At 42.9% G+C, this 60,941-nt stretch overlaps 1 protein-coding gene across 1 annotated transcript; it reads left to right on the plus strand.

The window, feature by feature from the left end:
* The first annotated feature begins 3,784 nt into the window (after window positions 1-3,784).
* Window positions 3,785-54,005, plus strand: LOC130038598 (spidroin-1-like). The gene is made up of 4 exons (XM_056130432.1): window positions 3,785-3,803; window positions 4,278-4,388; window positions 4,482-4,944; window positions 53,890-54,005. Exons 1-4 carry the CDS (start codon window positions 3,785-3,787, stop codon window positions 53,933-53,935), a joined length of 639 nt encoding a protein of 212 aa, XP_055986407.1. The 3' UTR covers window positions 53,936-54,005.
* Window positions 54,006-60,941: the final 6,936 nt, after the last annotated feature.

Here is a 60,941-nt window from a genome sequence, read left to right on the forward strand (position 1 = left end):
GATGGATAGAAAATCCATGTGGAGCAATAGTATAGCAGGGAGGGTGCTTGCCTTGCGTGTGGCCAACCCAAGTTCAATCCCCAGGTCTCCTGAGCCCTGCCTGGAGTGACCCCTGAGCACAGAGGCAGAAGTAAACCCTGAGCACAGCTGATGTGTCTCCCAAACAAACAGAAAGATGGGTAGAAGATGGTTGCAGGAAAACTGGAACAAGAAATTGGAGGCAGAATCTGTGTGGCAGGGCTGTGGCTGACTTCAGAGAGCAGAGTTCAGACAACAGAGAGAAAACCAAGTTCGGCACAGCTTAACAGGCCGGGGTTTCAGCACAAGAAAGGGGCGGTGAGTCAGTTCTTAGAAGTGGCCAAGGTTAGGGCTCCCCAAGTAAGTAGTAAAGGTAGCAGGAGTCTGTATTCTGGGCTTGGAACTGGAGGGATTTCTGAGAATTCTTCCTGCTGATGATTTAGGAAAGGCAAATGCCATATTGATAGTAGGGAGAGAACAACGACAGAGACAACAGACTAGGTAGGGTCAAGTGTGGATATTTAGCAGCAAAAACTACAATAAATGTTATTTAATTATAGTAAACAAGTGCTTTGAAGCAAAGAAAGGCGACATATGGAAAGGGGAAAGAGTAAGCATTTCAAAGTAAACATAGGAGGAGTAAAGTACCGTAGCATTACAAAGAGCAGATTTAGATTTAAAAATTTTATTCTAGGTACTGAAATAAAAAATCCTCCATTTTTTCTTAAGCACAATTTCTGTCCTGGCTTTATCCTTTTAAACTATCGTCTGGGTATCATTAACAAATAAAATGATATAGTAGTGTCTACGCAGAAAAAGATGTCTCTATTTACTCACAACAACTTTTGGATATTCCATTTGACTTTTATTTTATTTGGGGGAGAGGGGTGGGACACTCAGCAGGGCTCAGGGCTCACTCCTGGCTCTGAGCTCAGGGATTTCTCCTGGTAGAACTCAGAGGACATATGGGGTTCTCTTGGGTTGGCCACATGCAAGGCAAGCACCTCGCCCAGGGGACTGTCTGGCCCCAAGATTTGTTTTATGCCACACACCGGGCAGCACTTAGTAGCTACTCCCAGCTTGGTGCTTGGCAGTCACTCCTGGTGGTGCTTGGGGGAGCAGCAAGTATGCAGCGATCAATCCTGGGCCTTCCTCATGCAAAACATGTACGGGCCCCTCAATATTGGATTTTAAATCAAGCTGCAGTATCACTGCATTCAACTCTAATTTATGTCCATTCCTACAAAGATTTAGTGCTGTTCCTTGCCTCATAAAGAGTTTACAGTAAGAAAATAACTTTGAATGGATTAACTTGAATTAATCTATTGAACTACTGCCTTCCCCGAGGCACCAGTCTCCTCTTCACTGAAGGTGGAATAACCCACAGCTCTCCTAATCCACCCTACACTTTTCAACATAGACTATGCTGCCCTTTAAAACTGAGTCTCTTTTGTTTTCATATTTTGGGCCAAACCCAGCTGTGCTCAGGGGTTACTCCTAGTAGTAGTAGAGAGGACCATGAAGTACTGAGATTTGAACCAGGGGCTCCCACGTTGAAAGTATGCACTCCAACCCTTTGAGCTTATCCTACCCCACCATGGTCTCCAAACTGGGTCTTTTCTAATGCGCTGCCACAAGGGTGGGGCGTGGGGTGGGGAAGGGGGCTGGGCTACACCCATGGAAGCTCAGGATGTTATTTGTAGCTCTTTGTGGTGACTCCTGGTGGTGCTCAGTAGACCATATCTGATGTTGGGGATTTGAACTTGGTAGGCAGGTGCAAGGCAAGCCCTTAACCCTTGTACTATCTCTCTGGTTCTAATACTGGTTCTAATACTGGGTCTTAATAACAAGATTCATAAATGTTTGAATAAAGTGTTAAGCATAAAACTCTATAAGAAACAGGTTTGTAAATCATAGCACCTAAAATTTATATTTAAGTGTCAGAGGTAGGTTGGGAGTGGGAGGGAAACTGGGGACATTTGTGCAAGGCAATGGATGCCGGTGAAGGGACTGATGCTGGAACATTCTATAACTGAAACCCAAACATGAATAACTTAGTAATTCATGGTGGAGAGAGAGAGAAGAGAGAGAGAAAGAGAGAGACAGACAGACAGACAGATACAAACAGACACAGAGACACAGAGAGAGAGACAGAGAGATTTGGAGAGAATTTTATTCTTAATCACTTTCATTTGTTTAACAAATATTAAGCACTTGCTATATATCAGGCATAAAACTGTAAGGAATCAGTTGAGAAAAAGACTGCTCTCGTGGACCTTATTTTAGTGTGGTAAAGATATTAGTGGAGTAAAGAAATTCAGACTATAAAGAACTAAATTAACAGGTCATTTTAGATAGTAAAAAGTGGCATAAAGGAAATGAAATCAGGTCAATGTTCATTTAACAGGTGATCTAGGAGTACCTCAGGGGTCTGAGAATTGTAAGAGTAGGGTAATTTTTTTATTTTGGACTAATGTTACAGGATTTGGGCAAACAATGATTACTCCTGGAACCTGTACCTCTGACTTCATAGAGAAAAACCCATTCTATCAATGTACTTAAAAGAGAATGGTTGCAATAGAAATAGTTTGGCTCTTCTGTTGCTGTTAGGTTTGGGGGCCAGACCATATATGTCCAAATATCTCATTGCACTTCCTGGCTGTCTGTTCACTTGGTGGGCAGGAAAACCGGAGAAACAGGCTGGCATGCACTCACATGCCAGGTGCCTGCGAGAACACTAGGCCTAGCTCAGTTGTGGGCAGGTAGGTTGCCCGCTGAAACAACACCAAGGATTTAAGCGTGGGCATTAACTGGTTCTGATTTGAGGAGAGCAAAAGGATGTCAAATAACATTCCCAATGACGTGACAGAGTCTTTTGCTAAGAAGCAGGGCTTTAAATTAAATTTTGGTGTCTCAGTTTTGCCTCCCCTGTACAGCGGCTCAGACCCCTACCTAGCCAACTCCAATTTGTACATTACACGCCTAACCTCTTAAAGTCCAGACCCGAGATTCTTGTCTATTTTATAGACTGATTCATGTCTGCAAATCGAACGTGGAGGTAGAAGGTATATTAATACATTTCTTTTCATGGTATTATCTACTATGACACAGTACTTAGGAAACCTAAATGAGTTCTTTGGCCACTAGGTCTGAACCTCCTTAAGCAAAAGGTTCACCCTTTCCTTTACAAATGAAAGCAGTGGTGTTTGGAGAAACCCAAAAGTTTGGAAAAAGAGAAGTGACGAAATTGAATTGCTGCTATGAAACTCATGTATCACACATTCTGCATAGCGACACACTGTAATCCAGGAGTCAAACTTGAGACAGTGGAGAAAGGAAAAAAAAAAGACTGAAAATAGAGGGTATGAGGTACTAAAGGACAAACATTGGTGGTAAAGAGGAGAAAGAGAAGATGGAATAAAAAAAAATGAACCAAAATATCCTCAACAGCAATGCACGGGGAATTTAGATACATAAATAAGACTAAGAGAGTTGATGATCTCTGTAAGGGAGAATATGTGTAAGAAAAAAAAAAGCCAGTACTTGGCACATTCTTCTCTGAGCAGCTTTCTTCTTTTTACCTTTAGTTTAAAAGTGATCTTATGAGATCTTCAAAATGAAAAACAAAAAAGTGCGTTTTCTACAGAAACAATTTAAGAAGACGTGTTCATTGAAACACTAACCAAAGAGATTAAGGTTACATTGTTAATTTTCTTCACATCCCGGGCGTTGAATATTTTTTTTTTTTTAAACGGTATGTCCCACAATGACGGGAAATGGGCTAGGTAGCGAAAGGCACATTTTCCCAAATGGAGGGAAGGAGGCTGCAGAGAGTATGCGAGGTCAGAGCGAGAGCCAAGCTAGAGAAGGGAGCAATATTTATAGTCCGCTGACTTCAGTTCTGTTGGGCTAACGCCGCTCCTCATCCTAAGCCCTTGGAATTCACGGGCTCGCAGATCACAGGGCTCCCGCGCGGCCCAGGCCTCGGAGCTCGGGGGTCCACGTTCTGAAACCCCTCTTTCCTTGCAAAGCGGTGGGCCCCTCTCTCTACCTGTGTGCCTCGATGGCAAAGAGCCAGGAAAGAGGCCGGTGAATAGGGGGATGCGGTGGTGACGGCGACAGTTTTCGCTCCTTTGTCGCGACCTAGCAATCCCCACCGCGCAGGGAGAATTCCGAGCGTCCACCAGCGGACTGGCTGGCGCTCACGTGGATGGGGGGATATGGAGTTTGTCGGACCTGGGCTCTCCCCCACCGAGCAGCAACCCACGAGCACGGGCAGCCCGCGCGCCCCCACCACGCACTCGGCCGTGCGCGCGCGTCTCCTCGGCCCGGCCGGCCCCCCGCCACGCCGCCGGCCGCGGGGCTGGCGGGTGAGCAGCGGCGGAGGAGCCACGGCCCCGCTCCCCGCACGGCAGCCCGGCGCCCCCCGAGCTGGCGCCGGGGGCCCTCCTCCTCGCCGGCAGCGGGGCGCCGGGCTCCCCGGCCCCCTTCGGGCACTTCCGCCGCGCGCTCGGCTGCCTTCGCGGCCGGGCGGGGCGCGGCGGGCGGAGGTGCGCGGCCAGTGCGCGCGCGCGCAGCGCCGAGTCTCGCGGCCGCCCCGCCCCTCTCCCCTCCCCTCGGGGCCCGCGGCCGCGCCACCCCCTCCCCCTCGCGGCGAGTGTCGGCGGCGGCGGCGGCGGCGGCGGCCGAGATTGGAATCCGCCTGCTGGCGCTGAGCGGAGGAGGAGGAGGAGGAGGAGGAGGGCGGAGGGCGGGGAGAGCGGGCAGGAAGGCTCCGGGGTCCGGCGCGTCGGTCCGCGCGAGACGACCCTCTGCACGGGCGCTGCACGCCGAGGGCGGAGGCCGAGCCGGGGGGCCCCCCGCTCCTCCCCGCCGCGCCCACCCGCTCCGCGCCGCAGGCCGGAGGATGAGTTCCCCGGGGTCCCGGTGAGTTGGCGCGTCGGGGAGCGAGCGCAGAGGCGTGTGCGCGACGGGGAGAGGCCGGCCCCGGCGCCGAGGCCGCGGCGGGCGGGCGCGGGGCGAAGTTTCGCGGGGAGCCGGGCACGCGCGGAGGCCCGAGCCGAGCGATCGGGGTGGAGGTGGGGGTGGGGGAGGGCGGCCCGATCTGGCCGGTCCCCCCTCCCGCCCCGACGCCGTCCCCCCGCCCCCCGGACTCCCGCCCGGGGTCCCCGTGGCCTCGGCTGGGTCTGCCCGTGGCCCCCCAGGGCCGCCCCGCACCCCGGGGCGGCGTCGCGCCGGACACCCAGCCCGGCTCCCCAGACAGCCGACGTCCAAGCCCCGGCCCCCCGCGGCGTCCCCGCCGACCGGCCCCTCTTTTGTTTGCCACCCCCGGGTTTCTGGCCAAGTTTTGGGGAGGGGTGGGGGGAGGCGGTGTGGGCGCAAACCGCCTCCAAGGACGCTCCTTGAATCCTTAAATGGGAAAGGCGCTCGCCTCCCTGGTCCGGGAGCCGCTGAGACTGATAGTTACTGTTTGTCCGTAAGTATGTGCAGAAGAGAAGAAAAGAAAAGAAAAAAGAAAAGAAAAGAAAAAGTGGGGAGGGGGCGCGCGAGGAGCGTGTCTCGTGGGGTCGTCGGGCCAGGAGCAGCTGCACACCCCTCTTTAAAAACTTGTCCCCAGGAAGGTGCCAGGTCTCCGGAAGGTTCACCTGTTGTCCTGCGCAGTCTCGCTGCCATGTCTGCTCTGATCCTGCACTGCAGTTTCAGAAAACTTTGTGCCGGCTGGAGGTTCCCCCCTTTTCTTTTTTCTCGCTCGTTTCAGACTCCTAGTGGAAAGGTTTGGCAAGGGAGAAAAAAAATCGGTTGCGTCAGGGAAGAGAAATAAAGTGTCGTGTGTTCTAGAGTCTGGCCTTTGTGACTTGTATTCCCTCCTGCTCTTTCTGGGGAGTTAAGATTTAGTTTGGTCCGAGTAGCTGCAGGTTTTCTTTGAAACGGTTCGCAGAAGTATTCCGAGTACCCCGTGCGGCCTGGGCACAGTCACCGGCGTTACGTCATGTAATCCTTAGGATAACCCTGGTTATTGTAGTTCTCGTTTTCCTCGCCGAGTAAACCGAGACGCTGGAACTTAAGTGAGCTGGGATTTGAACCCAGGATTTTTTTTTTCTGTGCAACTCAGGAACTGTTAGAGTGAGCCGTAAGAGGAGTCTTAAAAAACAAAAACCAAACCGTGCCCTCCCCCCCAAAGCCCCCAGTTTTGAGGAGCTCTTTTTCAGTTACTTGAAATGATCGCGATGCTTTGTTGTTTGAATTGAAAACAACTCCTTTATTGTATTTCCTTGTAAGAGGATTTCAACCCCGAATTCAAGGAGAATGTTACTAGTACAATGTAACTTAATGCTCATTACTGTTTTCAGTTGTTTGAAATAGAAAGTTTGTGAGCCAGTTACTTTAGTATTTAAATTTAAAAGATAAAAAAGGGGCAGTTTTAAACTAGAAGAGGGTTGAATTTATGAAATTTGGAATGCATGTCCCCCACATTAAAATAGAACCAGTGTTTGACTCCTTTTTCTGCCCTGCACATTGTCCGTGGAGTTTTCAGACAGTTTCTCACTGTATTAGAAGTTTGCGTCGTCCAGTGGAACTCCTTCAGAACTATTTGCTTTCCTTCCATTTCAGTGGAAGATTAGTTTTTCCTCGTAGCTAACACCTTGTTAATTTTTTCTCTTCTTTCCTACTTAATGGAATATGAGTTATTCTCCTTTTTGGGGCTCTTAAAAGTACAAATGTGCTTGAAATGATGTCACTTTACAAAAACATCCCGAGTCTGTTACTCTTGCAAGCTGTCTTGATGATACTTTTCAGATCATATTCACATTAACATTTTTCCCTTACAAAATACATATTCTTAGAAGAAAAATTGTAAAATAAAGCAATTTGAAATAAAGTTAAAACTCTCCAATCTCTCCAGAGAGGAGTGTGCTTTTCCTGCCTTGACTTCCTGAATGTCTGTTCATTTCTTAACCCCTTATTATCCAGAATTCACCTTTACAGAGGTGACCTATGACCAATCAATGTATTTAATTAAGCCTCTTTTTTAAGTCACCATCAACTTTAGGAAGCAGTTAAAAATGACTTTGCTATCTTTTTTTTTTCTTTCTGTTGTTGGAAGTCAACCCAGGGCTTCACATGTGCAAGGCAGGTGCTTTACCACTGAGTTACATACCTGGCCCCTGACCTCTCTCTCATTCTTAAAATGCCTTTCCTTAGCTTTCTGTAGTCCATCCATTTTATTCAGTGAGCATTTACTAGGGTCTAGTCAGTGCAAGGCAATAAGGATGCAGCAACAGAACCAGGCCTGGCTCTCATGGAGCCTTATGTCCATTTGGGGAGACATATTTGAAGAATGCGTTTTATAATTGAATATAATTGTAATTATAATTAAAATGCAGTACATTCCAAAAACTTAATATGGGGACCTACCCCGATGATTGTGGTATTGGAAGAACCTGACTAACCTCCTTTAAAATGTTTCTTTGGATAAAGAAAGTTTCTTTGGATCTGGACTATTTTGAAAGGTGAGTAAGAATTAGCTAGATCCCTTTTCTGTCTTTACACACACAGGTAACTGACTGGGTGTGTGTGTAGTGGGGGGGCGGGGCTTAGGTTTTACTCCTGAATCTGTATTCCAGGGTCACTCCTGGCAGTGCCCAGGAGACCATATACATAACCCAGGATCTAACTTGATTGACCGATTCCAAAATAAGCACCTTATCCCTGTACTGTCCAGCTTTGATAACTTTTCTGTGTGTATCTGCTTCCTTGACATAATGCTCAGATCTTATTTTTTCTGTTCTATACTTGAAGCCTTCTCCCAACTGCTTTATGGAGATCTGGATTTCTGATTCAAACTGAAGTCTTTTTTTTTTTTAGGGAGGGCGGGGTCACACTCGCTATGTTCAGGGCTTTATTCTGGTTGTCTGCTCAGGATTTACTCCTGGTGGAGCTGTGGGTGGAGGTGCATATGTCAGTGTTGGGATTAGAACCGAGGTCAGTTACATACAAGGCTACTTTACTGTCTTTCTGGCCCTCAAACTAGGCTACCAAACCCGCATCATCAATGTTCCTTATTTGTCTTGAAGTTATACCAGACTCTTTGTTTTATCACATCTTGTCTGGAATCAACAACTCTAACTTCCCAGGTGTTATCATCCTTCTCTGTCCCTGCTAACAGTGGTACAATTCTTGATACATGTTGGTAACAACATTATAATAAACTCAGTTGGGAGTCCTTTTTTTTTTTCTTTTAGAAACATTTTGCATTGGGATTTTTTGTTGTTATTTAAAGTTTTGCAAGACTATCATGTTAAAAAAAAATTTTTTTTTCTGAAGATGACTTTGACTACCGTTTTTAGGAAGCTGTTTCTGCCCTGTGGTGTCAGGGATTGAACTCAGGGCATCACACATGGAAGACAAGTACTCTCTACCACTGAGCTATATCCTTTGCCTGATTTCAACCTAATATCTTGCCTGATTTCAACCTAATATCTGTTCTTTTGTGTGTGTGTGTGTGTGTGTGTGTGTGTGTACGTGCGCGCGCACTCTGGGGGGACCATATGGAATGTCAGGGAATAAGGGATCAAACCAGGTCGGGTGGGTGTAGGTCAAGTTCCTTACCCACTGTACTATCTGTCCAGTCCTTAATCTAATATTGTTTGTCTTTAAAGGTATTTTTCAGGTCCAGAAGTTAATTTACTGTGTTTTCAGATCTAGTGTTATTTTCAGTCCTTTTTTGTTTCTTCTAATTGAATGGGATACTCATCTTTTGTAAATTCATGTTATGATCTCTTGCCTTCACTTCTGCTTTTGTTCAAGTTATCACTTGTATTTCTGCTTAAATTAATCTTGACGATTCATTCTTGTTACATTTCTACTTAAACATTTTTAGTATTTTCCGTTAAGGGAAGTTCTTTCCATGGAATTTGTCTTAGGTTTACTTGAATATTACTCTTAACAGGGACCTCCCCACAGGTGCTTCGGATCCTGGGAACACCCTGGATTCTAGACTTTGGGAATTCAGTGCATAGACCCTGCAGTGCTGGGAACCATCAGGATCATGGGAGAGATGGGGCATGGGCAGGCATGTGGTGCCCTGCTGGCATCTAACTCCCTGGGCCTAGTCCTCACAACATGCACCTCACCCCTTGGAGTTGTCACTCCTGGATTTACCTTACTCTGAATTCCCAGTGCTTTTGCTTCCTGAACGTGTCTTTTCCCCTTGCTCCCGCCGTACCTTTTTGTTTTGTTTTGTTTTTTAGGCTACACATGGCAGTCCCCAGGGCTTAATCCTGGCTCTAGCTCAGGGATCACTCCTGGCAGACTCAGGGCACCATATGTGGTGCTGGGGATCAAACCTGGGCCTGCTCTGTACAAGGCAAATTCCTTGCCCACTGTACTATCACTCCAGCCCCTCTCCTGCTATCCCTTTTACTTGAATTGCATGTGACCAGTTGACCAGTTGTCATATATTCAAGTTCTCTTCATTCTATTTTTTGTTTGTTTGTTTTTGGGGTCACACCTGGCGATGCACAGGGGTTACTCCTGGTTCATGCACTCAGGAATTACTCCTGGAGGTGCTCAGGGGACCATGTGGGATGCTGGGAATCGAACCCGGGTCGGCCGCATGCAAGGCAAATGCTATACTATCACTCCAGCTCCTCAAGTCCTATTTGTTCTTGAAGCCTTATTTAAAATTTTACTATTTGAAGTTTCCTTGTTTTTTCCTCTATGGATGTAATCTTCTTTGAAGGAAGGGAACTATATATATTTTTTAGCACAAAAATTCATGTGTGGATGTATATACATACATACATATTAACACTTTCTTGGTGTATTTATTTGCTCTTTGTGTGTGGGAGAAAGAGGTTTTGAACCATACCTGATGGATCTCAGGGCTTACTTCTGGCTCTATACTTAGGTATCATTCTGGGTGATGCGCAGGGTACCATATGGGGTGCTATGGATTGAACATGGGTCAGCTGCATGCAAAGCAAATGCCTTGGCCACCGTTGCTGTCTCACTGGCCCTATTTGTCTTTCTAAAAATCAGCTTTATTGAAATTTTTGTATTTAGTAATAGACATTAAGGGTGTAGTAATTCTATGTGTCATTTGGTCTTTTATGGCATTTAAAAAAATACAAATGTTGTTTTCTGCTTCTAGACTATAGACAGGGTTTACAAATGACTTTGTTGCTATGAGAACAAATAAATGGGAGCCAGAGAGATAGTATAGGGATATAGGTGCTTGCCTTGCATGTGGTGGACGTTGTTTTTTTTTGTTGTTGTTGTTGTTGTTGTTTTTTTTGTTTGTTTTGTGTCCACACCTGGCATTGCTCAGGGCTTATTCCTGGCTGTACACTCAGGCATCATTCCAATCAGAACCCACATAGGGTTCTGGGGGTCAAACCCGGGTTAACTGTGTGCAAAGCAAGTGCCCTCCCGGCTGTGCTTTCATTCTGCCCCCTTAATTTGATCTTGACACCACATATAGCCCTTGAGCACTGCCAGGAGGAAGCCCTGAGCACCATCAGGTGTGGCCTGAAAACAAAATCAAAACAACAAAAAACTAAAACACCCTTTCCCCAACTTAATTGTTTCTTTGCTTAGTTAAATATAGAGCTACTGAATAGTTGAGAAAATTATTTTTGAGATTAAAAAAATTAAAAGCCGGTGAATCTAAGTCACTCTGATATTATGGACTTTGGTGCTTTTATACTTCTGAACTTGTTTTCTTATGAGATGCCTTGGTTATACCACTAATAATATCTGAAGCTTGGTGCTTATGCTCTAATGTTTATAATTGCTTATTGACTTAAGATGGAGGATAAGGGAAAAAAATGGAGGCTAAGTTTATGCCAAGTGTAGAAATAAAGAGTCAGATTTGCGGTCTGGGGCTGGAGAGACAATACAGTGGGTATGGGGCACTTGCCTTGCACATGGCTGACGCGGGTTCGATCCTGACATCCCTTATGCCTTCCCTCCTCCCCCCCACAAGCCCTGTCAAGACTGATCTGTGCGTGCAAAGCTAGGAATAAGACCTGAGCACCACTAGATGTGACCCAAAAAACTTAAAAAAAAAGCAAATATTTGCAGTCTATTTTGGGGATCACACCTGACTGTGCTCGGGGGCAACTCCAAGCTCAGTGCAGTGCTCAGAGATCACTACCAGTTGTGCTTCGGGGACAATAAGGTGCTGATTATCAAATCCAGACCTTCTTAATGCAAAAGGTATCTTCTAGCCCAGTGAGCGCTCTCTGATCCCCAGATTTCCAGTTTAAGAGGTTAATTACATAGTCGAGAATCAGGAGAAAGGAAAACTAAAGAAACTGAAACCTGAAGGGAGGGTGTCTCATTCTGGCCCAGTCTAAGACGGTAGCAGGTAATTAGGGCCTAGAATGGACAAACTTTTTCATTAGCTGTGAGTGCGAGAAGCACTAGAATTGGCAAAAATAGCACTTAGGTTTCTACCTTGGAAGCTGATATAGGGTAGATTGGAGTTAGAGTTTGAGATGGATAAGTGTGAGATGGTTTGTGGAGGAAATTAATTTAGTTTTGATCATTCTGGTTTTGAAATACCTCTCAGACAACCAAGGAGAAATTTCCCTTTCACACTTGTGCATACGGACCAGGAGTTTGATAGACAGACATTTGCGGGTGACTGTCACATAGGTCGTATATTCCAATGGTATCTACGAACTAGTTAATTTTCTTTTTTTTTTTTATTATTTTTCCTGGCTGTAGCTAACTCTGCTTGTGGTTACTTCTGGTCTGTAATGGGGTCTGTTCCTGGTGTCTTCTGGGGACCATGCAGTGGTAAGAATTAAACTCAGGCCTCCTGTATATGCAGAACATGCCAAGCCCATTGAACTGTCCCTGCCGTCTGGTTTTCTTTTTTTTTTTTTGAAGGTGAATTTTGCTTGTGATTTTTTTCCCCAACTCAAATGAGCATAAAGAGGACACCCCCTCCACCCCCCAACTCCCCCGCAGTGCTCCTTGGTGATCAAGGTAGCCTTACTGCTTGTGATCCCCATCAAGACGAGCTCAGAAGGTAATCTACAGAGCAGGATTTCAAGTTCAAACCCTAGGGCTGCCTGCACTTGCTGAGGCAATTCTGACAGCCCTGCTGCTAGGGATGAGAGGATGACTCAGTGGCCAGGAAGGGCCCAGAGCCACTGAGAGCCTTATCCACAGAGGGCTGTGCATATACAGAGCACCCAGGTCTGTAATTGTTGTTGAAGGATTTTTATTTATTTATTTATTTATTTATTCTTTTTGGGTCACACCTGGCGATGCACAGGGGTTACTCCTGACTCTACACTCAGGAATTACCCCTGGTGGTGCTCAGGGGACCATATGGGAATGGAACCCAGGTCAGCCACGTGCAAGGCAAACACTCTGCCCACAGTGCTATTGCTCCAGCCCTGGATTTTTTTTTTAAATGAAAACAATGTACCTACTATTTGGATACATGAGATGTGAAAACATGAAAAATAGAAGTAGTAAATCCTTTATAAACTACAGTTCCTCCTTCCGATTCTACCATTAGGTAACTACAGTCTTGGATACTGCGCTAAGCCCGTCTGGAGTTTTTTAAAAAAAGTTTATTGCCTTTATTGTTGTTGTTGTGATGCCTGGTCGTGGTGGTTGTTTACTTAAGCCTTGATGTTTGCCAGGGGTGTGTACCAGGTTGTGGTGTTTGCATACTTGGTCATGATGCCCACTGAGGTTTGCGCACCATTAGTTTCAGTTCTTGGCATGTGCTGATCAGGGCAAGCTCTCGTAGTTGAGGCATACGAGTTATGATTGTGATGCGGCTCTTGCTCCGATGAGCTGTGGTGATCACACATTTGCTTGCCAGGGATTATATATCATGTGTGTGTGTGTGTGTGTGTGTGTGTGTAACACCCAGCGATGCACAGGGGGTTACTCCTGGCTCTGCACTCAGGATGTACTCCTGGTGGTGCGCAGGGGACCATATGGGATGCTGGGAATCGAACCTGGGTCGGCCGCGTGCAAGGCAAACACCCTACCCGCTGTGCTATTGCTTCAGCCCCTATACGTCTAGTTTATGGTGCTTGCACATCTTTTAAAATTTTAGGGCTAGCCAGTGTTACAGCCCTTCTGTTGGTGCTTGCAGACACCTGGCACTGGTGTCAAGCCCAGCAGTTGCTTGGAGATGGCAGATAGCAGGGGTGGCCAGGCTCGACCAAGCAACCAGGATCACGCTCAGTGCATGGCGGACACTAGGATGTTGAACCTGTAACTATATGCCTGTAAGGCCCGTGCTCTAAACCACTGTTCTATTTCTTCAGTTGAGCTCTACTTTTTTCTTTCTTTTTCTTCTCTCTCTCTCTCTCTTTTTTTTTTTAAACTTTTGGACCACACCTGGCAGGGGCTACTCCCAGCTTGGTGTTCAGAGGTCACTCAAAGTGGTACTCAGGGGACCATGTTGTAGAACCCAGGGCCTCCAGCATGCAATGCATGAACTCCAGCTTTTTGAGCTCTTTGGCCCCCGATCTCTCTCTTCCTTTCTTCCACCCACCCACTCCAGACTGTACTCAACTTAGGGCTTACTCCTGGCTTTGCTCTTAAAAATTGCTTGGGGCCATGTAGGGTGCCAGGGATCAAACCCATTGGCTGTGTGCAAGGAGAGCACCCGACCCTCTATACTCTCTCTTTGGCTCCTGTTTTTTTTTTTTCTTTTTGGGTCACATCCGGCGATGCACAGGGGTTACTCCTGGCTCTGTACTCAGAAGTTACTCCTGGCGGTGCTCAGGGGACCATATGGGATGCTGGGAATCGAACTCGGGTCGGCCGCGTGCAAGGCAAACGCCCTACCCGCTGTGCTCTCTCTCCAGCCTCTGATTATCATTTTTTTCTTAAAAAAATAAAAGGGGTTCTGCGGAGATGGCTTAAGAACTGGAGCATGTTCTTTGTGTATGGGAGCCCCTGGTTTGATCCCCGGCTCTGCATTATCTCCTGAGCATCACTAGGAAAGATTCTTGAGCACTGCTGGGTGTTCTTGTCTGACTCTACCCCCTGTTCCCCCCCCAAAAAAAAGTGGGAAGGACTTGGTATACTTAAAGATCATTTTCTGCTTATAAAGAAAATCCCATGATTTTAATGCATAGCAGTGAGTTGCTGAATTTGCAGGTCATTTAATGCTTTTGGTCTCTGACATCAGTGGGTGTCTGACTTGTGGCTGAAAAGTCATCTCTTGTGCCATGCAATCATTGTGAGTAGCAAAAGGAGAGTCTTGTGGACAGTCACATTTCTTCATGCCAGGCTCTGTTTTCTTACCTGCATGTTTGAGCATTAATCGTTTTCTCTGACCTTTAAATGATCTGATGTGCCATTTGTGTAGGCTCTCAATTTTGAAGTTAAGAAATGTGAGGATTTACGTGTTTCTGACATTTACTGCCACACCCTGCAGTAGTGGTGGTGGTAGGGTGGCAGGTGCCACCCCCTGTGATGCTCCAGACTGGCAGTGTAGGGTGGTGCTGGGGATTGAACCCAGTTTGGCCACATGCAAGGCAAGCACCTTGCCTGCTGTATTATTGTTCCAGCTCTCTTTCAAGTCCAAAAGTTAAATTATTTAGTGTTTTAAGTTTGTATTTTTATTATTTTTAGATATCTGGTTAAAAGATGTCCTATAGGAAGCCATTATTAACGACCTTAAAGTACATCTTCTTCAAAAAGGTAGTTTACTTAATTTTTGGGTCTGCCACACAGTGTTCAGGGATCTGGGGACCATGCCTGGTGATAAGTTAGCTTGGTATTGTTTGGGCCTATACTGCTGGGGGACATCAGGACTGCCCTGTGGTTACTTGTTTTTGGCTTTTGGGCTACACCTGGTGATGCATAGTGGTTTTGTGTGTGTGTGTGTGTCTGTGTCTGTGTCTGTGTCTGTGTGTCTGGGGTGGGGGCGTGTTTTGTTTCCTCCTGTGCTGGGGGAATCACAGAGGACCCGTTCTGTTCACCTCAGTGATACCGTGGCAACTGGGCTTTGAATTCATTATTTTGTGCTTGCCAAGCAAGTGCCTAATGTCATTTCATGCTTCCACCATGTGGTGTTGGGATTGAACCCCGGCTTCTCGTATAGCAAAGCATACACACTCAGTTGCTTTGAATGAACTGTTTCCCTCACAGTTACTTTAAATTGCCATAAAATAAGAATTTCAACAAAAGGGCTGAGAGTCCAGGTGGTTAGAGCACATAACTAGCTGAAATATTCCTGGCTCTGTGCTCAGGGATCGTTTCTGGCAGTGCTTGGGGAACCATGCAGTTGGGGGAGTAGAACCAGGGGTCCTGCATGCAAAGCATGAACTCAGTCCTTTGAACTCTGTCTCCTAGCCCCGTCTTAATCAACCAACTTTTATGTAATAAAAATGCTGGGGAAAAACCATGTATTTTGAATTTTTCTGTGCAACTGAGTAAAGGAAAACAAGTTGATTTTATGATATAGTGCTTTATTTGTCATTTCTACTTTTTAAATATTTTCTGTTTGTTTACAATATAAAGTTCAAATTCTCTTGGGCTGGTCTACTTCTTTTGGTGTTTGTTTTTTGGGTCACACCCGTTGGTGCGTAGGACTTACTCCTGACTTTGTGCTCAGGAATCATTCCTGATGGTGCTGGGGGAACCATATGTAGTTCTGGGAATCAAATACTATTTAGCACATGCAAAGCAAGGGCCTTGCTCCTGGCCTCCTTCTTTATTCTCTACCTTCTGCTTTTTTTTTTCCCTACCAAGTCATCTAAATATTCTGTTTGGGTTTGGGTTTAGGGTCTTTAGACCTATATTGTCCACTGTAGAAAAGATTAATTACCACATGTGGGCTGGAGCGATAGCTCAGCGGTATTTGCCTTGCGTGCAGCCAGCCCGGCCGAGCCCGGTTCAGTTCCTCCACCCCTCTCGGAGAGCCCGGCAAGCTACCGAGAGTATCTCGCCCTCACAGAAAAGCCTGGCAAGCTACCTGTGATGTATTCAATATGCCAAACACAGTATCAGCAAGTCTCAAAATGGAGACGTTACTGGGCCCGCTCAAGAAAATTGATGAACAACAAGAGGACAGTGCAGTGCAATAGCTGTGCAGCCTTTGAAAAAATGCTAGTCTGAACTATACAACAGATTTATAGATACTAAAAAAAAAAAGAATGTAAACTATCTCATGCTTTTTAAATGTTGATTTCACATTAAGTATACTATTAAAACTAATATCACCCAGTTCTTCTAAATTGTACATGATGAAATAGTGATAATTTGCACTACATAGGACCGTTCTACCCTGAGAATTTCCCTTCCCTTATTCTTTGTGAGCGTGCTTCATAATCTGACATGAATCTGATGTCTTCTGTAAGTCCTTTCTCAATGACCCATGCCTAAAAGTTAGCCCTGCAGCTTTGTTTTTTATTTGGAAGAAGCATTCTGTGTTTCTTGTGCTGTCTCTCTGTACATTAGAGTTCTTTACTACAAGCTGTCTCAAGTTGTCATACACTAACTAGCATAGTGAAACTCCAGAATAGTTTATCAGAGAATTCTCTTTATTTCTTTTCTATACGGAAGTTGCTTAGACTTGTGGTTAAAATTTCAAATACCTACTTGAAGTAGAAAGTGAAAGTCTTCTCTAATTCTCCCATCCCCCTTACTACTATTAAAGCATAAAAATACAATCTCTCTTTTTCATTGTCTTCATTTCTTGCTTTTGCTTTCCTTCTGTCCGTTGAAAAAATGGGACCATGGAGTATTTCTTAGAGATGTGCCGGCATCTCAACCTGAGATATGTTTTCTGTCTGTATTCCTTTTCCCCCACCCCCTGCCTCTACTTCCTCCTCCCTCTTCCTCTCCTATTTCTCTGGATAAAACTGCTTTCCTTCACTATCCTACCTCCTCCTGAAATTCTTTTCTGTGAGGGAAGATGATGATCCTGGAAACCCGCGATAAGGCCAAGGACTCGCTTTTCTTTTCCTGCACAGAGCAGGTCTTCACTCCAGCCTGAGTGCACAGCTCCCTCCAATTCGGGTGTGTGGGGAGCATTTCCTGTGCTGTGCATTTCCTGAGCATTTCCTGCGCTGTGTAGGGCTAGTGGACTTCAGGTGCAGCTGACAGCTCCCTGGTGGGCTTGTGGATGTGAGCGCCCACGCCACGTAGGCGCTTGTAGCAGACTTGACCGGGTCTCACCCCACCCGGGCACTTCCCTGTGTGACTGAGGTGGGTTGAGCAGAGATGGAAGCCTTTTTCTCGAGACTGCCTTTTTTGCTCTCCACCCGAATTACCTGCAGCAGCTGTCAAGATAACTGAGAGATGCAGGTGACTGGTAATATAATTTGTGAGCCCCTCCCCCCCCCCCGAGCCCATATTTTAATTGGAGTCAGTTCTCCAGTTCTTCACCAGCAAGATAACTAGCTGCGTGCCAGGGCTCACCAGAAGAGGAGTTTTCTTCACTGGCTGATGTTGCCGTAAAGGAGGTCTGGGAGTGAGGAAACAGAGCAAGGGGCATAGGCTAGGGTGCAGTAAAGCAGTGACATCATTTCATAGTAATGCCTGCAGGATTCACTTTTGGGTTGACTCCTTGGGGTATGTGTATGGGGGGGGGGGTGGAATTCAAAGGTGATTTTAAGAATTTCTGCATGTGTACTTAGGCAAATGGCCTTGCCATCACAGAGATGTAGAGACTAAGCAATGTCATTTTTGGAGGAGTATATGGATTGGCTACTAATCAGGAGATAATTTTTATGTTAGAGGAAAAATGAATTTCAGTGGCTACCTGTCAGCACTGTAGACTCTAAGGAGAAACTCACAGACCTGGTTACACCTCCTTAAATACCATTGAACTTATTTTTATTTCCTCTTCAACAACAGTGAGATCAAGGGGTTTGAGGATGAGAGGTTTAGGGAGGAAGGTTCAGTGTGGAAAACCAATTTTGCATTTCAACAGTCCCCTGTCCTCCTGGTTCTGTTGAGTCAGGAGGGTACTAGCCCATCCAGTCATACCTCTGAATAGCCTGTCAGTATCTGCCCACCTCCTCTCTCCCTCCCTATTCTCCTTGGTGGGTCTCAAGCTCCACCTACCAAGCAGTATATAAATAGTTGAATGAGCATCCTTTTTTTTGGATGGGGGGATATTGGGGTGGGCACATCTGGTGAGACCCAGGATTTACTCCTGGCTCTGCACTCAGAGTAGTGCTTGGGGGACCATAGGAGGTACCAGGGATTGAACCAGGATCAGCCACTTGTCTCTACTACTTTTTGGGTTTTGGGGGAGGGTGGGGGGATGGGGCACACCTGATGACCACGTTCAGGGGTTATTCCTGGCTCTGCACTCAGGAATTACTCCCAGCAGTGCTCAGGGAATCAGAGCCGGCTTGGCCGCATCCAAGGCAAATGCCCTACCTGCCGTACTATTGCTCCAGCTCCTGTCTCTCCTGCTTTGAAGGATAACCCCAAGGGATTGGCATCTACCTGAACTATGAGCTGGGCAAGATTTCCTTTCATCACGTGAGTGACAAGTCTCACATGTGCTCTTTAATGGAGTCATTAGCTCAAGGACTTAAACCTTACTTCTTTCTGTGTGGGTGATAATTCTACCTCTCTGTATGTGTGTGAGTAAGAAGTTATGAGGAGATGTACTCTGGCTTTGTTTTTCCTTTCCTTATTTAAGAGATGTAGGTTGAGGACTATTCAACTATCATTGAATCTGTCATCATGGTTTTTAAAAGTATTCATTTGATTTTGAAAGAAGAATAAAAATGTTCTCAAAAAATTGGGTAGTATCATGCACACTTTTTCTTAAAACTTATTTTTTCGTTACATATAAAAAGGTAAAGGTAAAGGCCCTCCCGTTGATCGTCGATTTGCTCGAGTGGGCCCAGTAACGTCTCCATTGGAGACTTTGTTGTTACTGTGTCTGGCATATCGAATACTCTCCGTAGCTTGCCGGGCTCTCCGAGAGGGGCGGAGGAATCGAACTCGGGTCGGCCATGTTGGCCGCTTGTAAGGCGAACACCCTACCGCTGTGCTATCGCTCCAGCCCTGTATTAACATCATTATATCTTAATTTTTGCCAGCCTGCCAGCTGAAAAAAATCATAATATTAATCTCTACTTTGATAATGAGTATGTCAAGCATTTCACTTTAAGTTTGGCTCTTTGCATTTCTTTAGTCTTCTGTTTGTTTTTCTAACATGTTTATTTTTGTTTCTCATTTTTTTAAGTAAAGTGTTTTTGTTGAATTTTAAAAAATTGAATCACATCTTTTTTTTTATTATTATTATTTTACTTTTGATCCATACCCTTGGTGTGGCTTGAAGGGTCATATATGGCACCTGAGACGGAACCTGAGTCAACAGCATGTTATAGGCAGGTATCTGTTTGCTGTGCTGCCTCTCCAACCCCTCTCAAGTTATTTTTTTTCTCATTTGTAGGAACTTTTCTTGGGTTATTTAGAGTTATTCTTTCTTGGGAATGTTGCATAAACATCTTCCAATTTGTTACTTGTTTTTTATTCTCATGATGTATAATAATTTTTTGTTGTAAGACATATTTTTTAAAGTTTAAATTGTTTCATAATTTCAATTGTAAGCTCCTTTATGACTGAATTTTGTCTTTACTTTATCAACAGTACAGGTTCCGTCTGATTTGTACAAAGTAAATGTTCAGATACTTGCTTCTGGGGATGAGAAAGAGGACTGGAACTTGGCATTTAGGGCATACAAAACTATTTTTATATGAAGAAATTTGAAAATTGTTTTGTTGTTGCTGTTGTTGAACTTTGTCTTGAAGTGGAACCTCAGTAAGAATTCACTTGTTGGGGATGGAGCCATAGTACAGCGGGTAAGGCGTTTGCCTTTATGTGGCTGACCCGGGTTCGATTCCCAGCATCCCATATGGTCCCCCAAGCACCGCCAGGAGTAATTCCTGAGTGCAGAGCCAGAGCCAGGAGTAATCCCTAAGTATCGCCGGGTGTGACCCAAAAAGAAAAAAAAAGAATTCACTTGTCCTAAATCCCTTTTCCAGAGTTTGTCAGAAATTCTCTTCCCAGAATTTTAAGCCAGGGAAGAATGAGTTTCCACTCCATAGTGGAGGAGAGCACCGCACCTAAACAGACTTAATTTGTCACCAAAGAATTATTGACATAAAACCCATTTACCTTTCTGAAAAGTAATTGGTTTTCTTTAGTTGCCCTTTATTTCTTCCCCTTCTTCTAAGCAGACGATATTTAAGCCCCGAATCCTACCTAACCCCTAGAGCCAAACTTTCTGTAAATTCTCGAGAGTGAGTAAAAAATCTTTTTCTCTTTTAATTTTCAGGTTCCAAATTCTGAGCAGGAGAAGGTCGAGAAAAAGTTTTTCTCCCTGACAAAGGCCAGATTGATTGGTTTCTGACTCTGAGAGCAAGGAATAATAAGCAAAGTGAATGGTTTGTTTTGTTTTGGGCCCAGCCAGAAGTGTTGAGAAAGCCTTAGTCCTAGAGGTGCTGTAGGGACCCTTTGTTGCCTTCAAGATCTGTTCAGGGGCTCCAGCCCTTTGAGCTATCTGCTCCTTACAGTGTGTTTTTTATTTTGTTTTATGTTTCATGGGGGAAATACCCAGTAGAGGTGAGGGGCTATTGCTCGGTCTATGCTAGGCTTGATCCTGGCAGTGCTAGGGGAACCATCTATGGTGCTGGGTATTCAAGCCAGGGTCAGACTCATGTGAGGCAAGAGCCCTCCCTCCTGTTCCATCTCTCTGGCCCTATCCTTTTTTCTGTTGTTCTTAGGCCATACTGGGCAGTCTGCAAGGGGCTACTTCTAGCATGGTATTTGACAGTTATTTTCAGTTGTGCTTAGGAGATTGCGCTGTAAAAAATATGTATGGGTTTCGGCCCATCACAGCATTATTATTATTATTATTTCTATTTTTCTTTTATTTTTTCCCCTTATTTTTTGGGCCACCCTTAGTCAAGCTCAGGGGCTATTGCTGGCTCTGCGAGGGGATCGTTCCTTGCAATGCAGGGATTCAAACCAAGGCCTCTTGCATGCAGAGAATGTGCTCAACACATTGAGCTATTTCTCCAGCAGGGGGTTCCTCCCACCCCCATACCTATATGTGTTTATTTCGGAGTGGTTTGGGTTGTACCCAGTGGTCCCAAGGGCTTACTCTTGACTCCGTGCTGAGGAATCACTCCTGGCAATGCTGGGTTTGACTGCATGCAAGGGAAGTTCCTTAATTCCTATACTATGTTTCTGGCCCTCAGTACTATATATATACATATATATATGTATATATATAGTTCACTTAATCACTTAATTCCCGTTATTCATCGATTTATTCGAGCGGGTGCCAGTAACGTCTCCATTCATCCCGGTTGCGTGCTAGCGTAGCCCAATGGTATCTGTTCGTTTTAGGAACATGTAGAGCCTCAAATCGATCATTTAGGGTCTTGACGAAGAAGTCTGACCATCTTATAGGTGGGCGTCCACGTGATCTTTTGATGTCTCGTGGAATCCAATCAGTAATGGCTCTAGTCCAGCGGTTGTCTGTAAACCTCATTACGTGTCCAGCCCATTTGATTTTTGATGTCTTGGCAAATGAGACAGCGTCCCTGATTCTTGAGCGTTGACGAAGATCAGAACTCCAGATTCTATCTCTCATTTGAGTGAATCGTGATATTCCAAGCATAGTTCTTTCGATTCCTCTTTGAGAGACCCGAATAGTGTTCTCATCCTGTTTTCGTAGGGTCCAGGTCTCTGAGGCATATGTTAATGCAGGAAGAATAGTGGAATCAAAGAGATGTGCTCGTAGCTAGAGGTTCTTTGTCCTTTTAGTTATTTCTTCAATGCTCTTGAAGGCATTCCAAGCCGCTCTCTTCCTCCTGCGCAACTCAGGTGCCAGGTCATTCATCATGTTGATTTCTCGACCTAGGTATATATAACTGTTGCATTCGGAGATGGTGGTTCCGTTGAGAGCGAATGGAGCGTCAGGAACAAGGCTGTTTCTCATAAACGTTGTCTTCGTAAGATTCAGCTGTAGTCCGACCTTTCCACATTCACGGTCAAAGTCGTTCAGCATTTGTGCTGCTTGGCTGATGTTTGGTGTTATTAGAACGATGTCATCAGCAAAGCGGAGGTGGTGTAGTTGCCGACCATCTATCTTCACTCCCATGTTTTCCCATTCCAGTTATATATAATAAATTTATATAATCATAAATATATAAATTTATTTACGCCCACAGCACTATGTATATAATAAATTTATATAGATACAAATTTATTTGGTCATTTTGAAGTTTCAAAGTTATTCATGATTGAGTTTCGGGCATACATTATTTCAATACTGATCCCTTCAGCAGTGTCCACTTCCCTCCATCGATGCTCCCTCATCCACTTGCCACCCACTAGTCTGCTTCTCCGAGAAGCAATATATGTTTTGCACTGTGGTTTATACTATATTATTTATTTATTTATTTATTTATTTTTGGGTCACACCCAGCGATGCTCAGGGGTTATTCCTGGCTCTGCACTCAGGAAGTACTCCTGGCGGTGCTTGGGGGACCATATGGGATGCCGGGGATCGGATCCAGGCCGCCCACTTGCAAGACAAGCACCCTACCAACTGTGCTGTTGCTCTGGCCCAACACTATATTTTTTAAATGTGCTCTCCAAAAAGAAAATTTATAGTATATTAAATGTAATGTACTATTAAAAGAGACATCATGTCTTGTGATATATTCCTACAATGATAATGCTAATACAGTGGCTTAATTATACTTTGTATTGATGAGGAATTTTTTTCTGAAGTTATTGACTGTTTCCTATTTTTTTCCTAACATCTGATCGGTTTGCATAGCAGATAGTTTATAATAGGTTCTAATGGTGAGATGGAAATAAAAGTAATTGATAATTTGTAACAGTAAGTTCTAATGGTCAAATTAGTGAGAAGAAAAATTAATTCAGTTAAGTTTAATGTATGCAAAGAGCAGGAGAGAGATAGTACGGGCTTTGCACAAGCCAACCTTGGTTGAGTCCTTGTCACCTCCATATGGTCCTGAACACTGCCAGGAGCAATCTTGGAGCACAGAGCCTGGAGGAAGCCTGGAGCACAGCTGGGTGTGGTCCAAAACACAAGAAAAAAAGCCTTAACTATGTAAAATCTTTACACAAAGAAGTAACCCACTATACTATATCTCTCTGGCTCCAATTAAGGTCATTTTTATCTTAAAAAGCAATCTTGAGAGCTTGAGAAATACCTCAGCAGACTAAGCAAAGGCTTTACCTGCTGCAGGCCCTGATTTGATCCAGCACTGCATAGCTCTCCAAGCATCGCTGATTGTGGCCTCAAAGCAAAAAAAGAAAGCACGAAAAGCAAATTTTCATGACTATATATAAGGATCTTCGAAAATCTGCTCCTGATACCTTCTGATTATATAAATTATTTTTGTTCATATTATTGACATCTAAGCTTGCAAAACTCGGTAGATTAACAGTACTTCAACAGACTAACAGTACTAGAACTTTGACTTAGGAAGTTTTCTTATGTTTCCTGTCAAGCGTATGACACTAATGAAACTAATGAAGGTTAATTGTACCACCAACATAAAACTAAGAATAAAACATCAGTGGCTGGAGAGGTAGGACAGGGGTTAAGGTGCTTCTCTTGCATGCAGCTGAATGTGGTTCTATCCTCATCACCATATCTGGTCCCTTGAGCACAGAACCAGGTGTAAGCCCTGAGCACTGCCAGGTGTGACGCCCAAACAAAAGCAAACAAATGACCAAAAGTATAGTGTGAAATTTAGGACTCAATATTCTAAAAAAGCTCAAGGCCTGAATTCTTTAGTTTTTGTTTTTGGTGCCATTCCCAGTGATGCTGAGGGGTTACTCTTGGTTCTGCGCTCAGGAATTACTCCTGGCGGTGCTCAGTGGACCTTATTGTGTCCCCAGACCCGGACCTAGGTCAGGCATGTGCATGGCTACCTGCTCCACTGTCTCTCCAGCTCCAGAGCCTGAATTATTTCCAGGACTTCAAAGCTACGATAGAAATCCATCAGAAGATGTTAGGGATGGGAATTTTGTACCCTCGTGTCCGCAGGGGCTAGTTGCTTAGAGGAGGACATGGTGATTTTTGTTCCTTTCTTTGTCTCTTGGGGTCTCCCGTGATTAGAAATTTAGTGTGGGGAGTTCTAAGGTAACCAGTTCTGAAGGCTAGACATGCTAGCAAAAAGTACAATGGAACACTTATTATCACTCATTATCTAGGTAACATTCACTGTACAGTTGACTGTTTTATCTGTGCTTGTTGAACAAGGGATAAATAAAATCGAAGAGAAATGTGTGGACAGAGGACGTGGCAGTGGAACAACCTGTATTTGTTTTGCATTTCTGTAAGTTCAGCTGGGTCATACAGAAAGTAACCAGACCTGAGCGATCTTTCCATGGTGTAACAGGCGGAGAGTGGAGTAGAAGCAGGAGGAGTTGAAGTGGACCATGCACAATCAGACCTTTCCTTTATTCCCAGTTGGACCACTTGTGATGCAGATTCTATACTTAGTATTAGCTGAGTTAGTGGCACAGAGGACTACACAAGTGCTCAGATGTAGAGACGGTTCGTTGTATTCCCTCCTCCGTGCTCCGGCCCCTCAATAGAGCAGGTCACACCCAGTTGAACTTTTGTGCAAGATTGAGCCTGAGTTTGTAGAGAAAGGAGATGGTTATAAGATTGAAGGTTAAAGTTTTAAATAGCAGTAAAAGTAAATTGGACCAGAACTGGACTTTTAATAACTGAAAGCTACTGGAAATTTTTAGGAATTGTTCCAGACTTCATTAAATAGTAGTAGAGGGAAATTGGACCAACCACAGCTGGCGTAGACATTGGAGAAAAAGAAAACTTTCTCCTGTGTTTATATCAATTTTAGACCCTTCATTAAAGTTATATAAATATTAACTTAATTTCCTAGTAAACCTCTGATAACAGGCCTCTTTCTTTTCTCTCTCTGTATTATGGTATTTACACGATAGTTTGATCTTTATTTTTTTTTGGTGGGGGTCGGGGCATACCTGGCTGTGCTCCGGGAACCATTTGCTGCTGAGGTGAGCTCCTACAAGCAAAATATGTGCTCTAGTTCTTTGAGTCACTGCCTGGCTTATTTGACCTTTTTGGGAGGAGGATCAAACCCAGTGGTGCTGAGGGACCACTTCTGGTGGGCTTTGGGTGTCATATAAGAATACAGGGATAAAACCTGGATCGGCTGTTTGCAAGGCAAGTGCCCTACTCACTGTACTATTTCTCCAGCCAAAAAATGTAATTTTTGAAAAATATCAATTCATTAATTTACAATTTTGTGAAATTTCAGCTGTTTAACTCTGTCTGGGTGTTTATTCATCTCTGTGGGTGAATTTCACCACTTCCACAATTTATGAAAGAGACCGAGCAAGGACTGTATCCCAAATAGGAGATAAAAGTAAAATATAGTAACAGAACAAAACGAAATATAATAAGGGAACAACAAATGGTCACAGTCATCAAGACTGAACATTTTAGGAGCCTGAGTTATGTACAGTGGATAGGACAGTTACCTTATGCATGGTTGACCAAGTTCGATCCCTTGCACTCTGTAGATCCTCTGAGCTCCCACCTCTGGGAGTGACCTTTGAGTATCGCTGGGCGGCCCAGAAGTCAAAACCATGAATAAAACAAACCCAAACCCCTGAATCTATAATCTATCTATAGAACTGAACTTACAAGAGGTTAGAGGTGGGGTGAGAAGGGTTCTTGGGAAGAAAGTGGGCATTCTGGTGGCAGATGTGATGCTCTCTGAGCATCATCCCTGGTTGTGGTAAAATTCCAGAAAACACAAAACAAAACAAAACCCACAATAAAAATGTGATGTATCTATAAATAATCTCACGTGAAAAGAAATGAAGCACTGACTCATGCTCCAGGTCATTTAAAAAACACGTGAAGTGAAACAATCCACTCACAAAGGACACATTTTTGTGATTCCATGTGTCTGAAGTGTTCAGAATGGCGACTTCATAGTGAACACACTTTACTTAGTGCGGCAGGTGGTGGTGGAAATGGAAAGTTGGGTGTGACTGCTGATTTAAGATTCCTTTTCCAGATGAATGTGTTTTGGGAATTAGGTTGTGGTCATAATTATACAAACTTTTAAATCTTTCACTTTTTGTAACTTCAGAAGAATCCATTGGGGGCTAGAGAGATGGTACGGTGGGTAAGGCACTTGCCCTGTGTTCAACTGACACAAGTTCAGTCTCTGAGACTACACACAGTCCGCTTAACAGCGCAAGGAGTGATCCCTGAGCGCAGAGCCAAGAGTAAGCCTTGAGCACCGCTGAGTATACAGAACAGAGTACACTCTCCAGTGTGAAAAGTTAAGGTTTTCTGGGGAGGCATATGTGTATGGGGGTCATACCCAGCAGTGTTCTAGGGCTGCTCCTGGATCAGTGCTTGGGCTCATGCAGTGCTGGAAATCGATCCCACATTGAGGTATTTCTCTGCCCCATAAAAGTTAATTTTATAGTATGTGAATTATATCTCCCAAAGCTAAGCTAAACTCCAGGGACACCCAAAAATACCAGTTCCAAGTGTTGGTGTTTCTCTTGAGAAAGTAAGTAGCTGTAGTCTTTGGGAAACATTTTTTTTTTCCAACCAGAAAGGTTAAATAGTTTTACAATTAAAAAAAAATTAATTTACAATTTTGTGGAATTCCATGAGTTTAGTTCACTTATGTACGTGGGTCTCACCTCCTCCACTATTTAGGGGTGGTGGGGGCAGGGGAAGCAAGGAATTAAAAGCAAGGAAAACCAGAGAGATAAATTTGCTTAATTTAGCAAACAAACAACAAGTGACTGCTTAAAAACAACAAGTGACTCCAAAACTCTGAAAACTATGGTACTTACTGGAGGCAAAGGGCGAGAGGGCTTAGAGGAATTAATACGGGTATATTTTTGGTTAGGAATGGCCTTGGAAAATTATTGGTGGGTGTGATATTATGCACATCTAGAGATGCAAAACTAAATTTCTCAAAATTTCAATATCATAAGCAATGATAAAGTCATATAACCTCCAAAAAGTAGTCTCCAGTAGTCTATCTGCATAGAAGTAAGTAGTTTCATATTGGTATTTATTGAGCAGTAACTATTTGTCAAGTAATCTCCTAAAAAATTGGTAATATAGTAATGAGCAGTAGAAACACTGATAGCCCAGCGGGTAGGGAGTTTGCCTTGCACGCAGCCCACCAGGTGGGCCCAGGTTCGATTCCTCTGCCCCTCTCGGAGGGCCCGGCAAGGTACCGAGAGTATCTCGCCTGCACAGCAGAGCCTGGCAAACTACCCGTGATGTATTCCATATGCCAAACACAGTAACAAGTCTCACAATGGGGCCGTTATTGGGCCCACTTGAGCAAATTGATGAACAGTGGGGGGATAGTGCTATTCCAGTAATGAGCAAACCAAGTCTTTGCTTTCCTAGCACTTAACATTCCTAGTTAAGGAAGCATTTTGTTTTTGAAGTGATATAGTTTTTTATTTGTGTACTTTTGTTTCGGGGCCACTCCTGGCAGAGTTCAGGTTCTGGTCCTATGATTCAGGGATTACTCCTGGCAGTGCTCGGGGGACCGTTTGGGAGTTCCAGGGATTGAACCTGGCTTGGCCTTTTGCAAGGCAAGGGCCCTACCCACTGCACTATCTTTCCAACCCCAGTAGAATAGTTTTATTTAGAGAAAATTTGTTTAGAGAAATATTAGGGGAGAGAGGGAGAAAGAAATGTACTGAACAGAACATAAGCTTTTCCAGAGAGAGAATGGCATTTGGGGATTTATATATGCATTTCCTTCAGATTGCCTTGGTCTGTAGTTCTTTGCATACATAAAAATAATACTTGGGGAGCCAGAACAGTTGTAGAGTGGTAGGGCACTTGTCCTGTATGTGTCCCCGGCATCCCATATGGTCCCCGAGAACCGGCAGGACTAATACCTGAATTCAGAGCCAGGAGTAACCCTAAACACTTCCAGGTATGAACGCACACCCCCCCCAATCCTGAAAATAAAAAAATATATATCCTTGGGCATATCATATTTTCTTTCCATATTTTCTTTTATGGATGGGGAGATATCTTTATTTTAGCACTGTAGCACTGTCCTGTTGTTCATCGATTTGCTTGAGCGGTCCCAGTAATGTCTCCATCATGAGACTTGTTACTGTTTTTGGCATACCGAATATGTCACGGGTAGCTTGCCAGGCTTTGCCGTGGGGGCGAGATACTCTCAGTAGCTTGCCGGGCTCTCTGAGTGGGGCGGAGGAATCGAACTCGGGTTGGCCAGGTTGGCCGCGTGCAAGGCAAATGCCCTACCCGCTGTGCTGTCGCTCCAGCCCCATCTTTATTTTAATAAAGTTTATATATTTAAGAATTGAGAACCACCTTTCCCCCACCTGCTGTATATCAGTTATGACAGACATGTGGTGACTCAAGGAAACTGCTTTTTTGTTTGTTTGTTTATTGGGTCACCCCAGCAGTGCTCAGGGCTTACTCCTGGCTCTGTGCTCAGGGGTCACTCCTGACAGCTTTGGTAACTGTATGTGATGCTGGGGATGAAACCCCGGTTTGCCATGTGCCAAGCAAGTGCCCTGCCTGCTGTACTATTTGTCCAGCCCCTGAGCTCCTTGTGACTACAGCAGTTCTTGAAAGCCACTGCAGTGTCAACAAAAGTCCTGGGAGACAGAGTTTAAAGGTATAGTGCAGCTCATCTCACTCAAAAAGAAGAAAAATACTTTGAGGAGCAATTTTACCTGTGTGTGGGGCTGGAATGAGAGCTCAGGGGCTGCAGTGCCTGTTTTGTATGCTAGTGTTTCAGGCCTGTTTTTCAACCCTGCCTGAGTTGCCCACACTTCAGGCAGCATCTCTGCAGCGCCTTTTATTTTATTTATTTTTTTTTGAGTTGATAGTGACTTTATCAGTTTTTCTGTAATTGGAGCCTGATTATATAATTTTTTTATTAGTGAAACACCATGAGGTACAGTTATAGACTATAAATTTTTGTGCTTGGGTTTTAGTTTTATAATGATCAAGTACCCATCCCTCCACCAGTGCCCATCCTCCACCACCACAGGTCCCAGCATCCCTCCCACCCCTGTCTTCCCATCCCACCCTGCCTCTGTGGCAGGGCATTCCCTTTTGTTCTCTCTCTTGGGTCCTGTGGTTTCTGCAGCGCCTTTTAAATGCTGCTGGGTGTGGCACTGGGTATAGCCCTTCACCAATCCCTCAATTTAAATTTTATTATTATCAAATCTATCTTAGGAGAGGAATTCACCCATATCCAACAGTGCTCAGGAGCTACTCTCAGCTTTGTGCTCAGAGATCACTCCTGGTACTTGGAGGACCATGCAGTCCAGGGAATCCAAACCCAGGGCAACACTTACTCCACACTAAGCTCTGTCCCCAGCCTTCAAATCTATATTTCATTTAAATCAGTTTGTCCTGTTGCCAGTAAAGAGAGTTAAAGTCAGAGCAACTTTGGAAATATTTGGTCAACTGGAATTTAGAAAAATTTCCACTTAAACCACAGACTTGTATGACTGATTAATAATAGACGAATTTCGAGCATAAAAGTATTGCATGCAGGACAAATGGAATGAAAAGAAGTACTCAAGGGGAAACTGCAAGGTGCGAAATGATCCTTTAGAGCTGGGGTTGTGCTTGGCAGTAGAGCTCTTGCTGCATGTGTGAGGTCCTGAGTTTGATCCTTGGCAGCACAGATGCACACACAGTAGACACACATCTATGCGCATACATGATTGAGGTGCATGTCACATCTCCAGAGTTTGGATTCTACTGCACAAATTTAAGAGTGATGTTACTATACAATGACCTGGAGTCCCCCAGTACCTGAGGAGTGGCCTGGGTAGCCCAGCACCACAGGGCCTAAGCAGCATCACATGACATCCTCTGGCCCTTGGGCTGACTGAACTGCTGGCCTGGTTGGCCACAAATCACCAACGGGGGCTCTGGACCTGCTGAGCATCACTTGGGAGGGCCCCTTCTGAAAAGGAGCAGTGTCAACAGATTAATTGGCGGTGTCGGTATTCATATGTCAGAAATTGCATTCTTTGCAGTTATCTGACTCTGATAAAAGATTTTATTCTAATTAAAATTTTAATTTATTCTTTGGGCCACACCTGGCAGTTCTCAGGGCTTACTCCTGGTTCTATGCTCAGGGATTACTCCTGTCGGGCTCTGGGACCATATAGAGCGTCAGGGATCAAACCCAGGTTATTCGTGTGCAAGGCAGGCGCCCTACTCGCTGTACTATCAGTCTCGTCCCACAGTTGACTTACTGTTGAAGGCCATTAGACAAATGCTTAGACTCAGTTTGTCTTTTATCTTTATTAGTTGCACAGCGGGTAGGGCGTTTGTCTTACACAGGGACGACCCGGGTTTGATTCCTCCGCCCCTCTCAGAGAGCCCAGCAAGCTACTGAGAGTATCTTGCCCTCAGGGCAAAGCCTGGCAAGCTTCAATATGCCAAAAACAGTAACAACAAGTCTCACAATTTGTTGTGAGATGTTACTGGTGTCCGCTTGAGCAAATCGATGAACAATGGGAGGACAGTGCTACAGTGCTACTTAACTGTGGATGTCTTGCAATTTGTGTTAGTTAAACCACATTCAAGTGTAATCCACCAGTTCTATGCACCAGCTTCTGTGTTAATTTCTCTAAGGATTTTCCCATAACAAAAAAACCAAAAACACAGTTCTTTGGGCTATGTGAAGATTTCATATGATCAGGTAAGGAAATTACTTATAGAACTAAGTACTAAGTATAGAACTTAGTACTAGTCACTAACATGTGCCAGGCACTAAAATGCCAGTGCTTTTACATGTGTTACCTCTTTTAACCTTCCCTAAATCTGAGGTAGAACTTCTGTTTTGCATAAAGCAGTAAAATGTTGCTGTCCTCAATATTCAGGAGAGCAACACAATTCAGTGGTTAAACGTCCATCTCTGAAACCCCTCATTAACTGTGTTCACATTTTGCCTTTGCCAGATATTAGCTGTGTGACTGCTCAAAGTTCTGTGCTTAGTTTCTTCCTCTCTAAAATGCTCTAATGAACATTTAACTGTAATTACGAAAATTTGTAAATCTGTAACTGTATCTCACGATCACTGTCACTGTCACTGTCTTCCAGTTGTTCATCTTTTGCTCTGAGCGGGCCCAGTAACATTTTGAGACTTGTTACTGTGTTTGGCATATTGAATACACCACGGGTAGCTTGTCAGGCTTTGCTGTGCGGGCAAGATACTCTCAGTAGCTTGCTGGGCTCTCCGAGAGGGGCAGAGGAATCAAACTCGGGTCGGCCAGGTTGGCTGCATGCAAGGCAAACGCCTTACCTGCTGTGCTATCACTCCAGCCCATATCTCAGGATGATCCATTAAAATAAAAAAATAATAATAATTAAAATAAAACATTGGGACAGCATTGGGAAGTAAACTTTTATTTATTCTTCCTATTTTAAGTTTTTTTTGCTGAGTTTTTAGCAATCAATACTTTACATGTACATCAGTAAACAAAACCGTTCAATATAGAAATTTAAAAAAATAATAAAATGTCCTAATGATAGCACCTAAGTCAGCGAACAAGCCTATTATGATTTTTCTGACATAGTTCCTTGGCAGTTGCTCCTTGAACTGTATTCACTGTCCCAAGCTGCTCAGTAGCCTGCATTTTCCTGCTTCTAGAGGTGTACCACAATCCTTGGGTTGTTTTCCTTTCGTTATCTTCAATGCCAGCAAGATCTCTAGTCCTCCTGACACTTGGTCATTTCTAACTACAGCTGGGGAAGATTGTTTGTTTTTTTTTCCTTTTAAAATAACTCCTAGATGGAGCTTAACAGTTCAGTCTCCACCGATCTTTTCACATCTGCAAAGTTCCTTTGCCATGCAAGATAATTTACAAGGCTTATGAATGTTACTGTTGGGACCATTGTTCTGCTCCCATATTTGGCTTTTTAGTTGTTTATAGAACTTTAAACTACTACTTTAATGTGTTTTTATTGATAAGACTTACAGTCCCGTTTAAATGGCAACTCTTTGGAGTTGGACCTTTCCTCAAAGGTTTACGGTCATCTATAGTGTGCTTAAGTTGGCTTCTGAATCTCTTTCCCTGCTGGTTCAGTGGGGATAATGCTTAGTCATGTTCTGAGCTAGAAATACTCTGCTATGGCCTTCTTACCATTTTTGTAACTGTCTCAAGTAAGCAAATTTGTAAACAGCCAACTCAGGTTGATAATTAAGTAGCGGGAACTTGGAATTTAGAAGTGCTTTGAAAAAAAAAAGACTGCTTTGAAATGAATAAAAATCGAGTAGGGAAGATAGTTCCGAGGGCTGGAGCTCTCGGCTTAGCCTGGCAAACCTGGGTACTGCATGATGACCTTTCCCCACACTGTCTCTCTCCCCTCATCCTTCACCCTCCAATGAATCACCGCTGAGCACTGCAGGAGGAGCCCTGAGCCACATGGAGTATGGCCCACGAACAAAAATATATAAAATCACATAAAATTTTAGTGGCGTTTGGGCCAGAGGTTAAGACACTTTCCTTGTGCATAGCCGCAGCTGTGGTTTGAATGGTTTGATGGTTTGAATCCCTTGAACACACCACATCATGGTCTCCTGAGCACCATCAGGTGTGGTTCCTGAGGACAGAGCTAGTGGTCGGCCCTGCATATAAAGCCAAGCTTGCCTCACCCACCCACGCACAATTTTTTTAGTGCTAATGAACAGCTTTAAAATTTTCGAATGGTGAGAATGTACAGATAGCTATTCATAACTGGCTAGCAAATCTTTGTTCAGGTTTCTGTTTACAGATTTTCATACTTGGTTGTATCCTTTATTAAATTTCAATAAATGAAAAGGCAATTATGAGAATTAAACTGTAACTTACATGACTTTTGCCACTGATGTTTAAAATTCAAATTCAGCTAGTTTGTGTTCATAATTATTTTTCCTTTGGAAAGTTTCTTCGTAGATAATTACTTTTTTGGTTACCGGAGAAAAATAAATGCATTCAATCCACCTTGTATTGGTAATGCTATTAAAGCTTGCTGCATTTTTTGTGTACCAAACATTACTATGATGATTATTATGATTATTATTTGCTTTTTTGGACCACACCTAGCGATTCTCAAAGGCTACTCCTGACTCTGCTCTCAAGGATCCCTCCAGGAGGGGCTTAAGAGACAGTATTGGATGCCAGGGACCAAACCCCGGTTGGCTGTGTGCAAGCAAGCGCCCTGCCCTCCCTGTTACTGCTTCTGCTCCAAAGGGCGTACGAAATATTAGAGTAGCAAAAATAGTCTCCGCTGATACGTGGCCTGTCTTTAGGCTCTGTGTTTGACACAATTTTATATATTGAGCAGAAACCATTTTTAAAAAGCGATTTGATTTCTTATTTTCCCCCTTACGCCGTAGTAGTGAAGAAGTTTTTCCCGAGGCAGCACAAAGATGCCATTTTAAGAGGTTCAATTACTTTCTAAATGTTGCTGTGGAGGAGAGAAGGGAAAGAGATCAAGTTACACATTCTTTGTTCCAGCGTCTGCCGCTGCTCTTCAAGTTTGGAGCCTCACTGGCGAGGCTGGAATATGCATTCGCCAGTGTCTTCAGCCCTGCCCCCACTTGGGGAACAAGACTCTTGGATGTTTTCCCTGTCCCTGACGGCACCCCCATAAGAGAACCTTGCAACTTAAATATCGTTGAAACTCACTGCTTAGTTTCTCTTTTAAAGCTTTTGCTTTTCTATACCTTGATCTCCTGGTAAACCTACAGCTATTTCTTTGTCTGCTCAAGAGTAAAAGATGTATTTCCTTTGAGTTGTTTTTTAAGTTATCGTTTAACGCTATAGTGAAGCTCATGTTAATATTAAATTTGAATATCTTAACAGTTTTGAGAAGATTGAGAAAGCAATAGAATTCTTGGCACAACTGGTATGAATTAGTCTGTGTTTAATAAATGTGGAGGTAAAAAGTCCCATTACAGTATTTCTTTTGTTCTGTGTCCCTGCTGTTCTGAGATAAATTAAGACGTGGAAAGGATTTTTTCGCATAAAAGCTGTTACAGAAATCCCAGTGCTATATTCTGAATGTTAATTTGGTTGTTTTGTATTGTAACTTTTCCCCAGCCCAGTTTTAGGATATAAACTTTTTGAACTTTTAAGGAATCACTTAAATTTTTATTATTAAAATTTAAATTTCATAAATGTATGTTTATATGGAACAGCTACCATTTCTGAGGGATTAAGAAATTTAAGCATTACTTATAAATTGATTATACCTCTGGTAAACATTATCAGGCTATTAAAAATTGAGGGTTTTTTTTTGCTCATTTCTATGTGACTTTAAGTATTAATTACACACTGGGGCTGGAGAGATAATATGGTGGTTAAGGTATTTGCTTTCCAGTGACCAACCTGGATTTGATCCCTGGCACCACATTTGGTTCCCTGAGCACTGCCAGGAGTAATCCCTGAGTACAAAGCCAGGAATAAGCCCTGAGCACTGCTGGGTATAACCCAGAAACAAAATAAATAAATAAAACTCAACAGTGTGTTTAATACTCTTCCAAAGAAACTCATTATGACTAATAGATTATAGCATAGAAATCAAATTACATTTATATCTGTTTTCTGAAAATTACTATTTTTGGAGTAGGTAATCATCTGATTTAGTTTTTTGTGTGTGGTCCTGGGAATTGAACCCAAGTCTCATCCATGCATGATACGCACTTTGCTGCTAGGCCACATCCCGGACCCTGTCCTATTTTCTAAACAGAAATGTTCCAGAACATTTTCTCCAAAAGAGCAAAAGTACAACCGAGAGAAATTTGTGGTTATGCATTGGAACTTGATGTTCTGTTTCGTTGTCGTCTTTACAAATTTCACTCTTTTCAGCACGATTTAGGCCTAATGTATTTACCTTTGACATAGAATTTCACTTGCTGTATTGTGAACCCTGGTGCTTGGTTCTCTGTTGTGAGTGGGAGCGGTGTTACAAGAAGGACTCCCATATGAGTGCCCAGCACTAAGAGTAATCCTTGAGTGCAGAGCCAGGAAAGCCCTAAGCACTACTAGGTGTACCTACCCCCCACTCCCACCAAGGCGTAGGTTCCCAGGTGGCGTATGTGAAGTGTGTGTTGTGTGTGTGTGTGTGTTGGGGGGGTGGCAGGGTCCGCCATGTCCTTCTCTACCCATCTTGGTGACCCAGGGAGTTGCCTGGGGAACTTTAGGATGGATGAAAAGCCTGCTGTGAGCACTTGCGTGGTACAGATCTTATGTCTCACTAGCTCCATGAGGCACTTGTCACCCTGTACCTGAGTCCCACTTGTTCTGCCCAGTGTGGAAAATGATTCCTGCCACCTGATGTCTTGGGGACGTGTGGACTCAGAGTGGGGCAAGGAATTGGCTCTTCAGAGGAAAAGAAGAGTCGTTCCTCAGTCCTATCCAGACTTCCCAGGTCTGAACTCACGGAAGGGAATTTCAGGTAGAAAGTATAGTGAGGTAAGATAAGGTTATTTAGGAGATGAGGGGAGAGAAAGAGAGAGGGATAGGTGTTCGAAAGAGAACACTGGCGTCTCTAGAGGGGCATAAAGCAAAAATACAATCCCAGGTGGGGCCGCAGTGACTTCACAGGATGGAGGGTACATGTCATAAATTAAAGTACACAAGATGGGCCAGTGTGTGCTTTTTCCTTTGCCAAGTTAGTTTGCATACAAGTTTACCCAAGCTGCTTTCAAAGTCAGTTGCTAGGGTGATTGCCAAGGTAAAGAGCTTGGAACTGTGGATTCTATATTTTATTTTGCCATAAAGTCATCGTTTGTGAAATTTGAAAGATTTCAGGTACCTTTCTGGGGACCATGGGACCACTCTCAGCAGTACTCGGGCTAATTGGTAGTACAGGATGGGAGGTTCAGTGCTGGACCTGGCAATGTGGTACTGTTCAGCTCCAGTGTTGGAGGCCAACAGGACCATGTTGGCTGTGCTCATACTGTATCTCATGTCCAGCCCTGAGTTTGGGACCCCGGCATGCCAGGCAGGTATTCCAGTCTGCCCAAATACCTCCTCTGCCCCTTGACTCACTCACTTCCTCTCTTTTCTTTTCTTCTCTTTTCTTTTTTTCCCTTTTCTTTCCTCTCTTTCCTTCCTTTTCCTTCCTTCCTTCTTTTTTTTTTTTGGCTTTTTGGGTCACACCTGGAGATGCTCTGGGGTTGCTTCTGGCTGAGCACTCAGGAATTACTCCTGGTGGTGCTCGGGGAACCATATGGGATGCTGGGGATTGAACCTACGATCCGCCCCATGCAAGGCAAACGCCCTACCTGCTGTCCTATCATTTCGGCCCTTGACACATTTTCTTATTATTTTTATTACTAATTTATATACCTTATGGTATAGTTTGTTAGTGCTTTGCTTTCGATCTTCCTAACATATGGTATTTTTCATTTCTTTGCTTAACAAAGTGATCAGCCCGATTGTCAAGTGTCCACCCTAACAAAGTAAGATTTTTATCCTACAATGTAGCATTTTTAGCTGTTCCCCCTGTGCTGTTTGTTAAATAATGGTTTTGTCTGTTTTAGTTTTTTAGAAATATATAATGTGCTCCAGTTACTTACAAATGTTCACTGAGTTTTGGATTTAAATCCTGATTTGAGTTTTATTTTTCAAAATTCTAAGTTTTATTGATGTGTTTGTTTTTAGTGGGAATAGAACAACTTTTAGGACATTAAACTTGAAAATTTTAACATAGCATCTTATGCTAGGTTACTGTCACTGACACTGTCCTCCCGTTGTTCATCGATTTGCCCTAGCGGGCCCAGTAACATTGTGAGACTTGTTGTTACTGTGTTTGGCATATCGAATTCGCCATGGGGAGCTTGCCAAGCTTTGCAGTGCAGGCGAGACACTCGCGGTAGCTTGCTGGGCTCTCTGGGAGGGGCGGAGGAATTGAACTTGGGTCGGTCGTGTTGGCTGCGTGCAAGGCAAACGCCCTACCCGCTGTGCTATTGCTCCAGCCCATGCTAGGTTACAGGAAATATAAATAGAATTATGTATTTGTAAAGTTTCATTTCAGATTTTGAGGCTTTATTTTTGATAATACAAAATCTTTTGAGGGGGGAATCTCCCCAGTAGTGTTCAGACATTCTGGCCTATAATGCAGGCCCCTTGGTTTGGTGGTTGGGCCCAGGCATGCTTGGGAATGACCAGAGCTGCACCCAGGGGTGTGCAGATGTCAGGAATAGAGAGATAGGGCAGCTGGACTGGGTTCAACCCCTGACATTTCATATGGTCCCCTGAGTAATTCCTGAGTACAGAGCCAGGAGCAACCCCTGAGCATCACTGTGTGTGTCCCAAAAACTAACAAAGAAACAAACAAACCAGTTCAAGGCCTTGAGCCTGCAAGACATTAGATAACCTTTTGTGCTGTGTCCCCAGGACACTGTAATATTTTTTAAAAGGCCACTTTAATAAAATACGAGTCTTCTTAGTCTTCTAATAATATTGAGGATTTGTCTAATAATGTCTCAAAAAACACACCTCAGAGATATTATATCACCACATTTTAATTTTTCCCTAGTGACACTGATCCTGATTAGAACTAAATGATAATTTATGTGAACATTTAAGATCTGCTTCTGTTCACAGAGGTTGTGAGGACGGAATCTACTTGATTTATTGCCTTCCTGGCCTTGCACCAGTAACTTCTTTGTGTCATCAGTTAGTTTTCTGTTTTTCCTTTTATTACGGCTCTGTGAATTATGATCATGTTGATGTGAATGTGTTAGAATCACAGTGACTCTGCTGCCAGTATCCGCATTCTTCCACTACTGTTTCTGGGTTCCTTTTTGTCCTCTGACCCTTGGCATACTCTGTTCTAAGTCAGACTCTTAGGTTATGTTATCATCAGCTACTTCAATAATCAATTTTCAAAGATCTCTTTAGATAGTATAGCTGGTAAGGCTCTTTCTCTGGCATGTGGCCAACCTGGGTTTGATCCCCAGCATCTCAGATGGTCCCCTGAGCACCACTAGGTGTGACCCCAAAACAAAACAAAGACCTCTTTAAGTGAAGAAACTTTCAGTGTTCGTAGAAGTCCTAGAAAGAAACACATTACAAGTTTCTCAGTCTTCAAAGAATAGACCAAAAAAAAAAAAGCTGAACTTTTAATTTTACTTGGTTTGAAAATAACTATGATTGTTTCACTGATCAAAAAAGTCAGTGACACTGCAGAATTCAAGGAATTAAAGTTAAGGTTTAGATACTTTCTCAAAGGTTAGCCTTCACTCCTTTATATTTTTGCTATGATTTAATATTGTAATTGTTCCTCATTGATAGTACTTGTCAAAAAGCAAGCTTAAGTAACCATTTCTGCTGGATTGAGGACTACGAAAAGAAAATTGAGAACAGGGAATTTTTTTTTTCCTAGTATTTATTTATTTTTTGGCTTTTTGGGTCACACACAGCAATGCCCAGGGGTTACTTCTGGCTTTGTACTCAGGAATTACTCCTGGCGGTGCTCAGGGGACCATATGGGATGCTGGGAATCGAACCCGGGTTGGCCGCATGCAAGGCAAACGCCCTACCCGCTGTACTATCACTCCAGCCCCGAGAACTGGAAATTTTTAATTTTACCTTTTTGTTGTTTGTTTTACTGTTATGTCTGAGGCCTATGTTTTACTGTTAGGGCTCCAGCTGATGATGCTTAATGGCGCCATCTCATTCAGTGCTTGAGGGGCTATTCCTGGTAGTGCTCAGGGGGCCATGTGGTACCCAGGATCTAACCTGGGACTCTCACATGCAAAGCATGTGCTCCAGCTTTTTGAGTCATTCCCTTGGCCACAGACTAGGAATTCAGGACAATTTTAAGTATATTTTTGGGATGCTACTTTTTTTTGGCGGGGGATTACTACTTTGAAAGATTAAAATATAAATATTTAGGCCTATGTATACATAATGATCTTTAAAAGTAATTTAAAATCATAAATCAATTGTAGTGTATTATTCTCAGTTGGGCTTTAGTTTCCTTTAAAAGCATTACAGGGATAATGCATTGAGTTTGATAGCTTTTTTGTTTTTCTCCCAAGTTGGGGATTGAATCCAGTTTTAATTATAGTCACATCCCCCCCCCCCCCCCCCCCCGTGATGCAGGGGCTCAGATTCAGGGCCTCACACAAACAGAGCATGTGCTCTGCCTCTAAACCAGATCTGAGGTATGATAGCTTGTGTGTGTGTCTGTGTGTGTGTGTGTTTATAGCGCAGAACTGTTGTTTGTTTTGGGGGCCACACCTGGCAATGCTCAGTAGATTACTTTTAGCTTTGCGCTCAGGAAGTGCTCCTGACAGTGCTTGGGGGGACCATATGGAATGCCGGGGATTGGACCCTGGTTGGCTGTGTGCAGGGCAAACATCCTACCCACTGTACTGTATCTCCAGCCCTGTTTTCTTCCATCTGTGTGGTCAACAACCAAGAGAAAGGGGGCTGGAGCAATATAGTACAGCAGGTAGGGCACTTTCCTGGCCACCCAAGTTGGATCCTTGGCATCTCATGTGCTTCCCTGGCCCACCAGGAGTGCAGAGCTGGGAAACAGAAACCCAAGAATAAGCCAAGCATTTAGTTTTTTAATCATCTCTATTTGGTGAAAGTATATAGTCTGTAAAAAGTATTTTTAGCTTAAGTTCTTTAATTCTTTTTTTCTTAGAAAAATCCTGATTGTTGCCTCTCAGAGCCCAAGTTCTCCCTTGGATGTATATTTCACTTGCTTGTCTCAGCTTCTTTGCCTATTTTCACTCTAGAGAAGCCCGTGTTCTTTCTTGAACACATACTTCTCCCTTTCTTTCCTCTCACATCTCAGTTTCTATGAAAACAGTCTTTCTTTACCCACCAAAAAATTGTTTTGTTTTTTTTGACTTAGAATACCAGGAACTTTTTTTTTTTTTAACAGTCTGAGACTAGACATCCTAAAGCAAGGTGTAGGTCAAGACCTCTTGAAGGCACTAGGGGGGAATCTGTTCCAGGCCTTTTTCCGTATTTCTGGCAGCCTCAGCTATTCCTTGGGTTGTTGATGGCCATTTTCTTCCTGCCTCTTTCCAAATTTTCCAAATTTTTCTCCTTCCTTCCTTCCTTCCTTCCTTCCTTCCTTCCTTCCTTCCTTCCTTCCTTCCTTCCTCCTTTCCCTCCCCTCCCTTCCCTCCTCTTCCTTCCTCTTCCCTCCCCTCCCCTCCCTTCTTCCTCCCTCTCTCTTTAAATTAGAGGCCACTCCAGGTGATGCTGGAGAGGCAGGGTGGGCTCATGGGTTTGGTCTTTGGGTCTCACTGCGTGATACTCTGACTTTGCAGTGGACTGGTACTTGTGGGTCACTCAGAGGTGCTGGCAGGGATCTAAATCCGGGTCTTGTTTATTGGATTATGGTGTGAGAATAGTTTCCAAATAAGATCCTATATTGAGGCACTGGGGGTTGGGACTTTAACATATGGATTTATTTCTTTCCTTTTTATTTTTATTTTTTTTTTAGTTTGCATTCAGGTTACACTTTAATTGTTAAAAGTTCCTTCTGTTTTTCAAAATTAAAACATGACTCAATACATGTGATTTTAAAAAAAAATTTTAGTGAAACACCATGAGGTACAGTTGTAGACTTACAAATGTTTGTGCTTGGGTTTCAGTTATACAATGATTGAGTACGCATCCCTCCACCAGTGCCCATTCTCCATCACCACTGATCCCAGTATCCCTCTCACCCCCCCGTCCCCCCATCCCACCCTGCCTCTGTGGCAGGGCATTCATATTTCTTTCCTTTTTAAAGATTTTATTTTGCTTTTGAGCTTCACCTGCTCTGTGTGTGTGTGTGTGTGTGTGTATGTGTGTGTGTGTGTGTGTGATAGTGCAAAGTTATTGTCTGACTGCTTAAATCTTTTTTTTCATGGACCACACCCGACAGTTCAGGGGTTACTCCTGGCTCTGCACGCAAGAATTACCCCTAGTGCTGCTTTGGGGACCATATGGGAAGCCAGGGATAGAACCCACATCAGCGATATTCAAAGCTAACACCTTAACCTGGTGTACTATGGGTGTACTATCTCTCTGGCCCTTGCAGATATATTTTTGTAAATAGTTTCTTCTAGTCTATGGTTTGTCTTCTCAGTTTCTTGACATTGTCTTTTGTAAAGCAAAAGCTTTAAATTTTAATGAAGTCCTGCTCATGAATTATTTCTTTCATAGCTTGTGCTTTTGATGTGATAGCCAATAAATCATTGCCAAAACCAAGGTTATCTAGAATTTTTCTCCATTTTAATTTCTAGGAGTCTTGCACATTTAAATTTAAGACTGTGATCCATTTATTTTATCATGTATTTCCTATCCAAGAGTTTCACAGTAAGAAAATTAATGCATCGTTATTGTTATTGAAGAGTTAAAAACATTTCTTCAGGGGCAAAGAGATTGTTTAATAGGCTAAGTGCACACTGACCTTATAAGAGTCCTGGGTTCAGTTCCTGGTACTGCCTCATCCCCTGAGCCTCATTGAGAGTGATTTGAACACAGAGCCAGGAGTTGTAACCCCTGAGCATCAAAGGGTATGACTCTTTCCCCCACAGAATTTTTTTTCATGTTTTCTATTGCTTGTTTTGTTTCCCCAAGCTTGGGGGACCACATGTGGCCCTTGGGATCTAACTTAGGACTACTGCATGCAAGGCAAGCCCTTACCCTGCTTTACTGTCTCTCTGGCCCTTCTAGAATAATCTTGGTTCTTGGTTGTTTATTCATTAGATTTTTCAGACTCCTATAAACAATTTCCCCTGGATTCTTGCATGATGATAATGTGAAAATTAATTTTACTAACTAATGCTTGATTTATTGTTTTTTTGGCATAAAACATTTGTTTTGGAAAAAAATCTTTTGCTATGTATGTTCCTTTGTTTTTCATCATCATTTCTGAGATCTAAAAGTTTTAATGCTTTTAAGTCTCAGAAATAGTTGAGTCTTGTTCTCACTTTTTTTTGGTTCTTGGGAAGTTTTTTTGTTTTTTTTTTTTTTTTAGTGAAACACCATGAGGTACAGTTGTAGACTTACAAACTTTCGTGCTTGGGTTTCAGTTATACAGTGATCGAGTACCCATCCCTCCACCAGTGCCCATTCTCCACCTCCAATGAACCCAGTAGCCCTCCCACCCCCCACTTTATCCCCTCCAGCCCACCTGCCTCTGACAGGGGCTCACTCTTTCCTTTAGGGTGTTGTAGTTTGCAATAGAGGTATTGAGTGGCCATCGTGTTTGTTCTATAGTCTTACTTTCAGCACCCATCTCACATTCCGAGCGTGTCCTCCAAACATCCTTTACTTGTTCTCACATTTTTCAGTTTTGCCATTTCTGATGTTTTTCCATTGGTTAGTAGGTTAAATTTTTTTACTAATCATTTTAACACAAAAATTTTCTGAGCCTCCATTTAATTTTTCTTTCTTTTGGTGAAGGGCACACTGGGTGGTGCTCAGGGGACCTTGAGTGCTGGAACTGGATCCCCAGGGCTTCTGCATGCAAATCATGCCTGGAACCTCAGTCTTTTATCTGTAATATGTAAGTAGTAAAAGTACTTGCCCTGTCAGTTTTTTTTCTTTTCTTTCTTTTTGGGTCACACCGGTGTTGCACAGGGGTTACTCCTGGCTCAAGCACTCAGGAATTACTCCTGGCAGTGCTCGGGGACCAGGTGGGATGCTGGGAATCGAACCGGGGTTGGCCCTGTGCAAGGCAAACACTCTACCCACTGTGCTATCGCTCCAGCCCCTGTAAGTTTCTTTTAAGAGTTACTCAAGATAATATCATAAGTGTACAGAACTTGAGCACAATAACTGGCACATAGTAAATATTAAATTAATGCTTTTCAATAATTGCAAAGAACAGGAACTCTAGAGACAGCTCACTGGCTAAGCCCACTTAATCCCTGGCACTCCATAACCCTGGAGCACTGCTGGGAGTAACCCCCAAGCACCATCCGGGAGTAGACCACTCAGCACTGCAGGTGTGTCACCTCTCCACCATGCCCAAAACACAAACCAACAAATAATAGAGAATGATACTTTTGTTTGTGGGCCACACCCGGCGGTGCTCAGGACTTTCTCCTGGCTCTGCATTCGGGAATGACTCCTGATAGGTTCGGGGGACCATATGGGATGCCAGGGATGGAACCTGGGTTGGCTATGTGCACGACAAGTACCTTACCCAGCAAAACTATTGCACTGGCCCCAGAGAATAATATCCTAATTGCATAAATTTGTTTTCACATCAACCAGACAGTATCTGATACTATTCAGCATTAAGTATTGAAAGCTACATTTCTATTAGTGACTCAGATATTTCACCGAGAATTGTTCTTGTTAAAAATCAGTCTGTGGAATTTATTGATTTCGTTTTCCTCTTTCCTACCCATTCCTTTCCTTTTGTTGATGCTGCCGGCGAGGTCCCGCATGCATCATTGTGGCTCTCAATGGTCTCTCCGCAGAGCTCTCCCCTTTAGTTGCGGTTAAACTACTTTTAGGGCTCTCCGTAGTCATTTAGCCGTGGTGCTTGTGCACATTCGGATTGTAGTGCTTGCTCCCTCGCCATACAGTTGCCTGCATCTGTATCCCTCATAGGAAATTTGAATTAGTCTCTCGGGGCTGACGGGATAGTACAGTGGATAAGGTGCCTGCCTTGTTTGCGGTTGACCTGGGTTCTATCCCTGGCATCCCATATGCTCCCCTGAGCTGCCAGGAGTGATCCCTGAGCGCAGACCCAGGAATAAACCCTGAGCACCACTGGGTATGGCCCCCAAACAGAACAAGAATCTCTGAAAACAGAACTCCTTACCCTTTGATACAGAGCAGTGATCACTTAGAAAATACGTACATTAGCCTGACAGTCTTCTAAATACTATATAGCACTGTTCATCGGTTTGCTCGAGCAGGCACTGGTAATGTCTCCATTGTGAGACTTGTTACTGTTTTTGGCATATCGAATACACCACGGTGAGCTTGCCAGGCTCTGCCATGTGGGCGGGATATTCTTGGGAGCTTGCTGGGCTCTCAGAGAGAAACGAAGGAATCAAACCCGGGTGGGCTGCATGCAAGGCAAACGCCCTAAGCGCTGTGCTATTGCTCCAGCCTTCTAAGTACTGCACCTACATTAATTTCTTTGATCCTCACTTTTCAGCTACGAACCGTTATTGTTCCTGTATTTTACTGGGTAATTTCAGAGAACATTATGCAACTTGGTCAAAGTATTGTTTTAGGTAAGCGGTAGAGCTGGGACTCTATCATGGGACTCTGTTCTGAATGTAGACTCTTACTTTCTCTTTATCTCCTTCCTAAAAATAATTGTAGGTAGATTTGAAACATATACATATTGAAAGTTCTCTATTAAGGAGGACTGCGAATCTTTTTTTGTTGTTGTTGTCTTTTTGTGTCACACCCGGTGATGCACAGGGGTTCCTCCTGGCTCTGCACTCAGGAATTACTCCTGGCCATGCTCGGGGGACCATATGGGATGCTGGGGATAGAACCCGGGTCAGCTGCGTGCAAGGCAAATGCCCTACCCACTGTGCTATCGCTCCAGCCCAGGACTGTGAATCTTGAAAGCATGATTGAAAAAAGAGAGCTAAATTGAACCTTGCTATCTGCCGTGGATATGGGTTTGATGTGGCTCTGTATTTATCACTGAGGTTGGACCACAGGACTCGGTGCATAGAGGGCCCGGCGGAGGTGCTGTTTCTGTGTCCCCAAGGCCACCTCTTTGGATGCTCTTTTGAACCTTTACCACCTCGTCTGTATGTTCTCAAACCCTTGGCAGTGTTTGGAGGGCCTCTTTCAATCCAGCCCATGGTAATTCTCCACCTATGAAGAAATGGTCTTCTGTACTTCTCATTTATCCTCGTGTGTGGTGATATGACAATACTTGTACTCCAGACTGTTATTTAAGCTTTAATATATTTATGGCTTGACCCTCCAAGTTGATTCAGTGTTGCTCTCTAGCAAGGAACTGTCTTAAATATTTAAAACTTTACTGTGGTGTCCTTGGCAGTATTACGAAGTGATTTGATTCCCCATTCAGTCTCACCTGTTGATAATAGAACTATTTCTTTGAAATCCTTGCCTGTCTAACCTCACAAACGGAGTGCCAAAACGGCAGGATATATTTTGCAAGAAGATGGATGTAGGTTACTGGATTATGTGAATTGTATTGGGATGGTTACTGCTAATTGTCTGGAACTCTGCAAAACCTGTAGTTTTCTTTTTGATATCTTACTTGATTATACTGGTTGTTACAATATAAGCAGGATGAGCAACAACCAGTGTAATCAAATAAGATGTGCCCCTCCCTTAGGCATGTGATTCACAGATTTAAAAGGTGGTGCTGTTAAGTAATTAACTCACCTGCCTCTCATCACATGGAGAGGAAAACTGTAAATGTCAGCTTCCTAGCTAAGACTTTCTTCGTATCTACCACCTGCAAACATACCAGCATCCTCAAATCCAGCATTGTGAGGAAGGACTTAGTCTTTTTTCCAGCTCCTGTTGGAAATGATTAGATTGCATGTTCTCATTTAAGGGATGGTATTTATGCGTGCTGTTAATTGAAAATTATTTTCTATAATTTCTAAAATATTATTATTCTCAAAGATGCACACATCTTGGATGTTTTACAAAGGTAAAATTTTAAGTTTTCAGTAAATAATAAGTAAACCAAATATTACACAGAAGGAAATTAGATCGAATTCCAACATAACCAGTGCATCTTTGATAGATAAGTGATTTGAGGTGATAGGGTAATTACCATTTTCGTAAAATATAACTATTTTTTCAGATATTCACATTTTAAATGAATTTATTCTACTCTTTTAGTACCTTGTTTTAGTAGTTCTGACAAATATGCTTTATTATATGTTTGCTATGAGGGCATTTAAAAAATGGTATGATCCAATATATCACCATGATATTGCTTACTAAAATACATGTCATTCACAATTAAAGTGTGTACATCAAATGCTTTAAAAATCATTAAAATTAGTAGAAAATTTGAAGCTATTAAGTATCCATTTCAATTAAGTTCATCACTTGCTGTCATTTTACCTCATGCATGTTCTGTTTACAAAAGACTTTTACTTCTTAGTTTTTTTATTGATAGAGATTCTGTGATTTACAATACTGTTAATGATAGTTTCTCCTCCACATAATTTCAACACCACACCCATCACTAGTGTACCCACCTCCCTCCCCTAATTACCCCACACCCCTCCCTTTCAACCCCCAATTGTGTGGATTGGTACAAAACACACTTTAAAGTTCAGTTGTTCGAAAGTAAACTGTAAACATCTTGACACTTTAGCCCTAATATTTTACTGAATTCCCTAAGAATAACATGGCTTTCCTAGAGTTAATACCATATTTAAGAGGTTTTGTAATAACATAGCAGTTTTATTTTGTGACATACTGCCCATGAACTTTTCTCAGTTTTTCTCCAAAAGAGTTCGTCATAGCTGTTTCAGTGTTTTGTTTCTTGGTTTGTTAGTGCCTGAGATTGAATTTAGGGCCCTCATGTATGTGAGGTATACATTCTCCCCTGCCTGTTTTGATTTTTCATCTAGAAATCAAAGTCTATTGCAGGGGTCATACTCAACAGATCTGGGGTGGTACTAGTGGACCTCATTCCCGGTTTTGCCTAGTGTCACAGATCTGGTGATCTGTGACCCCAGGAGTGTTATCATATTTATTTGATTTCCTTTAATTCTTTTTCAAGTGAGACAAGAAAGTTTTTGATTGAACACTTCATTATTCGAAATGGAACTTATTTAGAAAGTTGTGAAGGGAGAGATAGAAAGGAAGTATGAGTTATGGGTTTGTTTATTCACTTTCATTCCTTTTTTCCCTCTTCCTCTCCCTTTCTCTTGTTGTAGTGTGTGGGGTCATGTGCTTTTTTGTCTTGTTTGCTGGGGGTTGCACATCTGGTTGCAGTGCAATAACCTTTTAATAGAAGATCCCCTTCCCTTTCCTTTTGTTGTTGATGGGGTTGTACACACTTGGGTGTGGTGCTAACATGCTGATGTGTAGTCCTTCCTCCAGTGTTCACTGGGATTTGCACCTGTGATGGCATGCATTTTGGCTTCGATGTTTGTTGGGGTTCGCACACCTGGTTGTGGTCCTCACATACATTAGTTGTGAAGTTCACAAGGGATCACTTTTTAGTTGTGCTCACACCCATTTGGGTGTGGTGTGAGGGGGATCACAGACTTTGTTGTGACACAGGGAATCCCAGGTGGCAGTCCTATGCAGATTACTCGTGGTGCATGTGAGACAGTGCAGGAATTGAGTCCATTTGCGATGCAGGCTCTCTTCCTTTAAGCCATCCCCAGACCCCTCGAGGAGTAATGTATATTAAGTTATATATACATATACATATACAACTTGTATAACAATATACATTATATATATGTATATATAACTTTAATGTATTCAGGCTGCTTCCCCCCCCCCCCCCCCATGCTGGTACAAATAGGTAAACCTCTCATTTTATTTTGTTTTGGTTTTTGACCACGCCCAAATGTGTTCAGGGTTATTCCTGCCTTTGTACTTCAGGAATCACTCCAGGGGGAATCAGGGTACCATATGGGACGCTGGGGATCAAACTCAGGTCAACTGCATGCAAAGCAAGTGCCCTACCCACTGTATTATCTCTCTGACACCAAAACATTTCATTTTAGAAAAATGATGCCATGTGTCTGTGTGACTGTTTATCTGATCCACACTGACAAACACTTAAGTGACATGAGTTGACTTCCTGTTTTTCTGGTGTATGATACTGACGGTAACCTTATACAAGTTCTTTGTGGTCAAGAACTCATTTTCTCTTCTGTTGGAAGTCACTGTACTATGCTCAAATCACTAACATTAGTAAAATGTTGGTTTACTCAGAGATTATCTTAATAAAGCAGACATGCCTATAAAAAGAGATGATCATAATTCAGTGACTGTAATGTATTATTACAAAACTCCTGTGGAACGAGTAGCTGCTAAACTGGAAGTGGAGGGTTGAACAGCAGAGTGAGTATTTAAGGTGGTGCTTTGTAAGGATTAGTGGAAAATCCACTGGCAGAAAACAAACATAGGACTATTTTGATGATTTAATTAGAATAGCACCTCTGAAGAAAGGTAGAGGCACAAAATAGCCTGGGGAATCTAGGAAATAGCAAATTAATTTAATGTGTCTAGCAGGTGGTTTCTGACAGAGGTTTTAGCAGAAGATAGGTGGGAGTTCAGTAGACTAGAAGCAGATTATAGAAATCTGTGAAGCCCTCTTAAACAATGTGGCCATTATTTTGTACAGCATTGGAAGTCATTGACATTTTTAAAAGCATACTGTATTTTATTTTTAGCAAATATTTTAGAGTTGAGCTGTGAATATTTATGAGTATTTCTATGAAGTTTTTCATTTCCCACTTCTTGCTCTAGGCAACAACTCTGCTTTTCAATCTCTCAATTGGCTTTTTCTGGCTAATTCATATACATGGACTCGTATAAGAGGTGGTGGTTTGCCTTTACTTAATATATTATTTTTAGGATTGGTTGATGTTAAATGTATGTGTGTAATATATGAAATTTTTTGTTCCTTTATCTGTTCACAGTTGACAAACATTTAGATTGTTTCATTTTTTGGGTAATAGGAAAAGTACTGTTGAGAGACAGGGTGATGGCTCAAAGGGCTGGACAACTTTGCATATGGGAGCCCCAGATTAAATACCAGGTTCTGCTGAGGGTGACTTCCAAGTACTGGGCAGGGCTGAGCATTTCAAGTGTGGCTATATATATATATATATACACAATTTTTTGCTGGGAACATACGATTTTTTTTGAGAGGTGGAAGGGGAACATTTGGGTGACACCCTGGGTCCCAGGGGCTGTTACTATTTCTGTGCTCAGGGAACTGTTTTGTGCGGGGATTGAACTGGGTTAGCCGTATGCAGGTCAAGCAACTTAACTAACCCTGTGCTGTCAAGCACAGCAGCATGACTTTATAAGTTTTATAGATACATTTAAAAAAAATAATTTTTTAAGGCACTGATTTACAAAGTTACTCATTCTTAAGGTTCAGGCATACAGTGTTCTAATATTAATCTGTCATCAGTGTGGACTTCCCTCTTCCAGTGTCCTCAGCGTCCCTCCTCCTCCCCTTTTTTTGTTACAGGGAGGTTGGTTTTCTTTTTAATTTTTATTTTTTTAAGATACCATGGTTTGCAGTACTGTTACCAATACAGTTTCATGCCCAACAATCTGGACGTTGTCGCCTAGAGTGACCCTCTCCCTCCACCACTGTCTCAGTGTCCCCTCCCCATCTTACCCCGGCTTCGCTCCTCTGTGGTGTGCATCCTCCTGAAGTCCTCTTCTCAGTTTCTGTTGCCTTTGGACAATCCTGTTCCTCTACTGTGTTCTTGTCATCTCCTGCATATGAGAGAGATCATTCGGTGGACACACATTTTTATTCCTCTTAGGTAGCGTTCCATAGAAAGAACTTTAGATCACATCGTGAGTTTATGTGTATATTTAACTTAAAAAAATTTTTAGCAGCCGGAGCAGTGCCACCACATGGATAGAGCATTTTGTCTTGCACGTAGCTGGCCTGGGTTCGATCCCGGCATTCCATATGGTCCCCCGAGCACCACCAGGAGTAATTCCTGAGTGCAGCTAGGAGTAACCCCTGAGTATCGACAGGTGTGCCCCCGAAAAACAATCCAAAAAAATTTTTAATGGGGGTAGGGGGCTACCCAAGCAGTGTTTACAGGGTCCAGGGACCATTCCTAGCAGTGTGGTATGCTGTGTAGATACAGTGATGCTTGGGGGTGTTTTTGTTTTAATCTTTTATTTTTTTTGGGGGGGGGAGGGGGGCACACCCAGTGTCCAGGATTTCCTCCTGGTTCTGTGCTTAGGGAAACATGTGCAGTGCCAGGGATCAAACCAGGGCCAGCCACATGCAAGGCAAGTGCCTTAGCCCCTGTACTGTCTCTTAGGTTACTGTATTTAACCTTTCAAGAAATTACTGGTCTGTTCTTAAAATATCTGCATTTTAAATCTTTGTTTTGTTTGAGGGCCACACCCTTTAAGTTCTCACTTTGTGTTCAGGTGTTATTCCAGGCAATGTTTGGGAGGCCCTATTTAGTGCCAGGATCAAACCATTGTGAGCACAGGCAAGGCAGACACCTTCACCTCTGGACTATCTCTCTGGCCTTGCATCATTTTATGTTTCTACAACAATGTTTGAGAATTCTGATTTCTTCATTCCATAGCAACATTGGTTATGTTACTGTGCATTTTGATTATAGACATTCTGGTTGGTACATAGTAGTATCATTATAGTTTTAATTGGTATTTTCTTAATGACATGATGCTTATAATCTTTTCATGAAGCACAGTTGTAATTTTAAAACATGGGCAAAGTGAAAGACATAGAATGGTGGCAGGCCACATGAAAAATTTGAGTATGTAGTATATAATATGTATGGAGTTGACACTGACAGATTTTAAAGATATATCAGTTAGATTGGACAGTATTTAGCTATAGTAAGTGAAGCATAGAGAGACAGAACTGGTCATCTTAAGATTTCCAATGTCAGGGCCAGAAAGACAGTACAGCAGGTAGGGTGCTTGCCTTGCGTGTGCCTGACCAGGCTTGATCCCTACCATTCCATATGGTCCCCTAAGCACTGCCAAGAGTAATTCCTGAGTGCAGAGCCAGGAATGACCCCGAGTATCTCCAAGTGCGGCCCAGAAACTAAACAAAATAAAAGACTTCCAATATCAGGAGCAGGAAAGATAGTTCAGCTGGTAGGGTGCTTGCTTTGCAAGTGGCTGACCCGGCTGGGTATGATCCCTCGCATCCCATATGGTCCCCCAAGCGCCACCAGAAATAATTCCTGAGTGCAGAGCCAGAAGTAACTCCTGAGCACTGCTGGGTGTGATCCAAACCCCCCCCCCAAAAAAAAAAAGATTTTCAACTTCAGCGATTAGTTTAGATAGTGTTGCCATTTGCTAGAAAAGTATATGCAGGTGCGAAAGTAATTTCTTTGCTGGTAGTTGATAGTTTTTATATTGATCCTTTACCCTTGCTTTTTTCTTCTTTGCTGTAGCTCAGATGTGTAAGGTTTTCTGGACAACTTAGTTTCATATCCTTGAACTGTTGCTACTCAACATCTCAAATTAGCTATTGATTGAAATTCCACTTATGTCATTAACTGTGCTAGATTCTAGGATACAGCAATAAGGAACTTTTGGTTTGATATGAAAACGCACTTAAGCAGAGGAGAGGAATGCTATGAATTGTACACTAAAGTTAATTTCTAGTAGGGGTTTAATATCATTGTTTGTTTTCTTTTATGGGAAAAAGTCACACATGAGTTTGAAAATCAAGCCAATAGCCAATTTACAAAAAGCTCTTTGGGAATATTGAGAATATAATCTGTTCATAAATTGACCTCTCTTTCTGTGTTATGTGGTTACATACTTTATGGGAGAAGTCATGGTAAACTAACCTAAATTACAATGTTTGTTTGAGAACTTACAACCCAAATGGCATGATGTTTGAATTTTCCAGTTAATGTACCAAAGATTTTAACAAGTGAGATAATTTTAGGATAGCACTGTTGCACTGTCTTCCCATTGTTCATTGATTTTCTCGAGCGGGCCCAGTAATGTCTCCATCATGAGACTTGTTGTTACTGTGTTTGGCATATCGAATACATCACGGGGAGCTTGCCAGGCTTTGCCATGGGGGCGAGATACTCTCAGTAGCTTGCCGGGCTCTCTGAGAGGGGCGGAGGAATCAACTCAGGTTGGCCGCGTGCAAGGCAAATGCCCTACTCGCTGTGCTATCGCTCTGGCCTAATTTTAGGATAAGATCACAATATATATTATTTAGTAATAGTTTATATTACAGTGTACATTCTGTGCTAGAGCTTGGGGACCACCGGATCTGCTGTGTGGGACTGGTTTTGAGCTCAGAGCCTGGCCCATGCAGGGCATGTATTCCACCTCCTGAGCCTGAAGTTCGGGGGCTAATACTTGGCTTAGCTGGTTTGATACTACTAGATTTGGTAAAGGTAAAGGTAAAGGCCCTCCCGTTGATCGTCGATTTGCTCGAGCGGGCCCAGTAACATCTCCATTGGAGACTTTGTTGTTACTGTGTCTGGCATATCGAATACTCTCGGTAGCTTGCCGGGCTCTCCGAGATTTGAAGACGGTATATTTGAAGATTTTTGTTTTTAGAATATACCTGGCAAGACACAGGGGCTAATCCCTGCTCTTTGCCCAGGGTGGTCCATGTAGTGTGTGAGATCAAACCTGGATTTCCTGCATGCAAAGAATGCACTCAGCTGTTAAAGCTTTTTGGCCCCTGAAGATTCTTTTGATTGTGAATTTTCCTTTCTTCCATTTTTTGGTTTGGACCCATACCTGGCAGTGCTCAGATAGCTTAGTCCTGGCTCTGTGCTCAGAGATCACTCCTGAAGGGGCTCAAGGGACTGTATGTGGTATCGGGTTTCTAATTGGGATCAGCCACATGCAAGGTAAGCACCTTACCTCTGTGCTATATCTCTAGTCCATAAGTGATACTTTTAAATAGACTTGAAAACAATAACCATTTTGCCCTTACAGTAAGACATAAGTAATGTTCATACAGTTTAAAAATATTTTCTCTTAAGATATGAATAGAATGTTTTTGCTTAATGAAGTCATTGTTAAAAGATACATTCAGTGGGAGATGGAGCGATAGCACAGCCGGTAGGGCGCTTGCCTTGCACGCGGCCAACCCAGGTTCGATTCCCAGCATCCCATATGGTCCCCCGAGCACCGCCAGGGGTAATTCCTGAGTGCATGAGCCAGAAGTAACCCCTGACCATCGCTGGGTGTGATCCAAAAAGCCCCCCCCTCCAAAATGCATTCAGTGAAATTGTTTTTAAGATCTCTAAGTAGACAGCATGCATGTTTTAAAATAAATTTTTAGTGCTTTCCATCTCTGAGTTTTATGATTGTTGCCTTAGCATACATGGGACAGTAGTAACAGAGTTGAAACCTACCGAAACTTTGTGATTAAAATGTGAAAATAAGAATAAAAATTAAATGATCATATATTTGCTTAAATAAGACTTGTAAAGAAAATCATAAATAAACTAGAATTGCAGAATTGGAAGTTTAATATTACTTTGAAGTTTTTCCATTTGAGGTTTTTTTTTTTCCTCCTCACAAAGTCTACATTAATCTAGAAGTTTCACGTAGAGTAAATTTTCCACAAAATTGCTATTGCTTTGTAAAGTTAAAAACTGAAGGACTGGACATGTTGGTTAAGCAGAAGAGCGCATACCTCACAAGCATGAGGCCCTAGATTTGATCTCTGGCACTGTAGGAAAAGAAAATACTCAAAATGAAGACTTCCTGGAGGTTGGGAAAACAAAGTGACAGGCTTCTAATGCACTATAGAACTTTCCTTTGCTTTTACACTGAACATGTTAGTTTTTAGAGCTGAGAGATAACAGTGCTTACATGCGGCTGACCCTGGTGCAAGCCCCATCTTCACAAGTTCCCCTTAGCCTCACCAGCTGACTGCAGACTGGAGACCCCAAGGCACCACCAGTGAGGTCAGGGTCCTCCTCAGCACCTGAGCAGCACCATGTTCTCAGGCCCCTGCCGCTCTCCTGCCAAGAACGGGCCCCTTCCGAGCACTGCTTGTGGGACTCCCTCCCCCCAGTAGAGTCAATTGTGCACATGACGAGCTTTGAAAAATGGGTATGTGTTGTTCTGACAAGTTTTCTTTTAGTCTTAAGTGAGTCCTTTTCTTTTCCTAAACAGATTTATGAAAATATGCATCAGTTTAATACTGTCTTGGAATTCATGAGATGGAAGCATAGGTCAAAGCTGCTCGGAGAAAATTGGAAATACAGTTTTATCTAGCCACATCTCTGAGGGGCTGGAGCGATAGCACAGCGATAGGGCGTTTGCCTTGCACGCAGCCAACATGGCCGACCCGAGTTCGATTCCTCCGCCCCTCTCGGAGAGCCCGGCAAGCTACCGAGAGTATTCGATATGCCAGACACAGTAACAACAAAGTCTCCAATGGAGACGTTACTGGGCCCGCTCGAGCAAATCGACGATCAACGGGAGGGCCTTTACCTTTACCTTTATCTCTGAGGTAAGGGGACTACTTTGAAGAAAAAAAACTGGATAACATTTCAAAAGTCCTTGTGTAGCAATGCTGCAACCTTATTTTAGTTTAATCATCTTCCTTATGAGTGCATAAGTAGTTCTGGTATTTTCTCTGCTTATAAATATTTATTTTAAAGAATAAAATACATTTATTACCAGTATCACTTTCTACTTATGAACATGTGCATTAAATGGTTTATCTAGGTTGCTTTTACTATGAAAAGTATAAGGCAGAGTTCAGAATGGAAAACTATTTGTAAGAAATGTGTCTTTTTCTGAAACTTTAGCATTTTAGAATTTACATTAAAATTGTTGCTCTTACAGCCCAAATATTTATATATGCATATATGTGTATGTATGTATATATGTATGTATATCCCTCTACAAGTCTTTATTTCCTGTCAGTATAATAATAAGCATCATGCTTCCTTTCCTGGACATCTGCTGTTCCAGGGGGGTTTGGCTCTATGACATTTTAACACAGTAAATATATATCACAATTAATGTGTGTCACCCTTACAACCAAATCTATCAATAAAAATCTGTTTCACAAAAAAAAAAGGAAAAAAAGAAAGAAATTGTTGCTCTTAGAATTATAGTTCTTTGGAAATAGACTTTATTTTAGGGAACAAAGAGATAGTACAACAGCTCAGACACTTGCCTCCATGAGGGTGACCCACTGGCATGAGGGTGACCCACTGGCACTCCATATGGTCCCCCTTCACCCCCCAAACCCACTAGGAGTGATAACCTGAGTGCAGAGCCCTAGGAGTAAGCCCCGAGCATAACTGGGTGTGGCCATACCCCCATCCCCCCAAAAAAAGTAGAGAAAGAAAAAAATTACACAAAAAAAATTACAAAAAAAGAAAAGAAATATAATTACAGAAGTATACCTAAAGAACAGGGTCAAAGAAATCAATTATTTCAAGAAAGAAAAAGATGGAGACTACTACAGTGATCAGAACACACTAAAACCTATTACGGAATAGATCCAAGTATAAAAATTTAATGCAATGTACTTTAGATCCAGAGTTGAAAACTTACATGTGGAAATGTAAAGGTAAAGGTAAAGGCCCTCCCGTTGTTCATCGATTTGCTCGAGCGGGCCCAGTAACGTCTCCATGGGAGACTTTGTTGTTACTGTGTCTGGCATATCAAATACTCTCGGTAGCTTGCCGGGCTCTCCGAGAGGGGCGGAGGAATCGAACTCGGGTCGGCCATGTTGGCTGCGTGCAAGGCAAACGCCCTACCGCTGTGCTATCGCTCCAGCCCATGTGGAAATGAAAATAGATATTTTTATATTGTATTAAGTGGTTTTAATTTCCTTGTTTACATAGGTTAAAATAGTATAGCAATCACAAATTGGCTCTTATCGATTTCTTTTCTGATCATTCTATTTGCCGTTTCTTTAAGTTTTGTTGGGGCAAGCAACATAAAGTAAATTTGTCATGTGCTTAAGGAGGCAGGTTGGGGCTGAAAGGGAAACTGGGGACATTGGCAGAGGGAAGGTCATACAGGTGGGGTTGGAACACTAAATGCCTGAAACAGTTGTATTAATGAGCAGTTTTGTAGATTGCAGTGTTTTAAAGAAAATAATATATATAAAGAAAATAAATACAAATTTTTAAAAACGCTTATTACAGATCTATTAGGAAGTCAAAATAGGTCTCAAAGGAGCAAATAGACACATATGGGGGTGCCAGGGATTGAGTGCAGGGTCTTCTGTGTGCAAGTCAGGCACCCCAGCCACTGTGCTCTCTCCCCAACCTCACTTTGTGTTTCCAAATAATGACACTTCCAATAATTTTTCTTTAAAAATCTCGAATGTTTTCTTCTTTTCTTGGGCCACACCTGGCTCTGCTCAGTCAGGATTCGACAAGGAGAATTTTAATGCCACAATTAAAGGTTTAGACTTTTGAGAGTTACAGTTGTTGAGAAAATTTAACAGATATCTTGATTGTGATTAGTTTTGTAAAAATTAATTACAAAGGGGGGGCTCCGAGTGATAGTTTGAAAGTGAGGGGTCGCAAAAGCAGAGCCTCGGGGCTGGGGAGGGTGTGTCACAGGAGAGCACTTGCCTTGTGTGTGCTTCGATCCAGCACCAAGAAATCCCGGGATTGCACACTTGTTAGGTGTCACCCTCAGTGATTAGGGGCCGTGCTGGAGAATGAATTCAGAGCCTGACACATACCTGGCAGGAACTCTTTAACACCGAGTCACACACCTGGATCCTCATATTTTTAATCAGTTTTTTGTTCTCTTTGTGTTTCATGCTTTTGTCTGGCCACACTGGCTCTCTGCTTGCTCAGGGATCGTTCCTGTTGGTGCTTAGGGGACCATCCCCTCCCACGTGGTGCTGGGGATTGAACCAGGGTCAGCCGCACGCAAGGCAAGCACCATAACCCCTCTAACTGTCTCACTACCCCCCATACCTAAGTTTTTAAGAGAGCATTGTTCCCCACCCCACCCCACCCCACCCCCACTTTGGATACATATTTAACAATTTTATACATATTTAACAATTGTATACAGTAATGTGGGGAGAATATGCTGTAAGAGTTTTAAGCATCTTTTCATGTTCTATAATGTAAATGAAAATTCAATGGTTTGGGGGCCACGCCTGATAGTGCTGGGATTGAACTGGGCCTCACTCACACAAACCGTGTGCTCTGGACCTCTGAGACGTCTTCCAACCCTGTAAGACATATCTTTTTTTGGGAGAGGGGTCTCCCAAGCAGTGTTTGAGGGACCTGGGGTCACTTCAGCTGCACCAGAGGGCTCATTATTAGGGCCAGAGATGTAGTGCTGCCCGAGCCTGCAGGACCAGGGACCACTTGGGCTACCCAGCAATGCTGGGGGGCCAGGGAAGCCTGGAATCAAACACGGGTTGAATTTATATACCCCTACCTCCTGTGCTATCTCCTAGCCCCTACAGTTCATACATTTATCTTCAGTTAGTGCTTCTCTTCTGATTTGCCCTCTTTTATTTTTTTCCTTCAACTGTTTATACAGTGATTTGCATTCTAGGCATCTCAGACAGTTCCAGTTTATCCTCTGAGTTTATCAACTTCCTACCATTTCTTCCTTTCTTCCTTTCCTCCCCCTCCCATTCTTTGGGGGTTAGAGGAGGTCTGATTGCCCACTTTTAAAAAAAAATTACATAAGCAGGAAATGAGTAAGTTCTTAAAGGTAAGGTAAAAGGTAAAGACCCTCCCGTTGATCGTCGATTTGCTCGAGCGGGCCCAGTAACGTCTCCATTGGAGACTTTGTTATTACTGTGTTTGGCATATCGAATACTCTCGGTAGCTTGCCGGGCTATTTTGAAGAGTATGCACCAAAGCCTAAATTGTTCATGACTCCACTACCTAATTACCCTCCACACCACCCTCACCTAAATCCTATTTTCATCTCATTGACCTCTACTTAATAGTTAGGTTAATGATCTGTTTGTGTTTTCTGTTCACTTGAGTTAATTTAATATTTAACAGCTTTCTTTAAAAAATATGTAGTGCTTCTTCATTTTCTAAAGATTTAGTTCTAGGAGATTATACATAAGAAAAAATCTTTCTTCTTAAAAGCTAGTAACTCGTATAAAATATATATAACATATACTCTTATGTTTTATACAGCATGTTGAGTTAATATATGTAATGTGTATAACATACTACCTTTCTTATTAAAGAAATCACAAGAAAAAACTAGTAAACTTAGAGGGAACTCAAAATATGGAGTAAGTCAGAAATAGTTTGGGAAGAATGCTTTTGTGTTTGCATTTTATGTCTTGGATCTAAATTTTTTTTTTGACATAGAAATCACCAGAGAGTGCAGTCATGGGAATGAAATTCTTTAGTTACAACTTGCATAGAGAATGATAACTGTTTGGAACTGTTAAATTTGGATATAACTTTTAAGATGTTAGTGTACTTAGAAGCTTTTATAATATTATATTATTTCTTATTGGTTTACTCCCTGATTATTTTCCCTAACAAGATTTTAATATTATTTTTAATTCTCTTTACATATTGAGCATTTGATGCTTTGCTTAGTCCTGTGTGAGAAAATGTGTCAGATTTCAGTGATGCAGAAGAAGTGGAAAAAGTAAACAGTGGGCTGTGGAGATAGAGCAGGGGTGAGGGTGCATGCCTCGCAGTGCTTGACCAAGTTAGGGTTTTATTGAAAGTGACATTTAGGTCCAGCGATGTGGCTGAGAGGTAAAGTGCCAGCTTTGCATGCATGATATCTGGGTGTCGTCCCTCGCCCTGTAAAAAAACGGGGTGCGGTGGGGAGGCCATTTACTGGGCTGTATAGAAAGTTTTGATACATTTTGAAAATTATTTGTTTACAGTCATCTTGTAAGTAAACATACATAAGTTAAAAATGAATAGCAAAGGGCATATACCTGTATTTAGAAATTTTTAAACAGCTGTAAAATATCACAAGTCAAAATAAAAATGCTAATGCAAATCAGAAGATACCTTGAATCAAACAAAATAAAGAGACTTTGACAGACTGGATAAATGGGTCAAAGGGTTGGAGTGTGGCATTTGCTAGGCTCTGGGTTTGACCCCCAACCCGCCCCAATAGCTCTGAGTGGAGCCCTGGTGGCCTCTAAGAACCGCTCGGGTGCCCTTGCTGGCCACCAGCTGGCCCCATTCTGAGTCATTCATTCATATGAACTCAGTTATGGCCCATGGGGCATGTGAACAACAAAGAATCTTCTATTACCAGGAAATTCAAGGGTTTAGACATTCCCTCCCCAAAATGATGTAGTATGCAATAATGACAAAGTTGAATTTGTGCCAGGATTCTAAGTACAGTGTGCTGATTATCATTACTGCATGAATAGTTTAATACTCAGAGACTTCAAACAGTAGAAGTGTAAATTAATTCACCGGAATTCTGGAGCAGTTTTGTATGAGTGGGGCAGGACAGGCAGTGCAGATAACGCTAAAGGTTGTAGTGAGTATGTCATCGGGGACTGCCATCATAGGAAAACTGGAGTCAGTCTGGGAAGGCTCCACCTGTAAGCTCACATATTTGCATGGATCTTTGGCAGAAGGCCTCAAGTTCCTCACCCTCCTGGGCCACTATACAAATGTGTGTGTTCTAAGACCATGTCAGCTAGTTTTCTCTGAAGTGAATGATCCAAGGAAGAGAACAAGGAAGAATCTTCAATATTTTCTACAACCTCTTCTTAGAAGTTACTGCTTTGTCACTTTCACTTTACTCTATTCAAAAGGAAATCAACTGGCTTAGTCCACACTCCAAAGAATTAGATCCCACCTCTTGAAGAGGGTCAGATAGAAAATGGGCCAGAGCAGTTAGTTGTACAGCACTGCATGCAGATCACCTAGGTTTAATCCCCAGCACCCTATATGTGCCCCAAGCCTACCAGGAATGATTCCTGAGTACAAAGCTAGGACTAACTCCTGTGTACTGCTAGGTATGACCCAAAAGCAAGCAAGCAAGCAAGCAAGAAGGGAGGGAAGGGCGGAGGGAGGAAATTGTGTATATATTTGTAAACAGCCAACAATTTACTCTGTAAGAAGGCAGGCTCTCAGTATGCATTATTGCTATTTAATTTACCAATAATATACTAGAGGAAAACAGTGTGATCATATCAATAGATGTAAAAAGAGCTTTAATTTCAGTACTTTCATGATGAAAATCCGGGCAAGGGGGCACAGAGAAGCACACTTGGTGGTGCTCAGAGGACCAGGTGGTGCCAGGATTGATTCTGGGGCTCTTGCACACAAAGCATGTTCTCTTGCCCTCTGAGTGTCTTCCTGCTTCATGTGATGAAAACCCATAAGAAATGACAAATGAGGCTGGAGAGATAGCAGGTTGAGCTCAAGCTTTGCAGGCTGGCAGCCTCTTTTGATCTCTGACACTGTGTGCACCAAGTGTAGCCCCCAAATACTGCTAGATGTGCCACCCCCCCAAAAAAAAAGAAAAACTGGAAAATATAAAGGAACTTTAATGTGATAAAGAATATCAGTAAATTTACGAGACATAGTGTCTGGACTCTATGTAATGCAGCATATCTTTGTTTGTTTGTTCTTGTTTTTGGGCCACACCTGGTAGTGCTCAGGGCTTACTCCTGATTCTGGGCTCAGTAATCATTCCTGGTGACTAAAAGTGGTGTCAGAAAATTGAAGACGAATTAGCCATGTGCAAGGCCTTAATTGCTGTAATATCTCTCTGTTCCCCCGCCCCTCCTTCTTTTGTATGTGATGCTAGGCATCTAATTTGCATCATTAGCATGCAAGACAAGCACCTTACCCACTTGCAAAAAGTATTTCTAGGGAGTGGAGAAATAGTACAGTGGGTAAGGTACTTACCTTGCATACAGCCCATGCAGGTTCGATCCCTGGTACCCTCGAGCCTCTCCGGGAGTGATCCTTGAGCATAGAGCCAGAAGAAAGCTTTGAGGAGCACTGGGTGTGACGCAAAAATTTAAAAATAAATTAATTTTTGAAAGTTTTTGAGATTTGATTTAGTTCACACCTGGTGGTACTCAGGGGCTATTCCTGGCTCTGTGCTCAAGAGTGACCCCTGTTGGTGCTTTAGGGACCAAATGTGGTGCCAGGGATTGATCATGCATTGGCTGCATTGCCAGGTAAGCACCTTAACTCTAGTATCTTTTAGGGGTTTATCTTTCATCTGTTAAAGTTTACTCTTGTTTTCTTCAGGAATAT

The sequence above is a fragment of the Sorex fumeus genome, unplaced genomic scaffold (assembly GCF_029834395.1).
Source record: "Sorex fumeus unplaced genomic scaffold, SorFum_2.1 ptg000078l, whole genome shotgun sequence".
Classification (NCBI taxonomy): Eukaryota; Metazoa; Chordata; class Mammalia; order Eulipotyphla; family Soricidae; genus Sorex; species Sorex fumeus.

What these genes read in the sequence shown, in the direction of transcription:
- LOC130038598 (XM_056130432.1), top strand. An exon ending in GCCGGCCGCGGGGCTGGCGG is followed by an intron (nt 4,389 to 4,481) that starts GTGAGCAGCGGC and finishes CCTCGCCGGCAG; the next exon opens with CGGGGCGCCGGGCTCCCCGG. An exon ending in ATGAGTTCCCCGGGGTCCCG is followed by an intron (nt 4,945 to 53,889) that starts GTGAGTTGGCGC and finishes TTTCCTAAACAG; the next exon opens with ATTTATGAAAATATGCATCA.